This window comes from Aphis gossypii, unplaced genomic scaffold, assembly GCF_020184175.1.
Source record: "Aphis gossypii isolate Hap1 unplaced genomic scaffold, ASM2018417v2 Contig00742, whole genome shotgun sequence".
In the NCBI taxonomy this organism is placed as follows: Eukaryota; Metazoa; Arthropoda; class Insecta; order Hemiptera; family Aphididae; genus Aphis; species Aphis gossypii.
The window spans coordinates 21,635-93,723 of record NW_026083259.1 but is presented as its reverse complement, the minus strand read 5'-3'; the positions used below and the strand labels follow the sequence as shown (position 1 = coordinate 93,723).

The 72,089-nt window shown below is 31.8% G+C and overlaps 8 protein-coding genes and 3 pseudogenes across 9 annotated transcripts; 4 read left to right on the top strand and 7 right to left on the bottom strand.

Moving 5' to 3' along the window:
• Positions 1–13,392: 13,392 nt before the first annotated feature.
• Positions 13,393–14,133, top strand: LOC126555188 (uncharacterized). Its single transcript, XM_050210147.1, has one exon. It carries the CDS (start codon positions 13,393–13,395, stop codon positions 14,131–14,133), a length of 741 nt encoding a protein of 246 aa, XP_050066104.1.
• A 5,601-nt stretch (positions 14,134–19,734) lies between these two features.
• LOC126555191 (uncharacterized) lies at positions 19,735–22,408 on the top strand. 2 transcript variants are annotated; one of them, XM_050210150.1, is made up of 4 exons: positions 19,735–20,035; positions 20,154–20,353; positions 20,624–20,710; positions 20,789–22,408. In XM_050210150.1, exons 2-4 carry the CDS (start codon positions 20,155–20,157, stop codon positions 22,078–22,080), a joined length of 1,578 nt encoding a protein of 525 aa, XP_050066107.1. In that variant the 5' UTR covers positions 19,735–20,035; position 20,154; the 3' UTR covers positions 22,081–22,408. The 2 variants fall into 2 exon arrangements, with proteins under 2 accessions (XP_050066107.1, XP_050066106.1); XM_050210149.1 differs by having other exon boundaries at positions 19,739–20,035; positions 20,624–22,408.
• A 4,938-nt stretch (positions 22,409–27,346) lies between these two features.
• LOC126555190 (uncharacterized) lies at positions 27,347–37,552 on the bottom strand (annotated as a pseudogene).
• On the bottom strand, positions 28,733–29,217 carry LOC126555189 (uncharacterized; annotated as a pseudogene).
• A 333-nt stretch (positions 37,553–37,885) lies between the features above and the next one.
• Positions 37,886–40,519, bottom strand: LOC126555187 (uncharacterized). Its single transcript, XM_050210146.1, is given in 8 exon segments — positions 37,886–38,106; positions 38,185–38,385; positions 38,472–38,847; positions 39,175–39,397; positions 39,457–39,587; positions 39,676–40,105; positions 40,107–40,177; positions 40,412–40,519. Coding segments are annotated over 8 exon segments (1,761 nt in total).
• Positions 40,520–43,672: 3,153 nt separating this feature from the next.
• On the top strand, positions 43,673–45,171 carry LOC126555186 (zinc finger MYM-type protein 1-like). The gene is made up of 2 exons (XM_050210145.1): positions 43,673–44,806; positions 44,920–45,171. The coding sequence occupies exons 1-2, from the start codon at positions 43,673–43,675 to the stop codon at positions 45,169–45,171; spliced, it is 1,386 nt and encodes a 461-aa protein (XP_050066102.1).
• Positions 45,172–49,120: 3,949 nt separating this feature from the next.
• LOC126555185 (uncharacterized) lies at positions 49,121–49,696 on the bottom strand. Its single transcript, XM_050210144.1, has one exon. It carries the CDS (start codon positions 49,694–49,696, stop codon positions 49,121–49,123), a length of 576 nt encoding a protein of 191 aa, XP_050066101.1.
• An 877-nt stretch (positions 49,697–50,573) lies between these two features.
• Positions 50,574–53,139, bottom strand: LOC126555184 (uncharacterized). The gene is made up of 2 exons (XM_050210143.1): positions 52,417–53,139; positions 50,574–52,286 (listed from the first exon to the last, which is right to left on the bottom strand). The coding sequence occupies exons 1-2, from the start codon at positions 53,137–53,139 to the stop codon at positions 50,574–50,576; spliced, it is 2,436 nt and encodes an 811-aa protein (XP_050066100.1).
• A 1,289-nt stretch (positions 53,140–54,428) lies between these two features.
• LOC126555183 (uncharacterized) lies at positions 54,429–58,952 on the bottom strand (annotated as a pseudogene).
• Positions 58,953–60,132: 1,180 nt separating this feature from the next.
• Positions 60,133–60,977, bottom strand: LOC126555192 (uncharacterized). The gene has a single exon (XM_050210151.1). It carries the CDS (start codon positions 60,884–60,886, stop codon positions 60,143–60,145), a length of 744 nt encoding a protein of 247 aa, XP_050066108.1. The 5' UTR covers positions 60,887–60,977; the 3' UTR covers positions 60,133–60,142.
• Positions 60,978–63,846: 2,869 nt separating this feature from the next.
• On the top strand, positions 63,847–66,394 carry LOC126555182 (uncharacterized). Its single transcript, XM_050210141.1, has 2 exons — positions 63,847–64,257; positions 66,155–66,394. The coding sequence occupies exons 1-2, from the start codon at positions 63,847–63,849 to the stop codon at positions 66,335–66,337; spliced, it is 594 nt and encodes a 197-aa protein (XP_050066098.1). The 3' UTR covers positions 66,338–66,394.
• The last annotated feature ends 5,695 nt before the right edge of the window (positions 66,395–72,089 follow it).

The following is a 72,089-nucleotide window of genomic DNA, read 5'->3' as shown; positions in this document are numbered from 1 at the left end:
TTTTTTTAAGTGTCGATAAAAAATTTTTGGATGACCAAAAAGTTTTGAAAATTTAATACAAGGTTCCATATGAGTTGTTTTTATTGTAGCTAAAAAAAATTAAAAATCGTTAGTCACAATTTTTTTTTATAAGAGTTTATAGTTCAAATTTTTACGAAATCTGTCGAAAACTCGAAAATTTGCAAGTAATTTTGAAGTTGAAAAATCATAAATTTTTTTCTTTTATAACTAAGTTTTGAAAATTTGGTACAAGGTTCTCCATACATTTTTCTTCATATATCTGTAAAAAAAACTCTACCGGATTCAGACAAAAAATTTTTATGAGTGTTTGAAATTTAAATTTTTACAAAACCGCGCTAAATAACGGTTTAGCCTCAAACGATTTTTGATATTTGTTATAATTCAAAAAGTATAAGTCGTAGATACTTGAAAATTTTACCAGTTATTTAGATTGGCATTTTATTTACGTGATTTAATTTTCAAAATATTTTTTAATATAAGCTGGTTTTTTTAAACCACCTTTTTCACCAACCACTAGAAATTATATCCTAGGCTGACAAATCATCTTCGTTCGGAATCGTTTTTCGTATACAATGACAACTATCATTGGATTCAAATTTAACACTCCTATAATATATAATAATGATCCATACGGCACCTAATGTACAGCAGAGCGGTACTCACTTGCCCGCTTTTTTAAAACATTGAATTTTTATGTAAGTTTTAGTATAAATAATGATTTTCAAAAAATAAAAAATATCCATATAAAATCAAGTAAGGTTTTGTAGTACAACTTTTTGGTAGGTAGGTGGTCTTAACTACTCATGAACCACCAACTGAAAAATGTCAAACCGCCTCTGCTCGGAGGAAATCTCGATTGGCAGTACAATGCAATATAAATTATAAATAAAATTATATTTTTTCATTTATTCTCGAGTAGCATTTTCGACGTTCAGTGTCTGTTTCTCATTACCGTGGGTTATACACGGTTTATAAACGATATGTGAACTGTACTATTGAACTATTTGGGTTTTTGGGTTCAGACAAAGTGTTTCGGTGCAGATTTTTAACTAAAAATTATATGATGGTTCATGATCGGTGTTTCCCACATTGAACGGTGCTGTAAATGTGCAAATGCACCGATAGAAATCAAACATTTCGGTGAACGTGTTTTAACATAGTGGGTTAGTTAACAGAATATTATAATTAACAATGTTATAATTAACAGAATGTTTGTGAACATGGTGTAATCACGGTTATTCTAGACATAAAATACACGGTTTAGTGTCGGTATTACCGACATTGAACGGTGCTGTGAGCCTGTGAAGGTTCCATGTCATAATATCTTTTGTAAAAATATCTTATGACAAAAATGTCTTTGATCAAAATATCTTTTTAACTTTTTTTTTTTTTTTTTTAATAAGATAAGATAATAATTATTGGCTAATAAAACAAAATTGTTAAAATAAATACAAGAATAATTATTAATTGCATCACATATTGTACAGTATTAATAAATGAATACAAAAAAATACAAATTCACTACCGAGGAGTTTAAATCATTAGGGTAAGTCGGGTTAGGTCTAAATCGTTTGTAAATAATAAATATAATTTAATAACATTCACAATTTGTTTAAGTTAAAAAAGTATATATTTATAAAAATCACAAGTTATTATCTGCCCATCGTTTGATGTATTATTTAATACGATAATAATATAGAATACATAATGTAGAGAGAAAATATAAAAAAAATAAAAAATAAATAAAAATAAAACATTTTATAGGAATCATTGATCAAAGAAATGTTTATTATTTTGTTAGATTAATGACTAATATTGAAGATTATAAGATAAACCTTTTAAATATTGAATTGTTGGTATTTCCGAGCAATTTTCCACAATTGTTTTTATTTTTTTGTCATGATCCTTGTACTTTTTACGGCGTGGCGGACTTGCTTCTCCCGATTTACGTTTTTCCAATCGAACCTGATATCACGCGTAATTATTATTATTTTTAATTAAATTAATTAATTAAATATAAGATGAAATATAAATACCTCTTGCAACAATTGCTCTTGCTTTAAGAAGCGTATGAATTTCCATATCGAAACGTGATTTGCACCAAGTGCTGCATTGAATGCATGATGCCATCCTTCTACCGAATTATTCGTACGTGGAAGATCTTGTCTAACTGATTCATAGCAATTCCACATATTAACACTGAACGTGGCGTCTACCATTTTTACGATTGGGGCGTCCGATCCATGTATCCTCAAAATAGTTAATCATTGGCGATAACATATTTTCATTTTCCACATAATAATTTGATTCAACTAAATCATCAAAATATGGTATAGTTTTAATTATTGGAACAAAAGCAATTGCACATAGATGTCGAATTTGTAATGAAAATTCTGCATCTTCAGCGTTCATATTTTGTAATCCATTTTCTTGTATTTTACGCTATAGACATTGTTGAAAATGAAAAAAAACATCCTTTTATTTCCAAATTGGGAAATACGTCTTTAAATGCTAATATAAATGTTTGTTCGAAATCAATCATAATACTGCTTGCATTCAAATCCGGCTCAAATCTTTTTAAAACATTTCGTCATTAATACGTAAACAATTGTATAAGTTGTTTGGTTACAACAGACGTGTATGGTATATAATTGTGAAAACAATTTTGGAACTGTCCGAAATGTCCCTTCTGCCATCCAAATATTACAGTTTTTAAGTATTTTTAAATTATCAATCGTCGAAAAAATTAAAATTCTTTTTTCGTTTTATTTATTATATTCAGTACGGTAGACGGAAAAAAAAACCAAAAAAAAAAAAAAACAAAAATAAAAAACCAAAGGAAAAAAAGACCACAGAAATAAAAACCAAAAAAAAAAAAAACCATGAAAATAAAAACCAAATTTTTATATTTTGCTATATTAATTCATATTTCATTAAACATAAGTTTTAATTGTCTAATTAAAAATTTTGATCAATAATCCAACTGCCCAAGTGTTCTACCTGTTAAATATATATTAATAAAAATAATTATAATAATAATAATTTCAAATAGGATATAAGTACTGTTTAAAAAATTTAACATTTTATAATTTTTAAATACTTTTAAAAAATTTGTCACAATACAATAATATAAGTAATAATTTAAAATAAGTTTCACGTTTTAAAAATTGTCAATATAAACATAAATCAGTCAAATACATTATAATACATGGTCAATACAAACAGTCTACAGTCAAATAAGTAAAAATAATAAAATAATAAAAAAAATCGTAAGTTATCGATATCTTATTGTATAGGAGATAGCAGCTAAAAAGTTTTCAATATCGCGCATACCATTATCATAATCCTCGCATAATTTTTTTAATTGGATTTGTATTTTTTTGTACACCGTTTTTTGTCGTTTTTGTTGTGGTACTCCTAATTGAATTTGGGCCAGCTTTGTCTCATCAGCTGCCACTTCCAACCTTATTTTAGCTATAATAGTCCAAATTGTTGGATGTATTTGTCCTACCAATTTACTAAATCTATTGTTCCATCCTTCCGTCGAATTATTTGTGCGTTCTTCGTCATTTGAAGTTGAGTCGTGTACGTTCCATAAATTTGGTGGAAAAATAGGTGGGCAATTTCTTAAGACTATTCTGTTATTTTCATTTCTAACTTGCCTGTACTTTCCATTAACGTATGTTTTATCAAAATAATTTAATAACGTTTCAGCCTCCTCAGGAACAATATTTTTTAAATATGCCATACCATCTTTGACATCTCCAACTGGTAAAAATGCCAAGCCATCCATTTTTCCACAAAATTCAATTAATTTTTGATCTTCTCTGTATTGTGTCTGGAGCCCTAACTCTTGTATTTTCCTATAGGTTGATTGAGTTAAATGGTAGAAACAACCCTGAATGTGTACATGTTGTCCGAGAACATGTGTGATAGCTGTGATAACTGCACGTTCAAAATCAACATGTACTACCATAGGATCAGGAAATAAATGTTGTTCTTCACATTTTTTTAAAATAGTAGTGAGGATTTGCTCATAAGCAGTCAAAGTTTTATTCTGTAAGAGAATATATACCGCCGTTGTAAAACTTTTATTGATTTCTACACGTATAACATACAGTTGTGTAAATAGTTTTGGAGCCAAAGCAAAGTTCCCATCCATATACCATCTCGAAGAACTTGTTAAATTGACAAGCCCTTCATATGTTGCAAACATCACTATCCTTTCATTTGCTTCTTTCCCGTTATCATCAAGTAACAGTACTTTGTTATGTGGTTCTCCTGTAGAACACCACTCACCCTAAACATAAATTAATAAAATAAATAAGTAATAACATTTAATTAGTAAGTAAAAACAATTTAATTTAGAAGTTTCAAGTAAGTACCCACAAATAATAAGTTTAAAATATAACTAACTAATTTGCACATTTTCGTAATTTTTACGTATTTTGTCAAATTTTGAACTTTATATGCTTATAAAAAAAATTGTGCCTGTGTATTTTTAATATTTTTCAACTGCTATTGTAGCGATATACAGGAACCTTGTATTAATTTTTCACGCTTTTTAGCCCAACAAATAAAATTTATAAAACATTTAAAAAATTGAAATTGATTGAGGAATTGATAAAATAACATATGATATAAATCTCAAGTGTCTACGGTTATTCGTTTTTGAATTACAACAAAATTAGAAAATTGCGTGTATACTTCAAGCTTTTTACCCAACAAATAAATAATTGTATTAACATTTATAGAATAAAAACTAAACTTAACCGGCTTCTTCAATTTCGTTAATATGTGTCAAAGGATTGATGACTTACCAAAATCTCAAGTTCGTCTAGTGTAGCTGGATCGATAGGATTTTTCTTTTTTCTGTAGTTTCTAATTGTGCGTTTCAATGTTTCTTCGACAGGCATCCTTGCTCTGGTGTAGTCGTCTAATTGTGGCACTGCTTCAGCATACATCTGCGACGGATTAGCTCCAGAACACTTCGCAGTCTCTTTAATTTTAATAATGGCTTTTGCAACCTCAATTTTTGCTAGCTCAGAAGGGTGCTCATGCGTAATTTTCAGTACTGGGTCTGTTTTATGTACAGAGGTATGGAGAATAGCTGGACAGTTGAGAGAACTCTTTTTACTGCATCTCCATGTATAATATTTTTTCCCCTCATATTTGATAACGAACATATGGCCTTTGAATGTTATTTTGTCATTACCTTTATTTGACGTAATTATTTCCATAATTAAACAAAAGAAAAACTTGAAAAACACAAATTAAACACGACAATCCAGTAACATCAGTTCGATTGCCAATGTTATACTACACTGCGTGTAACAACTAAATAATATTTATAATAATTAGCCGCTAGGTAATACCTACAATAAAATGATGCACGTGTGCCTGTATTATCTGTATTTATCTTAGTTAGCAGTTTAAATAATTCAAACAACTTGTAAGTCCGATTTTGTATCAATAAGATATTATATACAATAATGTAATGTGATGTAGGTACTAGTACTATGCTACTATAGGTACCTTTTTTATCTTAATGGTAGTTCTATGCCTCTATAGTATATAGACTTATAGTACCATTATGATTACCTATATGCTTATACACATATTATAGCCATATTATATAGGTACAAAGATATAAGATATACCTATATAAGATGTATGAGACATGAGTGTATGAAAGTATAAGTGTATAACATAATTAAGCTCGTTTTTATATATAAAAATATAATAAATAATTAAATATTTAAAAAGACTGTAATTTCGGGGGGAGGCTGCAGCCAACTAGGCCTACCCCCAATATACGCCACTGACGATAGTATTCAACAGATAAAACACCTGGGCAGTTGGATTATTGATCAAAATTTTTAATTAGAAAATTAAAACTTATGTTTAATGAAATATGAATAAATATAGCAAAATATAAAAATTTGGTTTTTATTTTCATGGTTTTTTTTTCTTTTGGTTTTTATTTCCGTGGTCTTTTTTTCCTTTGGTTTTTTATTTTTTGGTTTTTTTTCCTAGGTTTTTTTTCCTTGGTTTTTTTTCCGTGATTCATTCAGTACAGCGCCAAATATATTTGTTTTTACACTTTACCATTACTATAAAAAATATGGAGATATCCATTTTATAATAATAAGTTATTACCTTTTTGACTTTTAATAAAAGTAAAAGTCATAATGAAGAAAAAAAATCAAAAGCCAAGTACATCAATTGACGAGTAAAACTCTTATACCAAAATTATCATTAACGTGCTAAAATTTCCAGCTAGTTAACTTATACCTAATAAACCGATAAGGCCTTTACCATTTTTATCTTAATAGCATAATAATATGTATACGTATTAAATACTTATATAGTCTATAGTGACTGGGATCACCGGCCAGTTTTTGTGTAGCAGACTACGAACAACTAATTTAAAATATTATATTTCTACCATAAAATATAAAATTTAAACCAGAGATACAATTTTATGTAATAAACTGATAAAAATAAAATAAAAAGATATTATGTTCGAAAATATTTTTGTTTAAAGACATTTTGACCGGTCACCGCCTGTGAATATACAACGCATAGATTATAATTGAACTGTTCAGAAATAATGTTCTTACACCATTCAGGGACCGTCACTGTTCATCGTAATTATAAAACGGTTTATACACGGTTAAAGAACCGAGCAACAAAACTTTCTAGTTTAATGTATATATATAGGCGTTTTGGTGCATTTTGTAAACGAAAATGCATGCACTTAAAGACTAATTAATATTATATTATGTAATAGTTTGAAGTCGGTGTCATAAATGTCTAAATAACACACCGAACGATGCTAAGAATATTACTAAAATAAGGTACCAAATACGGAATAACCGAATAAACAATTAAAAGAATATCTGTGGGTGTATCAGATAATCATCGGTGTTCGGTTCAGTAAAAGTTTTATATCACCGTGTTTTATTAACCACGCATGCACCGAATGCTAACACCGCGAAATAAAACCTCGTGTATTATTGTTATTTACAAAGTTGTATATGTATAACGTGTTTACTGATAAATATTGCCGCCAATTCATTATTGTTCTTGTGATTAGTAATGTGTTGTCTCCGTGACTGTCGCGACTCCGCTTGTCTCGTAATTATATTAAAACCAACAAATGGAAATAATATTTTACATCATTAGAATATTACATGACGTGACTCCTGCTTTTTTATTTTCAAGAAAATTTAAAAACATACGACTGTCATTATTAAGTAGACACCTATTAATATTCATTATTAGTCTATATAGGCATAACACTAATGACCCCCCTCTATTTTATCTTCCCTATATACCACTGCTGTAAGCCTGTAACTGGTGTTATAATGACATTATTTTCTTTACAAATATGTAGTGACACATCTGTTTGTATTGAGCTTTTTAGTTCACTTAAAATATAATTAATTATAATTACAATTACATTAATGTTTAATGCGTATGGTAAACCATTAAACCATCTAGAAAAATGGCTTATTAGACAAGTATAATGCTAAAGTCTGTACTATTATTTCAACTAGTTAAAATTGCGTTGAAAATATTTTAACATAAAATTACATTTTTAAATAAAAATATACCTATAATGTAATATTTTTTACGCTGTGGATATACACCCAACCATAGTAGACGCCCGACCATGATCGGACTAATAGTAGGCGCCCGACCATGGTCGGACTGATAGTAGACACACAACCATGGTCGGACTGATAGTAGACACACGACCATGGTCGGGCTGATAGTAGACACACGACCATGATCAGACTGATAGTAGACACACGACCATATTGTTATGAAATGCGCGGCGATTTATATTTAAATTTGTAAAATTTGTTATTTAAGCTAACCTTTGAGTAAAACCCAATATTTTTGTACATCCTCGCATTTATGCTATTAAGATAATTTTTATTGTGTTCTATTACAATAGTAGATAAAGTGACCTATATAAAAGAATACAAAAGATTATCATGTATACAATAGACCTGAAATATAAATACACAATATGCAAGAAGTAAACCCTAACCTGATGTTATTAATACATTTGTCATACAGTTTACTCTTAAACACGGAAAGTGACTAGTGTTTTTGGTGATTTATTCATATTTAATTTTAAATAATAATTAAACAAACAAAATGTTAGCGGTTGGTCAGTTATTCGAGTCTTACTCTGACTTTCTAAGTGAATTTGAGAATTACAAAAAAACATTTTTTCATGATTTTTCCACAAATGATTGTCGCACATTAAATGTAGCTCGTCAAAAATATCCGAAGAAACTAGAATTTACTCCAGATAATTTAAAATATTATTTTATTAAATTTATTTGCATTCATGGTGGTACTTTTAAGAAAAGTAAAAAATGTGAAGATCTACGATCCACATCGTAAGTATTATCAGTCTTCATGCTCATTACCATAAGGTTTGGACATTTATGCTATTTTATATTATTTAGCACAATGAAATAAAATTGTCCAGCATTTATCTATGTAAGAGTTACTAGCGATGGCATGAAGTTGGAAATTTCAAAAATGGACGAAACACATAACCATGAGACTTCTGCATTGTTGTTTTCCAATTTACCAAATCAACGGCGCTTAGCTCCTCAAATGAAAGTAGAAGTACTCGAACTTATGGATATGAAGGCAAACAAAAAGCTGATCCAGTCCAAAATCCACACTGAAACTGGTAAAATGGTAACATTAAGGGACTTATCCAACATACGTAGTACAGGTACATAAAACACAGTCTTACATTAAAAAGTTTATCTTGTTAAATCTCATTATTTTACAGAGATAAAAAAGCGAGGAGTTAAAACTTTTGAGGAAACTTTGGAAGACGTTAAAAAGCTTTATCACTGCAACGTTGAACTGTTGATCGACCATGAAGGGAATTTCTTGGGCATGTTTATTCAGGACTCAAGAATGAGGGAAGAGTTTCAAGCATTCCCCGAGGTGATTATCTATAAAATGAATACATTATATTATATAATATTAATAAAATGTACTTTATATATATCTGTGTAGATGGTTTGCGCGGATGCAACATACAAGTTAATTGATATCAAAATTCCATTATATGTTTTGTTAATCGAGGATGGCAATTGTCAAAACGAGATTGCAGCTCTTGGATCGTTGGTCAATGAACAGCGAGAGACATTAGAATGGTTTTTTTAACAAGTTTAAAGAATGTAACCCAGCCTGTTCAATGACAAGAGTCTTCATTACAGATAAAGATATGAAGGAGCGTACTGTAATTAAATCTTTATTCCCACAATGTAGACTGGTGATTTGTTTATTCCACACACTACGCACATTAATCGCGAGATCACCTGCGAAAAATTAGGAATAACTCCAGATGAAAGGGATGCAAGTAAAGGTATAATTGAAAAGTTATGTTATTGCAAAAGCGAAAGAGAATACCAAGATATGTATACCATTTTTTTAAGTGAAGCTCCTCATGCGGTAAAAAATTATTTTATTAAAAATTGGCATGATATCCGTGAAGAGTGGGTTACTGGATTGGCATTCAATAGTGGTAACTTTTTAAATGCAACTAATAAAAGGCTAGAAGCTTTAATTCAAAATTAAAATCTGTGATACCAACCTTTTCCAACCTTTCCGAATTCTTTAAACAACTATTTGTAGTTCTCAAGTGTGTTCGTTCGGAGAGGGATAGCAATACAATTGGTATAATCCAAAAACGTCCAACCCAACAGTTTAGAAACGAAGACGAATATAAATATTATACGCTTTTGACGCCATATGCATTTAATTATTTAAAACAAAGTCTAACAAGCACAGACAAAAGTAATGTCCTTAGTACTACTACATTAACTGTATACTCTTGTGGATTTTTTAATTCGATGAAACTGCCATGTGTCCATATTTTTAATAAACGGAGATCAACAAATAATTGTTTGTATGATGAGAAACTATGTGACAAAAGATGGACACGCAACTACTATTATAAGTCTCAAACAATTCTCAAAGAACCACTGATGCCATGTGAGGGTGAAACTCCTGTTTTTGTTGACATATAACCAAAAAATAAAAAAGACTATTATCAGCCAATGAAAAATTTCAAAAATCTTCAATAAAATTATCTAAATTAGCTGAAATTCTACCTATATCTTTATAACATACTTATGAAAGAAGAATGGATCAATTAGAAAATATTATAAGTTTATAGAGCAAAAATGAAGAAATTAGCATTGTAAAATTGTCCAACATGCCGTCAACAAGTATAGTTAGTGAGGAAATTGATCAGCCTAAAGAATGTTACGATCAAATCAATTTCAATCAGTCGTCAGGTACCTATGTAAGAAAATACTAATTACAACATTATTTAACTTGAAATTTATAATTTAGAAAAAATTACATTACATAGTGACATGCTCTCAACAAGCCTAGTTGGCGAAGCGATTGATCAACCCGATGAATATCAATTCAATGCCGGAACAGGTCAGTCAACAAGTGACAAAATTGATATTGTCCAAACTCTAACTGAATGTTAAAATTGCCATAAAAGACATAAAGTTACCAATAAAAGTCAAATGCTGTGGTAGACCTAAGGGTGCAACAAAAACCACAATAGGTCTACAGATCAAACGAAAACCAGTTATACCAGTACCATTTGTTTTACTAAATTTTTTGATCAAGGAAAACTTGATAATGGAATGGCTTACTAACAAGGCAGTTGTAAAAAAGGTGAGAAAAGAAAAATATATTATACAAGAAGGAAATGTCCAACATCCAGAAAATGTGTCAAACGGAATTGTCGAGAACGAGGTTGATGTAGGGAGTATCAAGCCATACTGTTCTAAAGAAGCACGGAGAGCAGTAATTTCTTTAATGAAAACAAAAAAAAGAACACCATCTGAATATGCCCAACGTGCAACTACGAAATAGAAGAACGACCATCTATTTTGTACGACTCTTGCTTTGCTTGGAAATTTGGAATCATATGGATTGTGTCAAGGATAAGGAACACATCAAGCATTGGTTTTGCGATAAATGCTACGCAAATTGCAAATAATATAACATAATAATTAACATAATAAATTACAATGTATATAATATTACATACATAGTATAATTACCTTAAAAATTGGCTTTCAGGTTATTCAAATTGAAGTAGGTAAGTCACGACTCACGAGGAATTCAACGTTGACAATTAAATGTTAGGTTATTCAGTGAACACTGAACAGAGACTAGACTCTGTAGTCTATACCACTAGAGAGTAAACACTTAACACTGATGATTGATCAGTAATGACTAATAATTAAATATTATAGCTATATTATGACTATATATATATATATATAAATTAAAACAATAACAATATGGTATTATGGTCGTGTGTCTACTATCAGTCCGACCAGGGTCGGGCGCCTACTATATTCCCGACTATGGTCGGGTGTATATCCACAGCGTATTTTTTATTCAGTTAAACTGACTTAAATTTAATTCTAAATATTTTTACTTATGCCCAATTATATACATGTATAGGTTACAATATACAGTAAGCAAATACATTAGGTACTTACCTATTATTTTTTATGACAAAACTTATTACATAATTGCTAGGTAATATAAAATATAAAAATATGGTTTTATATATTCTAGACATAATCATGCACACTGCACATTACCAGATATATATTGGATATAGTAATCATATAGGTAAATACCTATTATAAGTATTCACGTTTAAACTTAGTTCCGTTAAAATAATCACTATTCTAATCACAGCTACAACTCGTACTATTAAAAATACATATATTACCTAACAATTCAAGATGATATATGTATACACATGATCACTACAATATACATATACATTATAAACATATGTATGTACCTAACATGTATAATAACAAAATATATTATTTAAATTATTTAAAAATGTATATGATTATGAATAAGGATAGATACAAAGTTATTAGTTTTGGTCACTAGGTATTTCCAAACTTCCTATAGCTTATCAAAAGTATATAGGTACCTAAGTTAAATTACTAAAGCTTATTGTAGGTAGTTAGGTACTTTTATAATATTATGATTATACAATAATATACATATTATATTGGTATATAGTAGTAGATAATATATTGTATAGATAGGTTAAATTATTATTTATGCAATTCTTTCTCCAGTAATTAGGTACTTAGTAAAAGTAAATAAGTCAGTAATTTATCACTTCAACAATAATAATTAATAATTAAATTAATTGTTTATATTTATCAAACTATTATACCCATTCAAAATGGTAGATATTTGTTAAACTGTTTATAGTTAGTTAGGAATAGTTTAATTAATAAATATTACTATATAGAATAAAATAAAGTTAAATTGTTTATGAGTGATAAATGATAATATGATTATTTTAAATGTTAACTACTGGCATTATTATTGTAAACTGTTAAATTGTAATAGGTCTATAGATAGGTACTAAATTTGATTAATTGAGGTAATATTAGATCTAGTAATAAATTTATAAAATATAAAACTGGTTGGTACCTATATATTAAATATATTGGACAGTTGAACTTTTTTTTTTGTGCTTACAATTTCTATAAAATTAAGCATGTTGACATTACCTATGTTATGTTATTTAGCTGGTCAACTAAAATTTAGTTAATTAAATTTTAATTAGATATATATTTATGTACATAAATATGTTTTATTATTTTAGTAGACATTAAAATATTAATAAAAATTCAATTTTTGCCTGATTTTACTAAAACTTATATTTAAACTTCATCATAATCACTGAATTATTAAAAATGAATTCTTTAACATTTATATTAGTTATGTAGCTTAAACTCTCAGCATTTCAATAGGTCATCAAAAAGTACTCGATACTGTCGCAGAAAACAAAAAGCAGCTCGTTCCATTGCTAGGTATCTTATTTTCATCAAGTAGTGAAAATGACGAAGATAGTTCATTATTGACACGAAATTCAACAATTCCCCTAGTTACTGAAAAAATTGTCTCCAACAATTTAGAAGGAAATGGCAGTCATAAATTTAACAGTAACAATTCACATTTTTCCTCTGATTCTTCTGATAAATATTTAAGTAGTTCTAGCATAACAGAAGATGATATCTTGCCCCTTGAATCAGATGAAGGACTTGATACCATAATTGCAAGATGGGCTATCCGTCGTAGTATTACTCTACCTTAGATGATCTGTTATTAAGTTTATCTAAATATTCTCATTTCAAAACTTTACCAAAGGACTCGAGGACTTTATTAAAAACCCCAACCATAACTTTAATAAAACAGATCAAGGGTGGTATTTATCACCACTTTGGTATTCAACAAGAAATTGAACACATGATTGAACTTAATTGTAATCTGCCTTGTACATTAGAACTGACAGTCGGAATAGATGGTCTACCTATTTCTAAAAATCCACCAAGTCAACTGTGGCCAATACTTGGATACTTTTCAAATTTGGAATTAAACAAATTTAAAGTTTTTATGATTGGCGCTTATTATGGTAAACCTAAACCTGAAGATTCCAATGAGTTTTTGCAAGATTTTGTAAATGAGTTGTGTGATCTTATAAATATTGGCGTTGTTTCTAATAATACACACTTCAAAGTAATACTAAAGGCTTTGATATGTGATACTCCGGCAAAATCATATATACTGAATGTAAAACGACATACTGGCAAAAAATCTTGTGTAAGATGTATTATTTCAGGTCAATATGAAAATAACAGAGTATTTTTTCCACTCTTAAATTTGCCTCTTAGAACACATGATGATTTTATTGCTCACTCTGATACTGAATTTCATTCTGGCCATACTATATTAGTAAATATACCCAAGTTTAATCTTGTACATGATATACCGTTTGATTATATGCATTGTGTGTGTATTGGTATCATGAAAAAATTATTAGTTTTTTGGAATGGTGGAATCAAACGTCACAACTTGACTCTTCCTCATAACTTGATTTTATCATTGGATGATAAGTTAAATGATTTAGGTCATTATATACCAGAAGAGTTTCAAAGAGCACCGAATGCCAATAGTCGAAAACATCCTTTTCGAGATGCCAGCCGATGAAAAGCGACAGAGATGCGTCAACTTCTCTTGTATACTGGTACGGTTGTTCTACATGGTATTGTTAACAAGGAAGTGTATGATCACTTTATACAGTTGTGTATTGCTATACGAATCCTATCGACTAGTAACATTTCATAGGAGTATATTGACTATGCAAAATCTTTAATACATAGTTTTGTTTCATTGTTTGCTCATATTTATGGGAGGTCTTATATGTCTCACAATATGCATATTATTTCACATTTAGCAGACGATGTTAAGAAGTTTGGGACTCTCGATAACTTTTCAGCTTTCCCATTTGAAAGCTATATGCAACCGTTAAAAAAAAAATCAAGAGTGGTATGAAACCGTTGGAACAATTAGTACGCCGCTATGCCGAAGAAAATAAAATATGTCAATTAAATAAAAATGAAAATACAATTTGTCTTGGACCAGTAAAAATGCAGCATAAACTAAATAATCGACCAATGACCCAAAATATATGTGAACCTCAATTTACAGGATGGAAAACAGAAAAATTTGTTATAAAATTAAACAAAGCAAATAATTGTGTGAAAATGAAAAGTGGTGATTTAGTACTAATAGACAATATTGCAACTTCCCAATTAGATCGAAGCATACTAATTATTGGACGAAAGTTTGAGAAAGTTGTAGAATATTTTAATGTATCCTGTTCTTCAGAATTATTGAACATACATTTAGTTTCACAACTGAGTTATCTTCAGCCATGGAAATTAACTGACATTAGTGAAAAAATGATGCGTTTCCTTATTCTAGATGATGAAACAAAATCTGTCGTTATGCCTTTGTTACATTTACAATAGTGTATTAATTTAGTTTTGTTTTGTATATACAACATAATATAATAGCTAACTAAAGTAGTAATAATTATTAAAAATTAAAACTAAATATAATTTATTACAATGTAAATAATAATTTTTAATTTCTAATCACCAACAATATAATAAACCAATACAAATGCAGTAGATAATTATAATTCAATAATTTTTTAAGGCTTTAGGTTTTTTTTTTATCCATACATAATAGATCAACCATCTATTACAATACATTTTAGTTCATTATTTTTATTTTTTTTTTATGATTCGTTGTATAATATATTTATATTTAATATAAATATAGGCCATGATATGTTGTAATTTTCAACCCTACAAATCAAGTTCAATATGTGCCAGAAACATGGATTAATTATAAAAACAATATATGCTGGTTTCCATACTGCCAAACAGATGAAAATCATATTTTTTACTGCATCACGAACATGATAAACAAAAGTATAATTCCTAATGTGGAGGATGGTACCAATTGTAGCAGGGCCGTTTAGTAAGTATATTATTATGAATAAAACAAGTTTGTTTGTTTATTATTTTACTCTTGATAATTAGAAAAGGCATTACAATCAAAATCAGTGTCCAAGGCTTGGACTGATCTGATGAAAATGACGAAGTGAAAAGTAATTCATCTCCGAAGTATCCATAGCCTAAAAAAGGAGAATGATGCCAAAATGTGCACGTGTGATAGAAAAAGAGTTTAGTCCTAGTCTCCCAAAACCACCAACAACTCAGATTAATTCAATTGGTAATTTATTATTTAATTCTATTTATTTTCAAGACATATAATATATATATTTTTAATGTTAATGAATGTATAAATTGTTTAAATGTAATAACTAGTACAAATAAAGAGACAAAAATATATTTTTTGTCACGCCTGCACCGAAAGTTTGGTTTTTGACCACGGTTGAAGCGTTCGAAAGCGTCCTTTTTTCGTCCAGCGGGCGGTAAAGTGGAAATCCCCAAAGTGCCGAGCGGAAAAGAGGAAATCCCCAAAAGTGCCGGGCGGAAAAGAGGAAATCCCCAAAAGTGCCGGCCGCCGGGCGCGTAGGTATCCCCTGCACAACCAGAAACTAACATGTACACCTACCACGGTTCTTACAAAACATAAACTTTTGGTTACATCTTAAATGTATAGTAACCTCCTTGCATGACGCATAAACATTTAAACATATTTAATTTGCACTGTTCCTATATAAGTGCGTCGAACGATGCGTTAGTAATAGTCTATAATTGTTGCATAGATCCCTGCATAACCTTTTTCATAAACGCAGGGGCGTAACAAAAAATAGTATGTGTGGCTCGCGCGGGAAGGCCATTTCAGTCTTGGGCGAAATGCGGCACTTGCCTACGGCTCGTGCCGCACACAACGCCCGCGACTGAAATGGCTCACTTCCCGCCCTTGCCACACAATATACTAATTCGAAAACTGATGAAGCACCAGATTTAGATGACGGATCAACTAATATAACAACTGAACTTGAACACTATTATAATCATAAAGAGGATAAGATAAAAAGTATATTAAATTTATGAGTCACTAATTCATTTTTTTTTTATTTCATCTTAATTTCAAAACAAATCATTGGTATAATGTATTTATTTTTAATATAGAAAGTAATATGGGTGTTGGCTCGCCTTCAGCTTTAATAACAAAGGATTAATGGGCCTTAGCGGCCGGGAGGGTAGGCAACTTATTGCACTACCGTCCCATGAGTATAATAAAAGAAACTGGTTGTATTGGTTACATAAAATTTGTATAATAATTGACCACTTGGTCCAATAAATGAATAAAATAATAACAATATATCAGACAGTAGGATAATATCAGTGATCAGTCAAACTTAGAATATTATATAATAATGTTATACTCAATAATACTAATAACAATAATAAATAATGACCCGTCGGCCAATGACTAATTATAATAAAATATATCACATACCCTTGGGGTTATGGCGTCTTGAGGTGCCGGGATCCGTATAATAATAATAAGTTTAAAATACAATAAAAAGTACAAGATTGATCCCGCACACACTCAAGAACGCCGCTAACCTCAACACGAAGAAACAAGAACTCACAATACACACTGCTACAGCGGACACACAACGCAACAAACCACGAGGGACACAATCTTCTGCTGGTAATCAATGACCGCCCTAAACTAGGGGAAAAACAATTAAATGATGGGCAATAAATGCGCGAACGATAGTTACCAAACAGAAGAAATCACAAAACACAAGAAAAACGTGGTTTGACAGCTGCAGCAGGAACAAGAAACACAGTATGGCACGGGCGCACGGCTTGCTGGATCGTGGGCAGCGGACCAAAGTAAAGTGCACGAATTTACACATAACGGACAGGAGAACGAAGAAACTCAAAAGAACGGTCTTTCAGTGTCACCACACTAAAACAATAAACAATGGAAAAACTAGAAACTTTGTGACACTGAAAGCATGACTAGATGAAAAACTTAAAGTTTTGAACATAACCGAATATAAGAAAACATTGATAATGATTCCACAGCTGGCCGGTCGCACACTAACGCCTGATAAGCGTCAGCCGACGAAGGCTGCAACTGTGGAACGCACCGTTACGTGCACATGAAAACGATAACAGAAGAAAACATAGATAACACAAACATAATAACAAAAAAAGGCCATATTGGCACAAACAATGGGTGTTCCTTCTACTTCTGAGGTAAAAGATACTCATTATGGTACAAATTACATGCAAGAAACTTCTTCAAACACACCCAAAGAATATCCTCATAAAACTAAAAGTATATTTATACCTAAATACCTAATTTTTATTTTAACTGATTGTTGCCGTTGGGCTTTTACGAAGTATGAGACAATATTATAATAGACTGTATAACTACCTTCTGGTATCGAATATAAGACAACGCCTTGTGGGATTAAGGTATGCAACACAAGGCACACTGCCTAGAATCAATGGGGTAGGCAATAAAACATGACGACGACGAAGACTATGACAGGAGGAGACTAAAATAGCTTAACGGCCATGGGAATGAGGAAGTTGATTTTAAACACGGGAAAGGGGAAGACGAGTTTAGTTATAAGGGGGGATATCTCGGTGGTCGGAATCGGTATGGTGCAATGACCACCGAGCTCACATAAATCGGACTATACTTAAAATTAAGATGATGGTGATGATGGTGGCGATGACGATGATGACTCGAAGACCTGGGCGGCCTCTCACACACCACGGCGGATGCTGGCGGTCTTACGCAGCGGACTCGGATCAGGAATTGTCTCCACTTGTCGCAGGCCACAGACGCTGTTGATCAACAGGCACCAATCCCGGTATCGGGCGATGGAGGAGCTACGCCCACCGTCCCTCTCGGTGACAGATTTTGTCACCAGTACACCGCGATAGTTATACACACCCAAATAAGATAATATATAAAAACTCACGTCTAGTTGTCGTTGATGGTGTGTTTATTGTGGAATATTGCAATAATAGTAATAATAATAGTAACAGCAAGTGCAATGATAAACTTAAATAATACAATAACTCCGGAAGGATAAAATTTAGTACAACACTTCGGTCACAGTGACCCGATCGGCACAACCGTACGAATGTCACAATGACAAAATAAATAATATTGTTAGACTTGTTGCCACATTGACACCAAAACAAACAATACTTATAAGCTGCTTTAATAGCAAGAATAACGAAAAAACAAAACGATCAGTGATGTACGTCTATGTACCGGAACCGAACAACGAGTAAAATAAAAGTAATGATAAGAAAAAAAAATTCTTGGTCGCGTAATCACAATGACAATAATTAAACAGGTGATAATAAAACAAAGACAATGTAGCGACAACGATAATAATAACAAAATTAAAATAAAATAATTTACATACAGGTAATTATAAATCACATACACAACGGACGAGGAAGGGGATAAAGATAAAGATGGGTCGCCGCAGTCGTGTTTTCAGCATGTTATATAATAATAATAAATAGAATTTGCCTCAGCAACACTGATATCATTATAAAAGTATATATATTATTTAAAAGCTATTTTTTGTTTATTCAGTTTCTGATTCAAAGTTTGATGTTCTTAATCTTGATACTTCAATAACAAACAATATTTGTAACAACATTAAGGTAAGATATATAGTAGGATGGGTCATTTTTTTATTATTTTTATTTTTTTGTAGGCACAGCGATAAAAGGGTGCCAAATAGAGGTTAAATGTCGTGTGGAAAGTTTCATTTAATTTAAAGGTGTTTAACTGCCTCCGGATTGTCGTCAAAGTTTCAAATTTTTAATACATGTATTTGATCGGAAAAAAATAATCGATTTACTGTCTATTACGTAATAATACGTATATTATCTTTAAATATAATATTATTATCGTTGTAATAGCACAAAACAAAATTAAATCATAAATAAAACCGATACACTTGGATTTTATCTTAGCGATACGTAAATTTCGTAAATATGATATCAACGAAAGATTATTGCTAGCCGTCGCTATTGTTGTAATATATATTAGGTAAACGACTGAGGTGGGGAAAACACTGCCATTTGGCTAATGACGATGCTATGTTGTATGTGTTTAGACTTTTGTATCAATCAGTATTGCCTTGGTTATTACTGAAGAACTTGTGTTGTGACCGACGAACGTTCACGTGTTTTAAAGTATGGAACGTAGGGGAACATGGGGCAAAGCGGGGTACCGGGGCAAAGTGGGGACATCGTATTATCTAGGTATTAATGTATAACATTGTTAATATTATTAGATGTATGGCTACCCTGGTCGTCTCAGATTGTGTGATAAGAGTTTTGAATCAAACTATCGATTATTTTGCGATTAATCGATGAAAAACTGTACATGTGCCTGTTATCATTTACTTGATAATACAATTTTATAATTTGTTATTGAGCTATTAAATTATTTTGTGATCCGTTTTTAATAAATTTTTTTTTATTAAAAAGTTTGTGTTCTGGATTTAATGTTTTTATTTCTTTATTTCAATTTAATTATTTTAATAAAATCAAATTAAAGGATCTAGGTAAGTTAATCAATCGGGGCAAAGTGGTTTATACCTGTCTGGGGCAATGTGGGGACGTCCTCACTTTGCCCCATACTTCAAGTTGTATTAAATTTAAATTTAAATGATGTGGTTACAGAATGGTTAGGCATTATAAAAGAAAAACCAACCAACATTCATGGTCCGAAGAATCTATGAAGTCTGCAATATTAGCATATAATAATAAAGAAATGGGATTCAGAAAAGCTGCATTATCTTTTGGTGTTCCTCAAACTACTCTGGAAAGAAGAGCAAAACAATTTGCTGCAACTGACAATTTAGCTGAAGCTAGCACAAAAGGTGACCCATTTTTATTTATAATAACATAATAAACACAACTTAATTTAAAACTCTGGTTCCAAAATTTTAAGGTACCTAATAATATAATAATTTATATTAATTTTAATATCAATTAAATTTTCAATTACAAAATGTATAAAATTTTTCTTTTGAAACTTTATTAAATATTTTTAATAAAGTTATATTTGAAATTTAAATATAGAATAATTATACCTACTAAGTATTAGGTATATGAAGTTAAATTAATAAGTTGACTAAATAATTTTATAGCTCTTGGAAGATTCAAAACGGTGTTTACTCAGGAGCAGGAGGTCCAATTAGTAGAGTACATAAAGACTATGGAAGCGCGTTTATTTGGTTTGACTTCATTAGAGTTGAGAAGTTTAGCATACCAATTAGCAGTAAAAAATAATATAAGCCATACATTTTGTAAAGATGATTTAGCAGGAGTGGACTGGTTGTATGGCTTTATGAAGCGACATCCAGACTTATCATTACGTCAACCTGAAGCTACGTCAGCTGCTAGAGCATCAGGCTTCAATCAGGTTGCTGTTGGTAAGTTTTTTGCTTTATTAACTGAAGTCGTGGATAAAAATAAATTAACAGCTTCGCAAATATTCAACGTTGATGAGACTGGGATAACTTGTGTACCAAAATCTCATAGTAAAGTTATTGCATGTCGTGGCCGTCGACAAGTAGGAGCGATAACTTCTGCTGAAAGGGGCCAGACGATAACAGCTGAAATATGCATGGGTGCTGATGGGTCATACATGCCTCCAATGCTTATTTTTCCTCGCGTAAGAAACAAACCAGAACTTATAGATGGTGGACCACCTGGAGCATGGGCTGAAGTTCATCCAAGTGGATGGATACAAACCGATTTGTTTCTTAAATGGTTTGATAAATTTGTAATTTTTTCCAGAGCATCTAAGACCCATAAGGTTTTACTTTTATTAGATGGCCATGCTACACACACTAAATCATTAGAACTTATAGATAAAGCTAGAGATGCTGGTGTTATATTGCTTTGCTTTCCACCTCACTGCACGCATAGACTTCAACCATTAGATGTAGCTTTTATGAAACCACTTAGCTTATATTATAGTGATGAAGTTAAGAAATGGCTTAGAGAGCATGCTAAAGACCACAGAGTTGTAACACAGTTTCAGATTGCGTCGCTTTTTGGTAGAGCATATATAAAAGCGTCAACTATGACAACAGCCATCAGTGGCTTCAGAGCAACAGGCATTTGGCCAGTAGATGCCAACATATTTAAAGAACATGACTTCCTTGCTAGTGCTGCTACTGACATTGATTTAAATGTTTCAGTAGCAGATCAACAAAATATTTCAAACAGTGTGCTCCCAGTTCAACCAGAAGTGTTAACACCAATCACACAAACAAATAGTCTGCCCATCATCAATGATTCAACTCTTTCTCTAACACAGCATAGTTCACCAGGATGTTCTCATTGGTCAGCAGGTGCTGAAAAATCATATTTTACTTTATCTCCTGAAGAAATTCAACCTATTCCTAAAAGTAATAAAACCGCTGCACGAATATCTAGGAGAAGAGGGAAAACAGCAATTCTCACAGAATCTCCTTACAAAAATGAACTTTTAGCTGCTAACATATTAAGTGCAACACCCAGACAAGTAAAACGTTCTTTATCTTTCGGCCAAAAAAAAAGGCTAGAACAACCAAGAAAAATCTTAACAAAAAACTAAAACCAACGAAGCGGATGAAAAGTGTTTGTATTGTGATGAGCCTTACTCGACTTCAGTTGATGGGTGGATTCAGTGTGTGCAATGTAAAAAATGGGCTCATTGTCCTTGTGCTGGAATTGAAGAAGATTATGAGACAATGTTTAAGTGTGAATTTTGTTCCTAAAAATATTTTAAGTTGTATTGTATTTAAAAAGTTACAATTTATATGTTTATTTCCTTTAAGTCAAGTTAATATACAAGTAAAGTATTTAAGTTTACATCTAAGTTTTTTTTTATAAATAATTTGTTTTGTTTGGAAAATTAATTAAAATATATACAATTTAAATGATTTTTTTTGTGTTCCCACTTTGCCCCACCTATGGGGCAAAGTGGGGTAAACTGTAAATTTTTTACATCCTTTTAAATTTCAAAAAAAAAATATTTTTTTATTTTCATAATAAATGCTTAATCAATAACCATAACCTAAAGATTGAGTAAACAAAATTTGAAAGAAAAAAATTGATTTTTAAGTAACTTACAGCCTTACAGACACTAGCGTCCCCACTTTGCCCCATGCTCCCCTACTCGTAACGCTTGGAAATGTCCCTTGTTTGGTGATTCTTGTAACGTTGAAGATAATATATTGCCAACATACCAAGACATTATGAAGTTTTACGAGTGGACCCGGCACAAAATAAAATACGAAAATGAAACTAAAAAAGAACCAACATACAAAGAAATAGAAACTATTATCATTTCAAGAATTGAAAATATATGGATAAAAGCTTCTATTCCTATCGTCGAACGCAAACGAATAAAAGCAATGTTAAAAACTTATCATTAAAAATGCAAAAACCTACTTAAATCCCACCCTAAAATACCGGATAAAAAATTAGTAGAGTTTCGTCGAAGTAGTAAAGCTTTATTTGATATTGCAACATGTAAGTGTAAAGATATTAAAAATTGCATTTGTCCAAGAATAAAAAAAATACCTGTGAGGGAACAGAACATTTTAATCGACCAACGTACATAGAGAAAAATGGTGATTGGTTCAATAGATATCGACACGACAAACCAAATGAGAAATACTATGAAAAGAAAGCTGGTGAGACAAAAATTGCAGTGTAACTCTCAAACAGAAATAATAGAAAAACTAAATATTTCAATTTCGTCTACATCTAGTGAAGGTGATAATAAACTCCAAAAACAATCACAACCCCCCAAGACTGTTTCTAAACCTAAATCTACCATTAAAATCGATTATGCTTTATTATCAAAAACATGCGATAGATATAGAGTTTCAGACAGAGCTGGGGCGGCTATTGCCTCGGCAGTATTGCATAATGCAAACTGTGATAGTTCGGAAGTTATTGACAAAAATAAGCTTCGCCGAAAAGCGTAAAAAAACAAGACAATGTATTTTAGCACAGGAACCAGCTTTACAAATACCTGCTTTATATTTTGACGGCCGAAAGGACAAAACCTTATGTAATATTGAGAAAGATGGACAAAAGTATCGACAAATTATTCTAGAAGAACACATTTCTTTAATAAGAAACAGAATCCACATTTTTGTATTTTATCACTCCAACTTCTGGCACTTCTAAGTGTATTGAACAAGCTATTACCGATCACTGCTTGGAGAGAGAATTATCAATGGAATGTTTGTTGGCAGTTGGGTGCGATGGAACAAATGTAAACGTAGGAACAAATTGAGGTATTATTCGTTTGTTAGAAAAAAGATTAAATAAGCCATTACAGTGGATAATTTGTTTGCTTCATACGAATGAATTACCGTTGCGACATTTATTTGTACATATTGATGGTTCAACAACGGGACCCCAGACGTTTTCAGGAGAAATTGGCAAGCAGTTAGAAAGTTGTGAAAAAAATTCTGTTGTTCAGTTTCAACCTATTTCCGCAGAACTACCTGAGCTATTAATCGAAAATATGAGCTCAGATCAAAAATATTTATACAGAATAGTCTCCGCGGTAATAACAGGTATATAAAAACAAATCGCCTGGAAAGATGTCTCATGTCCGATGGCTCACACGAGCTAACAGAATTCTTCGTCTTTATGTATCAATAGAGGTGCCTTCTGAAAATCTAACAATTCTAGCAACATATGTTGTCAAAGTTTACGTACCAACTTGGTTTTCAATTAAGATTCATCCTACATGTAAAGATGGAGCACGTCATTCGTGGAAGCTGATCTCTGCCTCTAGATACTTATCAATTGAACTCAAAGCTATTATAGATCCCGTAATACAAAGAAATAGTTATTTTGCTCATCCTGAGAATTTGTTCCTTGCAATGTTAACTGACCCACAAAAACATATTCGAGAATTAGCTGCCCGTCGTATTTTAAAAGCCCGCTACAAAAAAACAAGTAAAGTCAGACTGTTCAAATTTCCAAACATAAATTTTAATGCATCATCTTACATCGATTTTATTGATTGGCAACAAAATATATTTGAACCACCAATTTTAAAAAAATATCCGATGGAAATATTCAATTGTTCGTCAAACAAAAAGGAGAAGGTGACATATGTTTGCTACGTTTGCCATGTCATACACAAGCAGTCGAAAGAGCTGTCAAGACTGTAACAGAGCACTTTCTGTTATAAATCTGATAAAGAGGGTTTTATTAAAGCACAGATAGAGTCACGAAGAGTAATTCCAAAATTTGACAGTAAGAAAGATTTTGTAACCATTTAATCTTATTACTATTATCATATTATTATTTTTCTTTGTATATTTTTTTCATCAATAATGAATTATAATTAATAAAATTGCATTTTACCACATTAAACAATGTTATAATTTTTTTAAAACAACCAATATTTTAACGAAATAAAATAATATTATATTTTTAACGAAAAATATTACTTTTGTTATACTGTGAATTTTCAAAGCCGATCCTGAGGCAAAAGATGATATCATATTAATACCAAACTTACTAAGTAAATTATAGATGTCAATTGGCACCTTTTTATTGCTATGCCCGATGAAAATTAATTATTTTTTTTTTCGCCATATAAAAGTGACCCACCCTAATATATAGCTAGGTATAATACGGTTTATTCTTTATTTTTTAACCATTGCAATTTTTTTTTTTAGTTCCTAGTACTATAAAATCACCTAATAACAAACATTTACACAATAATATCCAAGATATTGATCAACTGACTAGTTTCATTATTGATGCAAGTAATGAAGACTTTTTGACTGACCATAATTCTATTTTAAATAGTATGGATAACTGTTCAAATACTGATGATGTTTTGGATAGTTCCAAAGTTGAGAATTCAAATGGTACCTACCTACCTATTTTAAATTATTATTTAATCTATAATTGGTCAATAATATTTAATTATTTTTTTTTTTAGAAAGCTGTTGTTGTAGAAGTATTTTAGATTTAAAGTCTGTGATTATTCAAAAAAATAAATCACATAAGTCAATTCAACAACAAATGATGATACAGCTTACTATGTTGAATAAATCCAATAGTCAAATATGTAAGTTAATTGAAAATTTAGACTACAAGATGCAAGTAATAATGAAAGCTGACTCTAGAGTTCGAGCTTTGGCAATGTCAATTCCTAAGTTGCCGTCAGCATTGATAAATATTGTTCCTGTGAAAACTAATGATGAATTAGAAATTGTTGAAAAATACCTATCTGAACCGAATGAAGATAATATAGATTATAAAGAGGAATTGGTAAATTTATATTTTATTTTATCAGAAACTTCATTTGTTTAAAATTATACATATTTAATTGAATGAAACATTTCAGGAATCTTTTCTTTTTGTGAAAATTGGTTGCAACATGTCATTTAGTGCGTCAATAAGAGAAGCTATAAATTCTTGTTCCAATTATGAACTTCTAAGTGAGTTAAAATAAAGGTAAAACTAAAAAGAAGTTCACAGATCTAAAGCTTTTTGAAGTAATTTATGGTAAGCTAAGACATAAATATGACGGATAATATTTTGATAGTTTAATAAATTGTTACAGAAACATTAAACTCCTAATATCGAAACCAGCAAATTCAAATATAAAAAAAAGTGGGCAAGTGAGTTCCGCTCTGCTGTACATTAGGTGCCGTATGGATCATTATTATATATTATAGGAGTGTTAAATTTGAATCCAATGATAGTTATCATTGTATACGAAAAACGATTCTGAACGAAGATGATTTGTCAGCCTAGGATATAATTTCTAGTGGTTGGTGAAAAAGGTGGTTTAAAAAAACCAGCTTGTATTAAAAAATATTTTGAAAATTAAATCACGTAAAGAAAACGCGAATCTTAATAACTGGTAAAATTTTCAAGTATCTACGACTTATACTTTTTGAATAATAACAAAATATATTTAAAATCGTTTGAGGATAAATCGTTATCGTTACGCTATTTCGTTAAAATTTAAAATTCAAACGCACTTAAAATTTTTCCTATAATGATGCTTCGAGTTTTCTCTATAGATACTTGAAGGTAAACTTATGGAAAACTTAGTGTTGTATTTTTAATTCTTAGTTATAAACATAAAAAATTTTATGATTTTTCAACTTCAAATATTTCGCAAATATTCATAATTTTGACGAATTTTCGTCAAAATTTGAACCTCAAATGCTAATAAAAAAAAATTGTGCCTATGTATTCTTATAATTTTTTAATCACTATAAGAATAACATATGAGGAACTTTGTATTAAATTTTCAAGTATTTTGATTGGGCCAAAAAAATTTTATCGACCCTTCAAAAAAAAATTTCAGAAAAATTGAAAATTTCAGTTGTCTATAAATAGCTCAAAAAAACTCAAAATATTTTGAAAATTAAATCAAGTAAATAAAATGCCAATCTAAATAACTGGTAAAATTTTCAAGTATCTACGACTTATACTTTTTGAATAATAACAAATATCAAAAATCGTTTGAGGCTAAACTGTTATTTAACGCGGTTTTTGTAAAAATTTAAAATTCAAACACTCATAAAATTTTTTTGCCTGAATCCGGTAGAGTTTTTTTTACAGATATTTGAAGAAAAATGTATGGAAAACCTTGTACCAAATTTTCAAAACTTAGTTATAAAAGAAAAAAATTTATGATTTTTCAACTTTAAAATTACTTGCAAATTTTCGCGTTTTCGACAGATTTCGTAAAAATTTGAACTAAAAACGCTTATAAAAAAAAATAGTGACTAACGATTTTTAATTTTTTTTAGCTACATTAAAAACAACTCATAAGGAACCTTGTATTAAATTTTCAAAACTTTTTGGTCATCCAAAAATTTTTTATCGACACTTAAAAAAAATTTCTCAAAAAATCGAAAATTCAGTGGTCTATAAATAACTCAAAAAAAGTCAAAATTTTTTGAAAATTAACTATATACGGATACCACTGACATTAACATTTGGTGAAAATTTCAAGTATTTTCAGTGATTAGTTTTTGAATTACAACCATAAAAAAAATCGATTTGGTCAAAAACTGGTTTTGCGTAAAAATTGCCGTTTTTCCGTTATTTTTTTTTTTGTTTTTCTCGATTTTTTTGAAAACTGTTGGAAAATGTTAACTTTTTACCTCTATAATGCACCAAGGATATTCACTTTTACATTCACCCCCATTGTTTGAAATTGGAGCATTATTTCGACTAGTTATGCTGTACACAGACACAAAAACAAAAAAAAAAAAAAACACACACCATTGTAAAATCAATACATTCATCACTTCGTTCAGAATCTAATAAATTTAAAAATCATCATTATTACACTTATTATATTATATTGTATTAAACTATAATATATTGTTATTATTATAATTTTTTTATTTAAATATTCTACCTTTTTTTTTTATACTTATATTATATGTAAATATGTTTAAATTATGTATTGTTACATTTAAAACAATTATAAGTTATAAGTTATAACTGTTAAAATGTCATTAATGCATTATTATTTCTTATTTCTAAAACTTCTATTCCTTTTACTATATTTATAATTTGCATATCTACATGAAGAAATACATTTCTATCAATAATACATGATTAACTATAATGATAATTACTTATAAAACCAAATTAAAGAATTGGATGGTGTCTAAGGTTGAAGAACTGTAAAATACCAGGTATATGCACGGTACCCCCTTAAGTTGTTAAGTTATATGAGTAAGTCATTTGGGTAAAATTTGCATGATCTCACTCAACCCCTTCTGGGGCCGCATTAGGGTTGAAATTTGGAAAAAGAGGGTAATTTTTGGTTTTTTTTTATTTTATTCAGAAGGTATTGTATGTATCGAAAACATGTAAAGAACTAAATTATAGATTTTAGCATTGTCTATAAAAAATCATATTACGTAAATTCTCGTAAGTCCATTTATTTTTAAGAAAACTTATTAATTTATAAAATATTATATATATTTAACGAAATTGCATATTTTTGTTCTTTCAAATACATATATACAACGTACGATTGGATATATGACAAAATATCTTGAATAACAATTATACAGAATTAAATAATATAAAAAAAATATTATAGCTAAAAAGTCTTAATATTCTGTAATATACGTTTTGGATTTATTTACTTGATTTTCTTTAATTTTTACAACATAAAAAAATAATTCAAAATAGGTATTATTTTTTTTCATCGAATAGTAGGTATAGTTAATTAATGCCACCTAAAATGGTTTATTCAGCGTTTGTCTGTCACTTTGCGGATATGTTTTCTGGTAGTCTTGAACAGTCTAGAAAATATAATAAAATTTTTAAGTTTAATTTATTTTTGAAATAGTAAAATAAATTACCTGTAATACATGTTGTTTTTGTTCTTCATTTTTAGTAAATTTCTTGTTATGTTCTTCTATAAGCTTGACTCCCCTCTCAGCTGTGTCATTCACGACTTTTAGTGAGTTTATAATGTGTTTTCCTATTATGTAGTCCTCGTGATTATTCCAATTGGCCGGATCAATAGTTAAAAACTGTGTGGAAATTTGAAATCTCTTAAACATTCCAATCTATTTACAGTTTATTAAGTCAATTAAAAGATCTTTTTCTATAAAACGTGAAACATCTTCAAATTTAAGTCCTATTTTTTTTTCAACTCGATTTCTTCCTCTTCATCGTTTATGCTTAAATCGTAAGTACTCAATATTCTCTCAGCCATCTTGAGTTTCGTACTGTTATCTACACGATCGTCAAATATCGAAAATGTAACACACTCTGGATTTAAATACCACAAATGATTTATTATTTTTTTTAATGCTACGTCTGCAATTATTTTATTATGCAATTTATATTCTTTTAATTTTTTTAAAAATAAAATGTCATTAAGTGGAGTTCAATTGCATTGGGTGACGAAAACCAAGCCTGAACGTAACATTTAACTATAAAACAACAAATATCTTTTAATGCCTTTTCTTCTTTGATATTTAATTTAAATTGATCTTTAAATATATAAAGCTTTAAAGAATAAATGGCCTTAGCCATCCATCTGGCTAAATAGTATGGACCAGGCTGCCTAAAAGCAATTCCTCGAGGTGGAACACCGCCTAAAAATATAATAACGAGTTCTAAAAATTCTTGGTAATCATCTCGAGGAAGACTATCGGTAATTTTTTTTTTCGCGTATAATATAATTTCATCAGCGTCATTTTTTATAATATTTTGAATATAGATATCAGAAACTGACGTGGAAAATTTGCTTTTATCAATATTTTCCCACGCATGTTGAAATCTTTTAAAAAGTAATATATCTGGTCCTGTCATGGGAACTTTACTTAACTTTATTTCTAAAAATACACCTTGTAAAACAAGTTCAAAAATGTGATGTCGACACGCCAAAAATAAAATTTCTCTTTCTAAACTTTGTTCTAATAGTACGCATGCTCCATTCAACCTCCCTATGTTAGAAGCAGTAGTATCAAATACGAATGCTTGGGCTTTATCTAGTAATGACCATTTTTGTAAAGTATCAAACACAGCTGAAGATATTTCCTATCCTGTCCCAGAAGGCATTTGTGGGACTTCAAGAAGTTGTTCAACATTCATGGCCGTTGCAATAATTGGTAAACGATCCACATTATTCTTTCCGGTAAGGGCTGGAAGTATTTTTGAATCCCAATGGATCACAACATAATTTAAATTTTTTTCGTGAAATTTGGAAGTAATATTTTCTAATATTTTTTGTCGATAGTCTTCACGGGACTTTTTGATTGATGTTCGGTTTATAACATAAACACTGGGATCTAATGACAGGGCTTCTACACATGCAGTTAACAAATGAACAGCATCTCTATCACTTATTTTGCATCTATCAAGAGTGGCTGATAATCTGGGTGTTAAATGTTCTATCCTACCTCTTTTGTTTTTTGATGGACCTGGGGTTGGGACTGGAGATAACTGTTCAATTACTTCATCTTCATTTTCCGTTTCTTCCAAACTTGACGTAGACGAAGAAATTGAATACTGTTCTAAATTATGCATAAATTATTAATATATATTATCACATTTTTAAATATTATATTTAAATTATTTTACTGTTATAAATTACCTGTTACTGATGTTTCTGAAAAAGACATAAACTTTTTATTTTTCATTTTGTTTTTAATTAGTTTCTTTTTTTCAGCTCCTGTTAACTTCATATCCACACCCATCATACAACCTGGACGATCTGATTTTCGTTGGAGTTGTAAAAAATCTTTATCTTCTTGTATTTTCATTAGATCAATAGCATTAGCATGAGCAATATCGAATAAATTGTTTAATTTATCTTCAAAGTCTTGCTCTCTTTTTCTGCACAAATCGCTCTTCCGAGTTTTACTTTTTTCCAATGTTCTATGTTCGTCATATAACTTTTTCAATTTTTTTATAATATTTCATGGGTCTTGAGTAGGTATACGAGCTTTTTTCCAAAATATTAAACACTCGTCAACAACTAGTGCTGCACTTTCTTGCAAATTTAATTTTACAATTCGTAAGTTATAAAATAAAACACTCAAACAATTTTTTCTAGATGGCAATTTACTACCAGTAATTTGGTAATCCATTGGTCCAACAAGAAAAACGCGGTTTCGTGGCATATTTAATTACAATTAATCAATTTTGAATAGGTACAACTTAGTCTACAAATTAAACGATAAACGACAAACAATTAGCTTAGACCACTTATCGTATACTAAAATGGTGTGTGTTGTACATTAAACTATAAAGGCAATATCGTAAGTGTTTTGACAAAAATGAATGCCAAAGAAAAAAATAAGATAAGATAAGGCTTAGCACGGGTAACAGAACAATTGAATTCTAATAATAATTATTTCCATAGTCACAGACAAATGTTTACAGTATTTCTTCGACTGATCAACTATTACATATTAAATCAAAATTGTACTGTAATCATACATCCATTAGTATTTATATTATATGCTTTTGAATAAACGAGAAAATGTATATTATAATACATTGAATATTGTTACTATGTATTTTTTTATAAAAAACAACGGACTTACGAGAATTTACGTAATATGCTTTTTTATAGACAATGCTAAAATCTATAATTTAATTCTTTACATGTTTTCGATAAATACAATACTTCTGAATTAAATAAAAAAAACAAAAAACTACCCTCTTTTTCCAAATTTCAACCCTAATGCGGCACCAGAAGGGGTTGAGTGAGATCTTCCAAATTTTACCCAAATGACTTACTCATATAACTAAGCAAATTAAGGGGGTAGTGTGTTAAATTTTCAAAAAAAAATATTTAACCTATATAAATCAGGACCACCCTAATGCACGGTTATAATACTAAATAATTTTCAGTGTATACACTGTTATAACACAGAAGGGGCACTATACCACGGTAATATCACGGTATGTCAGGGGCGTCTCCAGACCTTGGATATGGGAGGGGGGGCGGGGGGGAGTAACTAAAAAGTTAATATGAATATACACGGGATTCAGAAACATTGTTGAGCCTTATTTTTTTCATCTTTTGGAATTTAAAACTACTCCTATACAAATAATTAGTGTCACTGAAACGTTACATAATTAAAAACAAATCACCATAGCATACAAATTTATTTTTTTAGTTTATATTACAAAATCCCTACATCTTTTTTCTTAGCAAAGCGGTCTATTATAGTTTTTACATTTAATGCAATCTACCTATGAATATGCAAAAGAGCCAAACCAGTTAGTCTAATTTGGCCCATTTCACTTCTTATCCAAGTTTTCAATGTATAAAGCAATAAAAATAAAGAAAGAAGCATAGTGCATACTTTAAATTAAATCAAAATCGTATTATTTAATATTTTAAAACATTGTTATTACATTTACTATTAAGTGTAGTTTTACTATATTGATGTCCAATGTTGTACTAAGCAACTACCAAGTATTGGCACTTATAGTAAAATAAAATAAAATTGCAATGTCAAATAAAATTAATAAAGCTACATTTGAATATAATTCAAACATGTTAAAAATACAAAAAGTTATGTTCAAAAAATAAATATTTAACATGTTTGTATTTATTTTAAATATTGTTATTTAATAATTATTTATTTAAATAAATGTAAATTTGTATACAACCTTCTATGAGTGGAAAAACTACGCTCTGCAGTAGCAACGCTGACAGGAAGTGTACCTATGACTAATAATAGTTTTCTTATACAAGGGAAAAATTGGTCAGAACATTCATCAAAAGCAGAAAACACAATATCATTATTTTTAAATTAGGTATCTTCATTCTTTTGTGTGGTCCATTTAGTCTTCCATAGTTCTAATTCACCTCTGAACATGAATGTATTAAAATTTAGAAATGTATATTGGTCACAGACTGTTTTCATTAATTCATCAGTTGTTTTTGAAGACATCTTAATTGTGTTAGATGGAATAAGTTGCATAAGAAAAAAAATTGTTTTGTTTTTGTCATTCAAGAAACGATGTCTGATGTCTCTAACACATTGTCAATAATATGTATGTATAATATTCTTCAATGGAATGGGCTGGTGTATTACACTTTTGATTTTGTTTTTGTACAATTCTTGGTTGCTTCATTTCTACATCCAACTCAATCATTAAATTTTTGATTTCTTCAAATAATTTATTAAAATTCACATCAAAATTAGTTCGTTTGTCGTTTAGGGTACTTATAATGTAATTTATACAATTAGTAGCAGAAGCAACATTTTGTTGCTGGAGGCCGAGAAGAGCCGTATTTTATGAAGAAAAATAATTGTGAATTTTATTGGGCCAAGAAGAGCCGTATTTTGTGGAAAAAAAAATAATTGTGAATTTTATTAGGCCTATAAGAGCCGTATTTAGTGATTTAAATAATTGAGAATTTTATAGGTGAGGAAGTCCTATCGTGTTAAAAAAATTACTTGACATATATTGTGAATTTTAAAGAGGATAAAAAGTTTAAGAGAATTAATTGGGGGAATATAATAAAATAATATTGATAAATATTATTTAAAGAGATTAATGTTTAATTAATAATTGAGAAAAGTAATAAGTTGCGCGTAAAACAAATAATAATAAAAATAATTTTAGTTATATTGAAAACGATAGTAATAGTTCGGAAGAGGAAATAGATAAAACAAAAGAAATCAGAACTCGAGTAGAGTTAAATAAAAATATTGAAATAGAAAAATTAGTAGAAATACGAAAGAGGATAGCGACTCTACACAGGGAATTAATAAGGAAAATACAAAAGAGAAAAGTTTGTTAGATACTACTGTTAGAGAAGACTCGAATACAGGAGTAGAACCAAGGGTACTAGGGTTACGTAGCACACTAAATTTAGTCCATACAGAATTTGGACCAGTGCGAGAAAAAAGCAAAGAACAAAAATGTCTAGTGTAAAGGCTACAATTGAGCAGGTCACTGCTATGATACCAATTTGCGCCGATGCAAAAGATGTATGTCGGTTCATACGGGCATGCGATTATGCATGTGAGGTCGTAGATGTAATGATATGTTCAAATTTACGTATCATAAATTTTGTAAATTCGTTATTTTCATTTAATAAAATATATAACGGTCGAGTTGTCGTACGCATGTAATAAAATCTAAAATAACCCCAATAAATCATGTCACTGGTGATTGGAACGATTCCTATTATCTAGTCGCGTACAGGACACTGTACGGGATTATAACGGTACAGCGCAACACATGCAACTTCTTTCATGTGCCGCCGGAGACGGGGGATGGTCCGGTCAGGGTCGCTTTCACCAGGGAAAAAGACAATTTTCTTTGGGGACACCGACACCTTTAATCGGGCCGCCGATGACTCTGGCGGGCCTGACCAAAATCGTCTCCTCTCATCAGTGCATGAGCACCCTCCATAGCGAGAAGTGCATGAGCACATCCAAAACATATAAGTGCATGAGCACCGCCCATACAGACAAGTGCAGGAGCACAGCAGACTTACTCGCAACCACTCAAAGGACATTGCCTACGACAACTTTACTGTTTCTTTTTTCTATAACGAAATTTGTTAAGGTGTTTAGTTATTTTTTTTTTTGAGTGCTAAAAAATTTAATAAATTCTATCCTTGTTACGTCGACTGCAACCATAGACAGCTGCGGACAAGGTAAGGTGCATGCGCATCCATATTTAAACAATAATAGTATTATAGAGTTTACTTGATCGTTCTCAAAGCTCGACCTCGAGAACCCTCCGACCATCAGGAGGAAGGTGATTCCGCAAATTTAGAGTGATAAAACATAGGCTAAAATAATCGATAAATTTCTAATAACTAACAAATATATTTGAGGCAATCATTCAAGGCTTGTGTCCCTTGTGATTGCCGATACAATTTATTTAAACTACTTCGCTTAAATCAAAACAATTATTTTCATAAAAATAAAAATATTAATCAACATATTAATATTTTTTACTTTTACTTATAATTCTATTTTTAATTTATTTATTTTTAATTTCTTTATTTTTGCGTTATTACATAGATAAAGAAACTATACCCTTATTAGTGAAATTTATAAATACTAGAATTACTGGCAAAGCATTAGAAGTATGTCGCCAGTGGCGGCATCTGGGGGGAGGGCATGAGGGTGCAGTTGCACCCACGACAATTTTTCTAGGGTGGCAAAAGTATCATTTTGCACCCACAAACAACAGTCAAAAATATTATATTATATTTTAGTTATTGAATTGCAATTGCTAACAATAGTAATATAATGTAATTTTAATTATAACTTATAACCATGAACATTAGAGTAAGGACACCGATCTATACAAATAAAAGTGGGCCCTGATATGTAGCATCCGCCAGAGCGCGCTGCAGAACACTAGTCATACTGTTGTAACATTAGAAGCATAGGAAATTACATGATATTTTGTTATTTTATTCTAAAATTTTCAACTTGTGAATAAATATTATAAAATATAATTTAAAGAGCAGATTTATTTTAATATAAACTATACAAATTTACATAAACAGATCTTTGATATATTAATTATTTGAAATAATAATAGTGTATCTAGGACTGTCTAGGTAATAAAATTATTTGTTCCTAATATATGATTTTATTATATAATGTATTATTTTATTAAGGTTTTTCTTATTTTTATATAACTTGGTTATAAATTTACAATGATTTATAATGTTATTGTTATAATAGTTGATCATTTATAATTACTAAAGAAGAAAATTTAGTTCAAACAATCAAACAATAGTGTGAAAAAAATAATACTAACATCATAACTACATTTATTTTTCAAAACCAAAAGTTGGTTTTATTGGTTTATTAGGAAATTTTAGGTTCATATTTTAATTCTTTTAAACACATTTTCACACAAGTTTAAATATAAAAACCTGTACCTTCTAAATGATTATAATAACCTATTCTATGTGATAATTCTATTTTGTAATTAATGCAAAATTCCATTCAATATTTATGTAATTTAATTTTATTATATGAATAATATAATATAATGTAATATAATATGTAAATAATAAATATAAAATAGTAGATTTAATTAAAGATGCCTGTGCTTAAATTAGCTTGGCAGACTTTCTATGAAGTTTAGATTTTTCTTTTTTAGCATTATCTATAGTATTGGATCTAGAACAAATGAAATGTACCCTAGTTATTAGAAAAAAGTTAACTAAGGATGATATTAAACCATGTGCATGGAGATCACATCCAACAAGTTGTAGCAACTCTATTTGTTCCAGTTTAGAACAAATATTAAATAGTACTTCACTGCATAGTCCTTCTTCATTTAAAACATATAGTGTTGCAGCTTCCATGGTACTAATTAAATTAAATAGTTTTTCTGATGGTTTTATTAAATATCCATGGGATAATTTACCAATCAAAATATCTCTTGAATCAGATATTTCTGATTTTAGAGATGAGAGGCAATTTAGACACTTGGTAAATCGAGTTGCTTTCCTAGCTACATACCCTCCAATATATGCTAATATTGGATCATTTGTCACAGTTATACCAGCATAATCATGGTCATAATAATAAGAAAAAATATCCATGATATCAGGGCAATCTGATCCTTGGTCTATTATATTGTCTATGGCTTGGTGAAATAGTTTGCGTTTATCTTCTTGTGTGTTCAAGTCCTTAATACTAAATAATGATGACAACAATTCACCCCCTGTTATATTTGATCCTTTGGGTGGTTTTACCAATGAATATGTGCAAATTAGTTTAAATATTTGAATAAATAATACTGAATCTGGGTGATCATTAGATCCACATGAACTCCTCATCATTGAAAAGAATCTCTAATAAATAGTATTAAATATTATCAATATAAATACAATGAAGCCTGAAGGTTTTATTTTAAACATTTTAAATTAAATAAATACCTCTAAATTATCTTGGTTTAATCTAGCTGTCATTAAACATTGATAATCACAACTAAGCTCAAGATAGTCAAAAATTTCTAGAGTGGCTTTTAGTGAAACTTTTAGACCGAAATATGTGCTATCAGTCAAAAAATTATAGTTATTTTTTTTCGCATTGTCATGCCATTCATCCAAATAATCTATAAAATCTTTAATTACCTGTCAGAATTGATCAATGATTTTATTAATACAGGTGTAAAAATAAAGCAACATTTTACTTTAAAACTGTGGCCAATACTTACTTTATATTCAGGAGAAGCTTTTCTAAGACTGTTACTAGGAATTCAGGAATCCATAGCTTGAATTAAACTATTTATTCGGCGAATAAGTATAACTGATGGTTCAGAATCAATTAAATCAATATTGTTTTCTCGATAAATTTCCATTGCTATAGCAGTTTTTTCACCAAAAAACTGTACAATAAAATAATTAACTTATATCTTAAATGAAAAAAATTATTAATACATACACGGTATGCTCTGCCAACATTCATTTTTTGGTAGGGTTTAGGATGTACATCATCATTACTTAACCCAGGACATATTTTTAAATTAAAACCAAAAGGATTTTCAGAAGCAATTATGGCATCCCAATGTTTTAGCTTCACTATTCCATCTGGTGTCTGTTAATCAGTACAACGAGTAAAGTTAAATGAAACTATATGATTATGTTTTGGTGTTGACATAATGTATCTATAAAGTTTGCCACCATAATTTTGCAATGTGCAATAATTTGTTTAATTTATATTTTAATTGTTTGATTTTTGATAAATAAGAACCTATTTAGTATTTATGTTTACCTATGTATAATTTAAATAATAATTAATAATATAGAAGTATATAATATAAATTATTTATCTATTTATGAAATTATACTTAGACATATTTAGGTGTATGATAATATATTAGTGTAGTATAGGTAAATAAGATAGATGTGATGGGGTTAGTAGTTATCTAATATTACAAAAATATTTAATTTTATTACCTACCCAAAATTCACTTTGTTTCACTATGCAATTTCTAAAATTTTTGATGAGGTGGGGAAAATCTGATAAAAACCACAATCTTCTTGATGAATCATAAATGTGTTCACAACTAACATTTTCAGAAGAAATTCCAAATTTTGTCCACATACTTCGATTCCATGTAGCACCATCAGTTGCAATGGCATCTACATGGAAACCAGACTTTTCCAAAAGAATAACACATTCAATAATAATCTTGTGCAACACTGTACTTGAAGCACAACCTTTGCTCAAAAACACTGCCAATGCCTGAACCCATTTTCCTCGGAATGGTTGGTACATTAAGACCAAGGCATGATCACCTTTACTATTTTTCTGATGTTCGGGAGTATAGTTGCCCAAGTTTACCAAACCATTAACCTTTAGAGTTTTTTTATTAAATGAAACTGATTCACTTAATTTCATTTCATCTAATAATAAAATTCCTAAAATAAAAATCATAAAATATAATGCCAGATAATTTATACTTAAATTTTATTGCAAAGATAAAAGGTATGCCAAAAAAAATTACCTCGTTTATCTTTGGGAGCCATACAATCTGCTTTTTTTGCTAAAAGATCAAAAATGGCTTGTTGAAAACCATACTGACTAGACATTTTTGCTATATATTTCCCTAAAGTATCTATACAAGGTAAAGCTAATATTTTTCTTGTACGAAGATGTTCATAAACTTTTCTACTTTTTATTTTAACCAAGAGACATTCATAAATCCAGTTAATAGAATAACGATTTCCTTTAGGATCTTTTAATTTAGCAGCAGCAAAACAAACACGTACTGCTTCTTGTTGACTCTCAGGCAACCTAACTATTTCATTTTCAATTACTGTTTCAGATGCAGTAGCACATTTCTGTTTTAACAAGCCTACCTTTTCTTTCAACTTTAACACCTAGAAAAATATACCCAGTTATTGGATTTGAAATTGAATAGTTGTATTTAGCAATATTAATTTAATTAAGGGTTTTACAACTGCAAGGACCATTTTTATAAATGAAAGATTATATTAAAATGCCCACAATAATATTTTAAAAATAAATTAATATACATAAAAAAAAAAACATATAGCAATATAGAACATGTAGATAATAATATAATAATTGTATCAATACAATATTAATAAAATAATTAGAATACTAATATCTAATACTCAAAAACCTAGCACTCATTCATAAATTTTACTCAAATACTTTACAACACTGCAAAACTACATACATACTTTATTATTAAGTCTCCTATTCTTTCGAGTAATGTTTTTGACTCTACTAGTGCTCTTCAGTTTCTTAAATTTTTGTTTTCTTTCTCTATGCCTTATAGAAGATATTCGCTGAAGATCTAGTATATTTTTTCTTTCTTTGGAGCATATATTGCAACGGAAATCTGATAACGAAGTGTCTGGTTTCGTTACATTAACATAACCATTACATGCATCTGACCGTGGGCTACAAATATATAAGTAAAAAACTATACAAACCCAAATTAACAAATTATTATATTATACTTTTTTTCAAAACCAGTGCCATTACAAGCTTGTAAATTATTTATTATATCTATAATTTGTTCGATATCTCCAAAGTCTGTAGCAGTTTGCATTAATACTTCAACATTCACTATGACTTTGCTTACAAATACCTAAAATATAGTAAATGCATTCTTTATACTACATATGGATAAATTTAAATTATTTTTTATTATTCTGTGATACATTCTACTTAGGTACCTGTATTTTGAGATTACTCTTGTATATGATAATTTTTTTAAACACTGTATCATTGTCATTATTAAACCATCCAATAATCAAATCATCTTTTAACTTTGAAATAAATGTTGCATCAGGTAATATGGTATTTTTCAATTGGTTCTCAATTTTAGTAAATGCATCATATTCAATAATTGCATTTAATGAATCATCAAGGTTATGGGTTTCAGCTATAATATTTTTATTACATTCAATATTTAAACGTTGAACTGGAGGTTTTCTATTTTTTGTTTTAGAAGATAGATAATGTGGTAGATCTGGAAATAATGATGGAACTGCATTTTCTTTTAATAAAATTCTATCTCTTTCAATTTTTTGGATTGATCCATCAGCCATCTCAGTTTCAAAATACTTAATTAAACTGCTTTCAGCAAAATGCTTTTCACATACAGTCTATTCCTGCCCTTAAATTTCGATCTGATCGTGGAATTGCTTTAACCCATTGTGTTAAGACTTTAGGATCCTAAGTATAATATTTATTATAAAGGTAAATTATTGTATAGGTAGGTAGGTACTAAGCCTAGGTGGTAATTAATTAGTGTTGCATTATAATATAATATATTATATAGATTAGGTGTGCCTAACACCTGATGGTGTATCAGCTACCAACAACATTATTCATATTATGTATTACAATGTAATCTAGATAAAAATGTAATAATATAATATATTTAATTTTTAAATTATCAAAATTTACCTTGGGCGCTTTAAACAATGTTTTGTTGCGAATTCCTAAGAGCTTGTTAGTAGACCTATTAGAAGGGTATCCCTCTTTACATGATGGCACAAAACAATTTCGTGACATGATTCAACAAAAAAAAAACAAATCAAAAAAAATTAAACAACTTCAAACATGTATTTTGTTGCATAATATTTATTAATAATTATTTACTTGTAGTTTGTAGTTTGTACCATGAACATTAAGTTAATTTAAGCACAGCCGCAGCGGCGGATTGGCTAACAATTTTGGCCCGGGAAATTACCATATGACCCATCCAATAATAATAGTTTTCCATAAAAAAAATTTTTCTAGTCATTGTCTTATTTATTTCATAAGACATATTATATTTTATTTAATATAATATATAAGCGTTTGCACCAAAAACAAAAACAAAAAAAAAATGTAATTTGCGCCACATCTAAAAATTTATTATGGTAATTTGCACCAAATAAAATTAAATAAAAAGGCATTATGTAATCTGTGTCATCGTGTACCTACTAAAATTGTAATTAGTGCCACTAATATTATAATTATAAATAAATGTATATAAGTACTAATTATATAGGTAACATATAATTTTTGAAATAAAATACTTAGCTAGTAGCTACTTATAATACCTAGCGGCTAGCTTACTCGCTTTTTTATATACTCATAGCTTAATGACGAAACTAAGCTTTTTCTGTCAATTTTATTTTGTTGATAAGTTGAATATTGTTGAAAGTGTAGCGCATAATACCAAAATTAATTTGTTATGTGGGCATGTGGCGTAAAATACATGTAGTTATGATGTTAGTATTATTTTTTTCACGTTATTGTTTGATTGTTTGAACTAAATTTTCTTCTTTTGTAATTATAAATGATCAACTATTATAACATTATAAATCATTGTAAATTTGTAACCAAGTTATATAATATATAAAAATAAGAAAAATCTTAAATATAATATTAAATAATACATTAGGTACTTATATAATAAAATCATATATTAGGGACAAATAAATTTTAGTACCTAGACAGTCCTAGATACACTATTATTATTTCAAATAATTAATATATTAAAGACCTTTTTATTAAATTAGTATTGTTTATATTAAAACAAATCTGCTCTTTGAATTAATAAAAATAAAATAATATTTGTTCACAAGTCGAATAGTTTAGGATAAAATAACAAAATATCACGTAATTTCCTATGCTTCTAATGTTATAACAGCATGACTAGTGTTCTGTAGCGCGCTCTGGCGGAAGCTACAAATTCGGGACCAAGTTTTTTCGGTACGGTCGGCTATGATCGGTGTCCTTACTCTAATGTTCATGCTTATAACCATGGATCACATCAATATTTTAAATATGATTTGATTACTCAATTAGTTAACTAATTAGTTAATTCGTCACTAGATAGCGATATGGTTCAAATTTAAAAAGAGTACCATGAACACGACTATCACAAGCATTACTAAATCTCTTTTCTGTGATTATTTTATCACAGATTATATAAAATTGTTTTCGGCTGGATTGAGCTTATCATTTTGTTTGTATGATTACTCTTATTGCTCATTCGCTCGAATGCTCGATGACAACTAACAATTTTTAATCTAGACGTTACTGTGTTTTACTGTTTTGAGTTTTTTGTCTCAGTTTTAATTAAATTACTATTATAAATTATAATTTTGACTGGTTACCTATAATAATTATGGATGAACTTAATAAAAACAAAAGGAAAGCCGACTTTAAACCTAACCATACTAAGGTCACTATAACGGATTTTTTTTAAAAACAATCAGCAGATGTTATAAGTAAGTTCAGTTTCATTAAATTATTTTGTGTGTTGTCATAATATACTACGAAGTTTTAATATTTAATATTTCTATTTTTAACTATAGTTGATGACACTGATGATAATATAAATATTAATGACAGCGTGGGAATTTCTCTGGCTACAACAGAATCCTGCCTAAATTTGACTGCAGAAGGTATTTTAATTAATGGTTAGTTTCAAAATAGTTATATGTTCAATGTTGCCTGTGGATAATGTGTTGTAAATAAATATAATGTTCAGTCAATATTCATGTTTTATGTTATTTGTGTAGTTAATCTATTGATAATTATTATTATGTTTTTTATAATAATAATATAAATGTGGCATGTGATATTTTAATGTTAAAATAATTGAAATTATAAGTTATAATATGTAGTCTATGTAGTCACTAACCAAGTCAGATTGAACTAACCAAGTTCTTAGCTGCTATTGACATTAAAAATAATTTAATAATATTTGTGTTTGTTTTATATTTTATTAATATCATATTTAATAAAATAATTATATGTTGTATGTATTCTATCGTAGTATAATTAAATAGCTTGTCATATAATGTATTATTTATATTAATGTTCCATTGAGAAAATTAAATCATTCAGATTACCTAAATGTTTTTTTGTTAAGAATAAATAGATATTTTAATCATCGTTGTTGTGTTATTTGTAGCATTATTTATATATTGGGTATTGTTTAATATCTGTACCTACACCAATTGGGCATAACTGCTGATTGTGATCATTTTATTTTATTTTACATAAATGTTAGTGATTTCTATTGAATATTACATTACATTTTTTAGAACGTGACCCAGCAAAAGGTAAAGAACAAGCATATATAAATTTAACAATGCAATTGGGTCCATATTAGCCAGTAAATATTGTATTTCCCCGTAGTTCTGGTAGAACATTTAGGCAAGAATGGTATAAGTCATATGAATGGTTAGAATATAGTCAAGAGTTAGATGCAGCTTTTTGTTTTTATTGCCGAGCTTTTCCTACAGTTGGTATGGAAACAACATTTATTTCATGTGGATTTAAGAAATGGGGAAAAGCAACTAAACGATTTTTTATTCATCAAAAAAGCAATTCACATAAAGAAGCGCTTTGTAAAGTTGTTGGATGTAACAATCATTATCAAGTTCTGGAAATATAATTGGGTTAATTAACAAAAATCATAGTAAAGTAGTATCTGATAATCGCAATTACATAAACAATATTTTGGAAACTTTTCTTTATTGTGCTAAGCAAGGGATAGCTATTAGGGGTCATGATGAGGATTCCAAATCATAAAATAAAGGTAACTTTATTGAGCTATTAACTCTTAGAGCAAAAGACAATAATCTAATTCAACGATATTATTTAGAGAAAGAAAAATCATTTAACTATGTACATCATTCATACTTAAATATGTTTTTGACCTATATGAGTGATTATGTTTTAAAATCAATTATATCAGAAATTCTGTCTGCTGGAATATTTAGCATTCTTATTGATGAAACACAAGATTTAAGTCGACATGAGCAAGTCTCTGTGTTCATAAGGTTTGTACATAATTTAGAGCCAAAAGAAGTGTTTTTGGGATTTTACCGTACAAACTCAACAGATGGAGAATCTCTTGTTGACTTAATTAAAGAAGTGTTGAAACTTAACAGACTAAAAATTGAAAACATAAGAGGACAGTGCTACGATGGCGCTGCATCAATGCGTGGGGCCTATAAAGGCGTTCAAGCCAGAATTAGGAAAGAAAATAGCTTAGCAGTTTATGTACATTGCTATGCTCATATCTTGAATTTATATCTTGTAGACTTAGCAAAACAAATAGCTTGTGTTCGAAATATGTTTGGTACATTAAGAACATTATATAGTTTTATAGGAGCATCTTCTAAAAGGTTTTCTGTTTTTGAACAAATGTTGAGTTCTGATGCAGGACCTAAAACACTCAAAACATTATGTGATACACGCTGGAGTTGCCGTTATGAAGCCTTAAGATCAGTGTTCCATAATTTAACTGCTGTAATAGATACATTGGCTGAAATAGCAGAAAGTGATCGAGAATTTGGATCTGATGCTGCTGCTCTATTGAAAAGCATACAGACATTTGAATTTATATTTTCTCTAATTTTACTGGAAGATGTATTTTTAAAGACAAATGTCCTATCCAAATATTTGCAATCAACAACATTCAATTATGGTTTAGTAAGTCAAATGGTTAAAGAAACTATAAAAAGTTTTGAAGAATTAAGGACAGATGAAAATTTTCAGAAAGTATGGGATAAGGCTACTATTATCTCAGAAAATAATGGTTTTAGTAAACCTAATTTACCACGAATAAAATCAGTTCCATTAAAATTAGGTGGTGGTAAAAAACAAACATTACAGACTGTTCAAGACCATTTCCGTATAAATGTATTTTATGGAATTATAGATACAGTAATAATGTGTATGAACAGTAAATTTAAGGAAAACGATTTAAGTTTATTGAATTCTATGAATAATGTCTTATTTAATGAGAGTCCTAGTACTCAGTCAATAGAGGAAGTTTGTCATACTTACAAAGTAGAATTAAATGATTTATCAAATGAGATCAAAATATTAAATAGACTATTTATAAATCATGAATGTGATTCAATTACAAAAAGATAAATTATATTAAATCTAATGATATACAGACTGGATTCCCAAGTTATACAAATATATTAATAATTTTTTTAACCATTCCAACAAATACTGCATCTAATGAACGCAGTTTCTCAGCTCTGCGGCGATTAAAAACATACTTAAGAGTCACAAAGAACCAAGAACGATTAAGCAGTTTAGCAGTCTTATATATACAAAAAGAATATCCGATAGATTATGACAATATAATTGACAAATTTGATGCTGAGGCTTCAATAAGAGGCCGCCGTTTAACATTGAAGTAGATAGTTTACCTTTCACCTAATTAAATGTTACAAACAGTAATTGTTTTTTATTATTATTTATGTTAATAAAAATAGGTACCTTATATATTTATAAGTGATAACTAATATTTACAATTAGATACTATACTAAATGAAATATATAATAAAGTTTTACATAAAATTTTTTTTTTATACTTTTGTAATAGTAGTAGTTAAATATTAGGTGGTATGGGAAAACACTCTCCCCACATGTTTGTGAAACACCATAAATGTTTGCACCCACATGAGTTTCTACCAAGTGCCACTTATGTATGTCGCTATAGGGAAACTAGAGATTGGGCAACTATTAAAAAGATATTACGGGGGGCTTTTGAACAGCAATTGTCATTACAAACATTGCAGATAGGATTAAATTCTGTTCGTATGAAAAATGACGAAGAAGTATTAACTTATATGGGTCGTGTAGAACAATTATATTATAATTTATGTAATGCAACTTTAGCAAACAAAACACCAGAAGAGGCGAGAATTTTAAGGCAAACTCTTAAAAATCAGGCTTTAACAATTTATATAAATGGGTTAAAAATGGATTTACAAACAATATTACGAGTTAGGAATCTAGAAACGTTAGAACTGGCAATGCAAATGACTAGGCAGTTAGAAATAGAATTTAGTTTTAATAAAGAATTACAAAAAAATGAAAATAAAATAAATCAGAACGGAAATAAAAATAATAACGGAAATCGTTGGTCAAATAATTATTAGGAAAATAATCCAAATGGACAAAAATTCGGTTATAAGCAAAATCATAATCGCAGTCAGAATCAGTGGCGGTCAAACGGGGGGGGGGATGAGGGGGATAGATCCCCCCTTGGCTTTTTTTCCTTAATATTTATAACAATTACATGTACGTATATTGTACTATAATATTAATGTATTACATTTTGTTTTAATTTTTCTGAAAATAACGCTTATGAGCGTATATTATTATTATCTTGATTCTAGACTCGTTCTAGGAAGAAGGCTGCTATTATTATTAATATTTAGTAATTAGTTTCTTATACAAAATACACGGGAATTACCCAGCTCGGTCTCGGTGATCGTGAATATTCAATAACAACACACTCCTCCCTTGACCGGGCCATCGGGCCCACCACCAGCCTAGGATATAATTTCCAGTTGTTGGTGAAAAAGGTGGTTTATACAAAATGATTTGCAAATATTCATAATTTTGACGAATTTTCGTCAAAATTTGAACTTCAAATGCTAATAAAAAAAAATGGTGTATTCTTATAATTTTTTAATCACTATAAGAATAACTTATGAGGAACTTTGTATTAAATTTTCAAGTATTTTGATAGGGCCAAAAAATTTTTATCGACACTTCAAAAATATTTTTTCAGAAAAATTGAAAATTTCAGTTGTCTATAAATAGCTAAAAAAAAGTCAAAATATTTTGAAATTTAAATCACGTTAAAATCTTAATAACTGGTAAAATTTTCAAGTATCTACGACTTATACTTTTTGAATAATAACAAATATTTAAAATCGTTTGAGGATAAAACGTTATCGTTACGAAATTTCCTAAAAATTTAAAATTGAAACGCACTCAAAATTTTTCCTATAACGATGTTATAAGTTTTCTCTATAGCTACTTGAAGGAAAACTTATGGAAAACTTAGTGTTATAATTTTAATCCTTAGTTATGAACACAAAAAATTTTATGATTTTTCAACTTCAAAATTACTTACAAATTTTCGCGTTTTCGACAGATTTCGTAAAAACTTGAACTATAAACGCTTATAAAAAAAAAAAATTAAGACTAACGATTTTTAATTTTTTTTAGCTACAATAAAAACAACTCATAAGGAACCTTGTATTCAATTTTCAAAACTTTTTGGTCATCCAAAAATTTTTTATCGACACTTTAAAAAAAATTTCTCAAAAAAGTCGAAAATTTCAGTGGTCTATAAATAACTCAAAAAAAGTCAAAATTTTTTGAAAATTTAACTATATACAAATACCACTGACATTAACATTTGGTGAAAATTTCAAGTATTTTCAGTGATTAGTTTTTGAATTACAACCATAAAAAAAATCGATTTGGTCGAAAACTGGTTTTGCGTAAAAATTGCCGTTTTTCCGTCATTTTTTTTTTTGTTTTTCTCGATTTTTTTGAAAACTGTTGGAAAATGTTAACTTTTTACCTTTATAATACACCAAGGATATTCACTTTTACATCGGAAACCACCCCCATAGTTTGAAATTGGAGCATTATTTCGACTAGTTATGCTGTACACAGACACAAAAAAAAAAAAAAAAAAAAAAAAAAAAACACATCATTGTAAAATCAATACATTCATCACTTCGTTCAGAATCTAAAATAGATTTAATAATATAATACAAATATTGTTAATATTATTAATATTACTTGTTATAAATAAAGTAACAATTTACCTGAATTTAAAAAAATTGATATTAGGCATAACCATAAATTATATTTTAATGATTAATAGTAGTGCATATTAAAAAATCAGCCTCATCCCCCCCCCCCCCAAAGACAAAATCATTTGACCGCCACTGGTCAGAATAGACAAGGTCCTAATAATTATAATAATGTTAATCGTAATAATAATTTTAATAATTTTGGTTGCAATAGCCAATAATAATAATAATAATAGTAATAACTATCCGCGTAATAATAACGGTCAATATAATAATTATAATCGGAGACAGCAAAACAATTCCGAATGTTATATTTGCGGCAGAACTAATCATGTAGCTCGCGATTGTCGTGGTAATAACTAATAATACACAGATTGCGCGTCGAAATAATAATAATAATAATAATAATACGCAACCGCAAAATAATAGACGATGGTTCGCAAAAACGGCTTCCGCATGTACAAACCATTCACGTGGTGAATGTCGCCAAAACATAGGTAAACGCACTTGTGTGACGCTCGCGACGGAAAAACTATCGTTCGGTACGGGCGCGTCTATGAGAGGCGGATTTGGTGTATCATTCGCGGACGAGTCATTCTCCAGCGAGAGTAAATCACGGTACTCGTCACCAGAGGACATAATGCGTGTCGAAAAATAGACTAGAGGTCACCAGTTTTGGGTAATAAAGGAATAATTTTACCCTAAGTAAATACAAGAAGAACACAAAAATCAAAATTGATAGTAAATCGCGAAGCGATATATTTATTAAAAATAACGTGAACAAGTTAACAATAGAATAACGCACGGAGTCGTGATCGGCGCGACTGAGAGCGCTGGAGAGAGACGGCAGGAGGTACCGTGGAGGTAACCCATCGTGGTTATGAGAACAGTAGTGGCGCCGCGCGTAGATAACAAAAAAGGAACTAAATAAATAAATAATGATAACGCGGCCGCCACAATAAGTATAATATTTTAGCTACCGTCGTTACGGTAGGACTAAATGAACGTAAAATTGACTCCGACAGAGGAAGGTATAATGTTAGAGAAAAAATATAAAGCAACGCTTTCGAGAAAAGAAAAAACAACGTACTGGGCGTAATTTATTGAACAATACAAAATAGTTGGTGAATATAAATAAATTAAATACAGCGGACGATAGTCGGCGTGACAAAAAATTCAAAACGTAAAAACGCGTGACAAGAAAGCTAAGGGTGAGCGGACTTGGAGCTGAAACGCGTCGTATCGAGTCGCGACAAAAGAGTGAGTACTCGAGGCGAGCGAGCGAAAACTTGGAGCCCGTAACGGCGAAAACGTTAGCGCGCGAGGCGGGAGACACAAGTTAAGATGGCGCGTCGTTGCGCGATCAAAGACGATACAAAAAAATAATACAATATAACAAATAAACGTTTACAACATAAACAATAAAAATACACAGACGTTAGAAACGGAAAACAAAATAGTGACGACAATAATCATACGGCGGACGCGCTAGCGTAAGTGGTGATAACACGTCGTAATCACCACATTACTCCCCCTCGGAAAGAGAAAAACGGACACGTTTTTTCGGGGGGTCGTCGACCGAAAGCGCGGCGTACGAATGTTCGGCGGTCGGGTCTTCACGGGCGATGAATGCTGGCTTGAGTCGGTCGATTGAAACCCACGTCGTTGATCGATGTCGCTGAACCTGGAATGTTTTTTCGCGGCGTTCTACAACGGCAAAAGGTCCCTCGTATCGTGGCTGGAGAGGCGGCTTGACGGCGTCGACTCGCACGAAGACGTGACTGACGTGGTTCAGGTCACTCGGTACGAAAGCGGCACGTCGCGTGTTGTGGTTCGTACCGGGCGTGAAACGAAGTTGGGCCATGTAATCTCGGAGCGTAGCTACCAATTCGGGCGGCTGCGGCTCTGCGGGTGCGGCGTGGAACATCTCGCCGGGAAGTCGAAGCGTCGCACCGTACACCAATTCAGCTGGCGTTAGGTCGAAACCGGATTTCACGGTGTTGCGCAGCGCGAGTAGTACGATCGGCAGTTTCGTTGACCACTGCGACGATTCGTGCGCGGTAAGCGCGGACTTGAGCGTTCGATGAAAACGTTCGACCATGCCGTTCGACTGAGGGTGATAAGGCGACGTTCTCGAGTGCTGGATACCGAATGTCGAAAAGAGTGAGCGTAACAACTCGGATTCGAATTGTCTCCCTTGGTCGGTCGTGATGGTGTCGGGAACGCCGAATCGAGCGATCCAGTTCGTGGTTAGCATCTGTGCGACAGCGTGAGCTGATACGTTCTCGAGTGGCCAAGCTTCCGGCCAACGAGTGAATCGGTCGACAACGTGAGCAGGTATCTGTAGTTGTTGGACGGAGGCAATGGTCCGACGAGATCGACGTGAACGTGACCAAAACGTCGTTCGGGCGGCGCGAAAGGCGTGATCGGAGAAACGACGTGTTTGTTTACCTTTGCGCGTTGACATGGTTCGCAGCATCGAGTCCATCGCGTGATGTCTTTGTGCATGTCCGGCCAGCAATATCGGGCCTTGATCAGGCGCAGCGTGGCGCGGTTACCGCCGTGCGCTAGTCCATGTAGCGCGTTAAACACTCGGCGTCGTAATACGGTCGGTACGAACAAACGCGCGTTGCCGGTCGAGTAATCAGCGTAGATAACACCATCGACTGATACGCGTGGCTGCAGGCGGAGCGAGCTGGTCGCGGTACCGCTGATAAGCTGTTGCAGCTGCGGGTCGGCGGCTTGGTCGATGGCCCACTGTTGCATCGTCGGCAGTGTAGCCAATTCGGATATCTCGATACGTGATAACGCATCCGGCACGATGTTATCAGAGCCTTGAATGTGTACGATGTCGTGGATGTGCTGCGATAGAAAGGAGATTTGACGAACTTGTCGATCGATCGTTTTTTCCGACTTGAGTGAGAACATGTACGTAAGCGGCTTGTGGTCAGTACGCAACGTTGTCTTGCGTCCTTCGATCATGTGTACAAAATGGCGTGTTCCCAAAAAGGCGGCGAGCAGCTCTCGGTCGTACGTGCTGTACTTTTGCTCGGCGGGCGAGAGTTTTTTGAAAAGAATCCGAGGGGCTGCCACTGGTCGTTGACGTGTTGTTCGAGCACGGCGCCCACTGCCAAGTTAGACGCGTCGGTGTTGAGGCGTAGGGGGGCGTTCTGATCGAGATGTGCGAGTCTTGCGGTGTCGGCGAGTGCTTGACGGCAGGCGGCGAAAACAGCTGACGTGTCGTCTGTCCATTGTAACGGTCCATCGCGCTTTTTGACTTGCGACGCGAGGTCATAAAGAGGTGCTTGCATCTCGGCGGCGTTCGGAATAAATCGGCGATAAAAATTAATTGAACCCAAGAATCGCTGAAGTTCTTTTTTGGTGTTCGGCTGGGTCCATTCGTGAATCGCGGTGACGCGTTCGGCGTTCGGTCGGCACGCGTCCTTGTCGATAACGTGTCCGAGAAACTGCAAGGAATCGGTCGCGAAAACGCACTTCGCCGGGCTAATTGCGATACCGTACTTCTGAAAAAGTTCGAGAACGGTACGAACGTGTTTGATATGTTCGGCCTCGTCGCGTGAGGCGATTAACACGTCGTCGATATACGCGAAAACGAAATCCAGTCCGCGTAGTATATTGTTGATAACGCGTTGAAAAGTCTGCGCAGCGTTGCGAAGTCCGAAACACATGACGGGGAATTCGAACAAACCGAACGGTGTAGTGACCGCGGTCTTGTGAACATCGTCGGGGGCGATAGGAACCTGGTGATACGCGCGTACCAGATCGAGCTTTGAAAAAACGGTCTTACCGGCGAGGTTGGCTGTGAAATCGTGTAGATGTGGCAATGGATATCGATCGGCGACCGTTACTGCGTTGAGTCGACGGTAGTCGCCACAAGGTCGGAACGTACCATCCTTCTTGGGTACCAAAAGAAGCGGGCTGGCCCATGAACTCGATGACGGTCTGCAGATGCCTTTCTGCAGCATGAAGTCGAATTCTTGACGTGCAACTCGTAGTCGGTCGGGCGGAAGTCGGCGCGGTCGGGCGAAAAGAGCTGGCCCGGTGGTATGCAGTTCGTGTACCACACCGTGTAAAAATTCTTTCGGCACGGGCGATTCGCGTGTAACCTCGGGGTAGTCGAGAAGTAAAGAGGTCCACTTCGATGGCCTGGCGATGGCGCATATCGCGGTCTGAGACGATTCGGTCGTGGGCGTGATTTTCACTGAACTGTTCACCGTGAGGTCGACGAGGCGATTTCGACGTATATCGACGAGGAGTCCGTAGTAGTGTAGGAAATCGGCTCCGATTATCGGTCGTGAAACGTCGGCCACTTCGAAGGTCCAGGAAAATAGTCGTTTGAAACCGAGGTCGAGATGTAGTTGCTTCGGCCCGTAGGTTTTGATTTGTGAGCCGTTTGCGGCGATGAGTCTTATTTCGTTGCTCGAATTTTTATGAGTGTTTCGGGTGTAGTCGGGGGGTCGCGGCAATACCGAAATTTCCGCGCCGGAGTCGATTAAAAATCGACGTCCGGTGCGGGTGTCAGAGACGAAGAGTCGGTATTGCTGTGGTGCGGCGAGGTGTTGCTGCAGCACCGCCGCCTCACGGATTTTTCCGCGTCGCGGGTGCGAAAGTGCACGGATCGCGACATTTTCGCGCGTCTGCGCCGTATCGGTCGTGGTAGTAGCACCAGCCTTTAGCGGTCGGGGTCGATCGCGGTTGCGGTCGCGACTGCGAGCGAGAGCGGTCGCGCTGTTGTCGTGGAGCGCGGTCGTTATTGGCGTAGGCCAGCGCGGTGGCGTGCGACGTCGCGAGGGCTGCGACCTGGGCCGTCAACGCGTGGATGGCGTTCTCCATCGAGCTGTAACGCGTGTCTTCTGACGCGTTAGCTGGGCTGGGTCGGGGAGGCGTTGCGTTCGATTCGCGACGGTCGGCGTCGACGGCTGAAAGTTCTGCCGTTTGGTAAGCTTCCCACACGCGGTCGGCGCGTTCCGCCAGGTAGTCTCCGGAGCCCGAGAGCACGGCAACGACGGTGCGGATGGGTGGCGGGAGCTTGCTCATCCAGAATGCGACTAGCGACGTCTCAGACATTCCGTCGGGATAGACTTCCCGCATGTCCCGCAGGAGTCGCGATGGGGTGCGATCTCCCATGCCGCCCGGTTGAACGATGCGCTGCAACTGCGTGGCTTGTGGCAAACTGTAGGCCGTTACGAGCCGCTGACGGACCGTGTCGTACGACGCGTCGGCACCTAGCAGGTCTGAGACGGTTCGCACGCCGTCCTCGTCCAAGGCCTCGAGCACGTGGTTCACGCGCGTAAGGTCCGAACGGATTCGCTTATTGGCGAACATAGCATCTGCGTGCGTGAACCATTGCATCGGCGAGTGTTGCCAGAAACCCGGAAGCCTGACGTGGGTGACGGAGGAGATCTCGGAGCTCGCGTCTGTCGTCATGATGGTCGACGGCATCGTGTCGATGAGCGACGTGGTGTTGGACGTCGAGGCGACGGCGGTGGTAGGCACGGACGTGACGTTAGTGCTGGTCGACATGTCAGCGATCGAGCAGATAAAACCGGATACACGGCGAAAAAGTGGACCGTGAAAACGGAAAACGAAACGGTGGTAGGGCACGTGGCTCGGTCAGAGAAAAAATGGAACAAAACCACGTTGACGAACTCGCGAGCGGGCGGATTTTTACGGCGTTACCGTAGACGGGGTCGGAAAAACGCGAACTAAAAGTTTGAGGTCACCAATTTAGCTACCGTCGTTACGGTAGGACTAAATGAACGTAAAATTGACTCCGACAGAGGAAGGTATAATGTTAGAGAAAAAAATATAAAGCAACGCTTTCGAGAAAAGAAAAAACAACGTACTGGGCGTAATTTATTGAACAATACAAAATAGTTGGTGAATATAAATAAATTAAATACAGCGGACGATAGTCGGCGTGACAAAAAATTCAAAACGTAAAAACGCGTGACAAGAAAGCTAAGGGTGAGCGGACTTGGAGCTGAAACGCGTCGTATCGAGTCGCGACAAAAGAGTGAGTACTCGAGGCGAGCGAGCGAAAACTTGGAGCCCGTAACGGCGAAAACGTTAGCGCGCGAGGCGGGAGACACAAGTTAAGATGGCGCGTCGTTGCGCGATCAAAGACGATACAAAAAAATAATACAATATAACAAATAAACGTTTACAACATAAACAATAAAAATACACAGACGTTAGAAACGGAAAACAAAATAGTGACGACAATAATCATACGGCGGACGCGCTAGCATAAGTGGTGATAACACGTCGTAATCACCACAATATAATAGATATGCAACTCCCGTGTTATAAAAGTGTACCACGTTTCAACGCTCCCGGTGGTTGTACGACATAACTAAATAATCGCTGCCATCGATAGTTAAAGTTATCGATAATTTTCAACTTCTACTATCAATATATTTTCTTTTTATTAAATTTTTTTTAATAATTATTAACTAGAAATAAATTAAAACAAATTATTATTTTTAAGAGATCATATTTTATTATATATTTTAAACAATACAAACAATTTATTAAAAATATAAGAATTGTTATGGTCAAATATAAATTAACAAAAAAATTTCATAAAAAAATTATATAATACAATATTAATGAAAATGGTTAATACTTTATAAAACATAATATCTCAATATGAAAAACATAATGATCGTAAGAATCAAATTGTATATAGATTAATTAAAAATAAAAAAAATCACATTAATTATATACAAATCACATAATTTAGTTACATTTCTTAAAAACAAACAAAATAAACATTAATTATAAACAATTTTAGGAACTAATGTTTCGGTATACATAAAGACAAAAAGTAAAACAAAATGGCACACTTAGATTAAGTTAAACTTGCCTTGAGTTTTTCTTGTTTTAGAGTGCTTTGAATACCATGTGTGGGTCAATTTTTTACAGGATCAGTCTCATTTTCTCGCAATTGCCTTTTTCCTGCAAGTATTCTATTGACTTCGGTGCAATAATGTTGTATCATCATTTTTAATGTTAATTTGATTATGTTCTGCCGGAAATTATCTTTGTGTTCTGAACAATTTAATTCAAAAGGGAAAAAGATTTGTTGATTTAAAGCATTAGTTTGAGTTGAAAGTATATTAGGATGAAGACAGACATTTGACATTTTTTCTCCGACAAAATTTATGATTTGTTGAACTATTGAACATAATGTAGATGATGGGTATTTTAAATTTGGTTGATTTGATTGATATTCTCGAGCAGTTATTAATAAATGATGTTCGGCTACTTTTTCTGAACTAAGCTGAGCGAGGCATGGTTGACAATTTTAAAAAAAAGTTTTGTTCAGTTTTTTTACTATGAATCCGGCAATGTAATTTTGAGCTTTCCCGCGGACGAAGAAAGTAGACATTGATAAATGATGTAAAGTTTGAGGTAAATCAGCACTAATCACCACTTGGTTTTCAAATTCAGACGTTGGAGCAATGGCACTTTCAAAGAAGTTTGTGAATGAGGACAAGCTTCCTTCTGTGAAGTATTCTTCGCAATTGTATCCCGGTGAATGAGAAGACACCAAATTGTTCAAAACTAAAGTTTTGTATGCAGAAGCAAATGCATGACAATTTGGATTTTTGAACCAATACTTCTGATCGCACCAAAGAAGCATTCCAACGGGTCCTGATTGAGATGTCGAGGGAGTAAGGAACGTATACCATTCATACCTAATACATTGGACAGGGTTTGAAAAGCTGAAACAAACAATTTATAATGTTTTTTATTATAAGAATTATAATTAAATTTATTGATAAAATGCCATACATCTTATAGTTGTCATCCAGTTCTTGATTGTTGGAACTGACTATTTCTACCATTACCCAATACAAAGCTCATTGTACTCAGAATTTTCAAGCTATCTGCCCAAACAGAATGATGGATAGAATTTTTTTTGACAGCAGTACGGTACATTTTTCCATCAGTTACATTATCAAAACTTCCATTAAGTGAATCAAAAAGCTTATTAAAAAAAGAGCATTTAAACGCTGTGTCAGAAGCATCTGGCCCAATGATATTACGAGCTAAAAATATTTTTGTTATTAAGTCATTAATTCACATTTCATTGTATTGTAAAAACTTACATGCAAGAAAATTCATAGTAGAAGAAACTCGTTGCGAAAAAACTTGTGTAGCGTATTTCACTTTCATTTTTCCAATTTTGTCTCTAACTATATGCTGATCAGTTAGCCGTGGTAAAATCTTGCAATCTGGAATGGCACTATCCATGTGGTATAGATCTTCGAGATGTGACTACTTTGCATATTTTGTGATGTTATCAACTGTATATACTAAGTCTTTCGTTAGAAGATTATTTCTGATACATTTCAGTAAGTGAGGGACATCATATATATGAACCAACTTCAGTCTTTGTTTATCATGTAATTCAACCTCATAAAATTCATCATGATATTCTGAGTTGTTTTTTACATGATAAAGTCGAGTTTCATTGTTCAGAATTTTTATTGCACCAAAATTTGCAGTTCCCTGGTCACTAATAGTGGCTACAACACGAAGATCTGTCAAATGAACAGCCTCAATAACCTATTAAAAATTATTGTTTATTGTATTATTAATTATTATCTATACTACTATATAAAATAGAACCCCTTTTTGTATGTACGCGCATAACTCAACAATGCCTGGACCGATTTCGCTCATTCTTTTTTTGTTTGGGTCGTAATTTCCAGGAGAAGGTTCTTATGTAAGAAAAAGTTAAGAAAATTGCACGGAAAATTAATAAAAATACAATGAAAAATAAAAAATACCGATGACTACTATTACTATTATTATTATTATTATTATTACTATTTTATGGTAACAATTTTTTGTTATTATTATTTATTTTCCCCATTTTTGTAACATTTTTCACTGATGGTTCGCTCCTATTGGTCGCAAGAGAAGGTGCTTATGTAGTACAATTTTAGGAAAATCCACCAGAAAACTTCGGAATCTGGATGTAAAAAAACAACAACAACTGTCACTGCAGTCCAGCAAGAAAATAAACTATATTAAGGTCACTATTGATTATGATTGAATATCATAATTTTAGACCTGTTGTTATATTTTGTTAAAACCATAACAACAAAAATAAGAATTAGCAAAATAAGTCAATGTCTACAGTAAATTTCAAATTCACAGCAATAAACTAACATAACAAGTTATACCAAGTTTTATTGTTTTACCAACAGGCAACAATATAAAAACCACGAGATGGCACATTATTGTATTTTACCCACCGTAGTAAAATAAAAAAATGATATAACTTTGAAACTTAAGTGTTAGAAATTATAAGCTTACGTACACATCTCGCGGGGTCCGCAATCCACCACGTGTGGATTGCCTACATAATAATATACTGCTCTCATAATCATAAGAGAGTCTCACGGCAATGGTAAGCAGAATGACTATAATATTATGACTTGAGTAACTCACTGACTGATAAACGTAGAGTCTGAACAATGATAGATCGATGCTTACAATTTACTCGATACATTCGTAAAATCGTATCACAAATTTAGTGTGTAATAAGAAAGCATTTTACAAAATTCGCATATTAAAGTGGTGCTTTCACAAGATTTTTGAGAATCAAAACAGTCAATGAAAATGTCTAAGTTTTGAACACCGTTAAACCGAATATTAAATAACAAATTAATCAAAATTCGAATCATATTATATAGAATTTGCATTTTTAACGGGCAACGAAGTATTATTGTATTATTAATTATTATTATTTATAAAATAATATATGATAAAATAAATTACTTGTTTCAATTGGCAAATAATTTCTTGTTGATTTGTGGCTCCCTCGCAAAATGTGTACATAATAGGCTGTTTGAATTTTTTTTTTTATTCCTCGTACCATAAAGACTAACGTGTGATCAGCAATTTGTTGAGTTTTACTATGCCCCGTATTCACAAACCCATTGATTTCATCGGTAACTGTATCATAAGTCAAACCACTCGATAAGCACTCTTCGTCGAATAAAACTGAACAATACCAACATGCGATAACATTTTGGTGAACGTTTATACAAAGAATAACATTTTTTCATCCAAATTGAACCGATGTCCTCGGCTTGACTTTTTGGTCTCTCTAACTTCAAGTTTCATGAACAATGATGCAGCAGCAGTAATTTTTGGTGACAACCGTGAAACTAAGTATTTATCGTTGAACTTTTCAGCATCTCTCAGTCTTGTTTTAAACGAATTGTTTCGATTTGTGTTACGCTTACTTTGTTTAAGGAGCAAATTTGAAATTTTGTAAAACTTTCTACAAGTTGGTGTCAAACGTTTAAAATTTCTAACTCCTATTTGTTTCAAAACATCTAGAATAAAAACCAAAATTAAGATAAATACTCAATTGTTCAATCTACATGCAAATAAAAATAATTTAAAAATCTTAAAACGAATAAATAAAAATCATAAGCACCAGTTCCAGTTTTTAGGTTTCTTGTAGTTTGTTTACCATGCAACTTTTTATCATTTCCAGAATTTCTTACTTCTATTTTGTCTGCTGTTAATGCCAAAATAATCATTCAATAAATAACTAATTAACTAAATAATCATGCTAGTACCATGCTATATGCATATTTAAAAGCAACAAATGTAATACAAAATGTAAATTTACTAAATTTACAAAAATTTTTATTATAAATAAACTTCTAACCTATCTGATCTGGTTCAACTGAAGATGTATCCAAAACATTAATACCAGACATCATAGAATCGTTCAACACTGTAGGTGAACTAGGAGAGGATCACTAAAGAATCAGCAAGATTATTTTGAGTACACATAGCAGGAGTACCTACTGCTAAAAGAACAAAAAATTTAATAATATACCTTAAATTTTAGATAAATGAAGATATAAAATTGTCCTTACCATTATCAACAACTGGTGTATGCTCAGTAACATCGTTTTGAGGCAAGTTAAGAGAAGGATATGTGTTGGCATTAAGTCTTTTGGTCCGGGGACTTGAACAATCAGCAGTAAAGTGTACAGCACAAATCACTTTTTTGGCATACACATCAAGACTATTTTGTTTTTCCAGTCCAACAATTTGCATCCAATTAAGCAGTCTTGTCATGTTGGTTTTCGGATTAGGAAAACGATGACAGACAACACCTATTTGCGCATTTGAATATTAACAAAATATTTAGTTACTTCTACAATAGATATTAGTTATTAGGGACTCTAAAGACCGGATTAGTTTTAGGTGTTAGCTGCACAAAAATTACAATAGTACATACCCTTTGAATTACATCCCGCCACGACACACTTCGACGCGTTCTTGGATGACATAATATAAATTATAAACTTAATTGAAGCAAACTATAGTACAAGTTAAATAAAAAAAATTGTAAACTGCACGGCACACAGAACACAGCAAAAATGAAAAGTCAAAGATTGTTGACTGTAGTTTAGTGTTCTAGGTTAAAAGCAGAAGTGAAAGTGGTCGCCTACATGGATGACGGATACCTATGGATTAGGGTCTATTCTCACTGCTCCGGGCAGTCCGTGCCCGTAACGGGAGTTCTATTTACACATATACGGAGAGAGTCCGGGCTGTGACCGGGACGGGTTTTTATTTTTATCAAAAGTGTGTACCTAATCTGAATATATTACAATCAGCTTTGGTGTAATTATGATATTTTTCTGTGGTGGGGGTAATTTGTTGGGTAACAATTGTGAGGTAGGAGCTTTCCTTTTCCATCACTGCTCAGTTTCAAGTCACCCAGACTGATGGCACTTAAAGAGTATACACGTGATTTGTTCTATGTTAAGTCAAGTTATTAGATTTAAATATGACGACAAAGAAAAATAATTTAATTGCGATCGCACTGCTTCTTGAAGAAGAAGAATTAAAATCTGCTGTAACGAAAACAGCATCAAGAAAACGAAAACGTTTTTGGGTCCACGAAGCATGGAAAAAGCGTGGTACTGAAGGAGAGTTCAATACTTTGTATAAAGAACTAGTAGATGATGAACATAAATTTTACGAATATTTTAGAATGTCTATGTATTCATTTAATGTTTTACTAAATAAAGTTAATGATGACATTAAAAAAAAAACGACATTTTGGCGAAAACCTATACCTCCAAAAGAACGACTTGCTGTAACTTTAAGGTAAATAATTTATTATACCACTCAATTATTTGTTTAGTTGTTTAGAATACCTATATTTTAATTACGCAAAGTTATTTAATATGTTGTAAGATATATAATGCTGAAAAAAATAATGGTACTAGTTAAAAAGAGTAAAATATATTTTGTAAAATCAAATAATGTGTGTAATGATTTTTTAAAAAAATTATAAAAAAGAACTGTCAATTTAATTTAATACATTCTCAGTTTAAAAATTAAAAAAAAAACTTACATTATTAAAATTGGTAGTGGTTTTACCATAAATATAATATAATATTATTTAATTATCATAATTATTATTTTATATAATATTTACTGAAACATGTTAGTTAGATATTTTTTAAATTTATTTTTGTGGGTTGATATTTGAATAAAATAGAGTTTGATTTTCTTGATTTATATCTATTGGTAGTTTCGGAGTACCTTCTGTGTTTAAAATTGCAGTTGAATAATTTGCGTGAATTGGATATGAGGATGATAGTGGTGTTGATAATAGATTTTGATACAAACTGTTATTTATTTGAGATGACGAGCCACTGGGATTCCCAGACATTTGAAATAAAGATGTAGCCGGTGTATGATTATTGTAACTATTTGTCTCAGGCTTCTGGTTTTCCATTATTTGTTGCATATCGATGTCCTGAACAATAGAAAATATTTTGGATTTTGCCAAATTCAGATAGAATGGTGTAAATGTCTTCATTGTTACACCAATACCATTCAAAAATGAATCAACCGGATCAGCGCTTGGTGACTTTTCTTTTAGTTCTTTCTCATTCTCTTTTATAAAATATTTCATTAGTATCGAAGAAGCAGATTCAACTGGTTTTTCTTCGCAACGTTTCTTTATTTTACCTGATGTACTACGGTTAACTGCTGAAGTTTGCAAAACAATTGCTGTATCATCTTCTGTTATGTCAGGTTTGTCAACAACATTTACTTCGAACGATTCATTTTGTCCATTTTCCACATTTCCTAAACCTTCATCATCTGTAGTACTTTCTTCATAATTTATATTAGATATAGTATCTCTTTCTTGGAAGTAAGTTCTTAAGAAACTGAGTTGGTCCTCATATTTGTATTTTTTCATTTTTTTCGCTGCTTGTCCACTGACTGTCTCCTTTTTTTTCAATGACTTACGGTACTGGTCTCTAAGATTTGTCCACCTACTTTTACACAAGGCAGCTAAAATAGGAAATATTAATTTTATCAATATAATTTTAAAATATAGGTACTTCAATTTTAAAATGTCGACAACTATAGTAAACTATTTTGAAATATGCAAAAAGCAATAATTGTTTTCATGAATAATATTGTCTTTCAATGTTTACAAGTAACGGTCGGTGCCCTTTTAAATAGAATTTTATACATGATATTTTACATAAAAATAATTTGACTATATTTTTGAGCTATTTATAGATAATTGAAATTATCTTGGTTTTTTTTTTTTTGTATTTTGTCATAATATTTAAAAAAATTTAAAGTTCACATTTTAATAAAATTCATTAAAATCTCGAACATTTATAAAATATATTTTAGTACAAAATGTATAAAATGTAAAATTTTTATAGATAGGAATGAACATTTTAAGCAAGGTTTCTCATAAACAGTTCATTTTGTAATTTGTACCCAAAAATTTAAAAAAATGTATAAACACAGTATCTAGATTTTTCCTATTTCTTAATTATGTTATAATGGATATTCATGCGAGTACCTATATACATTTTTAACTAAAATATAGATTTTAAACTTAATGGTAGATACGATAAAATTTTATTTTAAAAACGTATAGTTATGTTATGTTTATTAATTAATTTTGTATCTAGGTACTTGGCTACTGGTGATTCGTTAAAAACCATTTCATTCAGTTACCGCGTTAGACGACGGTTAGACGACGTGCAACAGTTCGTTATTATTTCAATTTATGTAATTTTATTTATTATGTTTTATCCAGTAAATTCCTATTTTTATTATTTTATTAGTTTTTTGTATTATTTCTGCTGTGTGGCAGTGTCATCAATTATTGTACTAAACTTATTATTTTATTGTATCTCGATGACACTGTCCGCAGCAAAATTTTTAAAAGGCTAGATGCACCAGCTCGGATATGTCTTTTTCTTCATATACTTCGGTCCGAAGACGTTTCATTATTCTGGTATATTTATCAAAGCACATGTGCCGAGTTCTTTGTTTGAAATTCTTTGCATCGAGTTTTATTTTTCTGGTAAAGTATCGTTTCTGTTATAAACTGTTGTGTAAGTTATTGACCATATTTTTCCCAACAGGATGGTCATGTATTGGTCTATGTTTCGTTTTGTGGTGCTATTCTGTATTATTCGTTAGCAGTTACTTATAGTCCGCGACATGAAAAGTGGCCGATGACCATCGCGAACCTAGCGGCCGTTTCACCCTAGTGGTTCACAATTCCCACCACAGTACATTTTACAGCTGCCTTCCAGGCATTCCAGAAGATCCGCTAAGGGTGCACAAAAAAAAACCAGTATACTATAATGTATGGAATATATGTAGGAATGAAATACACAAAAGGTACGCGCTGGCGCGCGCCGGGTAGTAGGTGTTTTAGGTTGAGAACCAATGACTAACAGGTTGGGAAGCCACAACGGGTCGCGGTACACATCGGCCACTTTTCATGTCGTGGACTATAAGCGGTCGCACGTGTGCGGTTATTCTTAATATTAAGTTTTTATAATCCAAATGGACAGAAATTCGGTTATAAGCAAAATTATAATCGTGGTCAGAATAGACAAGGTCCTAATAATTATAATAATGTTAATCGTAATAATAATTTTAATAATTTTGTCGCAATAATAATAATAGTAATAACTATCCGCGTAATAATAACGGTCAATATAATAATAATAATCGGAGACAGCAAAACAATCCCGGATGTTATATTTGCGGCAGAACTAATCATGTCGCTCGCGATTGTCGTGGTAATGTTACACAGGTTGCGCGTCGAAATAATAATAATAATCCACAACCGCAAAATAATAACGCACGAAAAAATACTAATAATAATTTTAATAACAATTTGGCACCAATAACTTGTAGTTATTGCAATAAGATAGGACACGATAGTGTTAGCTGTTATAGTAAGCAACGGGATGAGCGTAATAATGCAAACCGGACGGGAAACGGTCAAGTATCGAACGGAAACGGCGTCCGTTCGATTAATCAAATAACGGCCGTAACGGAGGACTTATCACTCAACGATGTTTCACCATCGTATCAGTAATTAATGAAAATCATGTTACATGTCAATCACCTAATTTTAAAACAAATACAGCAGACCTTCTTTTAGATACCGGTAGTGAAATCAATTTAATAAAAATAAATAAATTAACAGGCTGTAGTAAACCGACGGAGTCGTTTTACTATTTTTGTCTATTTTTAATTAATTTACATGACCTTCGCATGTAAATACTTCATTACCGAACTCTTAGCCATACGTAATTAATTTTACTGGCGATTTCTAAGAATCAAGGCGTATGGGAAAGACAATCACAAAACAACCTTTCGATTTAAGAAGTTGATTTAACAAACAAGCCGTACGCATAAATTATAAATGCGCACGACTTGGCGTAGTAGCACAATAACAAGTCTAACCCAGGGTTAATTAACTTTTAGGCGTAAAGGCCCCCATACACGTCAAACAAATTTGCGCAAACTCTGTGTTTGTGCAAACATTTTGAGCGTGTATGGCGTGGTTTGAGTAGTTGCGCAACCGTTTGAAAAAAATTGGTCGAGTTCGAAATTTGTTGCGCAAACGCTTCACGATTGACTATCTGTTGTACGTGTATGGCAGTGTTTGACAAGCATAGGCTGTCAAAAACCTCCAGACGATTGGAAAAACGTATGATATAGGTAATTATTAATTATTATACTTACTTTACTAGTAATAATAATTAATATATTATAATTATAATACATTTACTGATTTACTTATGCCTGTATAACTTGTTTTTATATTATTATTATATTTTATTGTTATTATAGAATTCACTAAATATAAAATTTAGTTTTATAACTATGGCGACTAAAATTGATGACAATAAGACATTTTGGCTTGAATTTATCGCCCTTTATCAAACGTTTCCTGAATTGTGGAAAGTTAAAAGCGAAGTCTATAAAAATAGAATCAAGAAAGATGCGGCGTACGAAAAACTGGTAGAGAAATTGAAAGAAATTGATCCGAAAGTGAATAGGGATTTAGTGCGTGCCAAAATAAATTCTCTTCGTACATCATACCGTAGAGAATTGAAGAAAGTTAAGTCCAGTCAAAAATCAGGTGCAGGGGCTGATGATATTTATGAACCGAGTTTGTGGTATTACTATGAAATCGATTTTTTAAGAGACCAAGAGACTCAATTGCAAGGAACTTCCACATTAGACAGTATTGATGAAATTGTCGATGTAGTCGAGGAAAACAACGATGAAGCGGTAAGCATAATATCATATTGTACTCCACTGTCGATGGCCTCGGTCTGTGACTATTTTTAGTACTTATATTTTCCTTAAAGTGACAATGGTCTATTTTTAGTGATTATAATAACAAATGATTAGAATAGATTAAATAAATAGTACGTGACTGTACTAATAATATTATTAAAATAGAATTATAATAGATATTTTGTTGCTAAGTTTCAAATTAGTATCGTAAAATTCTGTTGAATATAAATAAATGCTGGTATAAACTATTATATAGGGTACTAGTTATAGCATAATATATTAATTCATGTATAATAATCAATAATCTATAAATAACAATAATATATTATAATATTTACTTATAATTTATATAATAAACATATATTATACTGTCGTAAATGGTCGTTGGTCGCTCTGTGTTGTATATTTTGACGTATTAATACATCAAGTAAAATGATTATAATTTGAATTTTATATAGGATAAAAAAAACAAAGCATTTTTTTTTTTTGTATTTTGGTTTAACCGTTTATTGTTTATAGGGAATTAAAAAACATTTAAAAATCGTGTAACAAATTGATAAATAGAGAAATAATAATAATAAAAAAAAAAAATGAATTATTACACAAAACCTATTAATATTTATATTAACGGGTGGAGCCCTATACAACAATTAAAACATAGAACAATGATATATATAAATAGCTACTTTATGCTCTCGTTCTGCCATGGTACAGCTCCTTGTTCACTATTGAAAAAGTGTGAGAAATTTAGGAGTATTTCTATTGCCGATACAGTGGTATTTCGCCCTGAAAGTTGTTGTAGAGGAAGTAACAATCGATCTGATTTCCAGTCTGCGTTTACCATCTCTCCTGTAATTGTATTTTCAACATCAAAACCTCCTTGGTAGTATGACTCGACTTTTTTCATTCGTAAATAATTGTGTAAATGAGTGCATGCTAGAACAATCAGAGAGGCTTTTTCTGGGCACAAATTAATTTCTTTTAACAATATACGGAACCGGGATGATAATATTCCGAATGCATTTTCCACAATACGTCTAGCACGAGATAACCTATAATTGAATATAGCTTGTTCTGTGGTCAGTTTTTTTCTACTAAATGGTTTCATTAAGTTGTCCATAAGAGGAAATGCATCATCTCCTACCAAAACATATGGCTGTTTTATTGCACTGTTAGGTAAATTATCAGGCTGAGGAATATATAGTTCGTTTTTTACAAGTCGCTTACAGAACTGGGTATTAGAAAACACTCCTGCGTCGGAGACTCTTCCATTGGCTCCAACATCTACCATTATAAATTCGTAATTAGCATTCACAATTGCCATTAAGACAATGCTAAATGATTGTTTGTAATTGAAATAATAAGAGCCTGTTCTGGTGGTTTTCGGATGGTAATGTGTTTACCATCAATCGCGCCAATGCAATGTGGAAAGTTCCACCTTTTCTCAAATTCTTTTGCAATATCCTTCCAATCATTTTCATTTGTTGGTATCTTCAATTACAAAATATTATAATTATTATATTATATTATTATAAGTAGGGCTGGGAATTATATGTATTTATGAAACCAAAATATGTACATAAATATGTGCTAAAAAAATCAAAAAATGTATTTCACTAATATGATTTATATATTAATATTTAATTATATAATATAAGATGTATATAATTATATACCATATGAGTTTTTAATGAAACAAATTATATTTTAAATAGTAAAGTTTTTTTTAAAAAAAAAAAGGTATTAAAAATTATAAAATATAAATAAAAGCTAAAAATAAAATAAAATAATATGTATTTACATATAAATCCGAGCAGCCCTATTTATAAGTTAAATAAAGTTCAAATTTGAATTTAAGCCCTTTGATATTATATTATATTGTTTTAAGGTTGTGGAAGATAGCTTTTTATTTCAAACAATACCACAGAGTACACCGAATAAAAAATTTACACTCAAAAGAAAGGCACCCACAGACGAAGAAAGTAAAAGGTCTAAATTATTGGATATGGCTTGTCAACGTCTCCAAAAACCACCTCCGATTCACAAGTCCTGGCAAAGGCGTGGGGCATAGAATTTGACAAAATGAAAGCAGACCAGCAATTATACGCAAAAAAATTCATTGACGACATTATTTATGAAGGACGACTGGGCAATCTCCACAGAAACTCTATTACCATTAATCATTCACCTGTACCAATCACTACACATTTAACAGGTCACATTCAGCATCCATACTATTATAGCCCATCTTCATTGTCTTCACATTATTCTGGACCACCCTCTCCATACGTACAATCATATACACCTAGTCCACAACAACAACCACATACATTGCAAAATTCAACAGTTCCAGTCACACCTCAACCATCCACACTAGATGGATATACAATTAATGATCTTCTCAACGATAACCAGTATCAATGAATATTTAATGTTGTATAATATATTTATAATTATTATTATAAATTAATAATTAACAAGTAATAATATAATTATACTATACATGTAATAATTTCATAACAGTTAAAACAATAAATATCAATAATAATTACATAATATTTACCTTTATATAACCTTTTAAAACGTGAATCAAAGCTTCGCAGGTCTCAACAATTATTTTTCCAAGAGTTTGAGCTGCGATGGCAGTCTGGAATTTCAGCTCTTCAAAGGAGTCGCCGCTTACAAGGTATCTCAAAGTAGACAATAGTCTTTGTTCTGCCGTAATTGGGTCCCTCATATATGTACATTGTTTTTCAATTAAAGGTCTTATCTTTTCCAATAGCTCACCAAACGTATCTGCATCCATTCGTAGATAATTTTTATAATCAACGGCTGAACTTATTTTAAGTTCTGCTACTAAGCGATCATGGCTAAATTGATCCCTCTTCTTCAGCCATTCTTTCATCCACACCCTCTGTTTTCTTTTCCGCTTTACTTTTTTCTTTTTCGTCAAACAAGCAATCACTACCGCAGCACAAGTATCATCGGTGTCAGACATATTAATATATTTTTGTAGAATATTGTATACTGAATATATTTTGACGACATCAAAAATTGAACTGAAGTTGGCACAAGCCATTGGAACGTGTGTGTTCGAAATTTGTACAAACATCGTATTTGCACAAAAACAGAGGTTGCGCAAATTTGTTTGACGTGTATGGCGGCCTTAAGACCACTTTTTCGCAGCTACAATAACAACAATCACTGACTCGCCTTTTTGTCCATCTCCTAGTCTCTATCATGTACAACCAGGGGGTACAGAGAACCATATAAATACGGCTCTCTGTCCGTTTTAGAATTAGATTTAGTTTATTTAGTTTATATCTACATAGACACAGTCTATGACCAAATTTTAGATTAATTATTTTCTCGGGCAGTTACTTAACGTGCTGTCCTGATATTTATATGTAATTTTATTAACAAGTTTAACTTTAACTTTAATAAACATTTATATTAACTTTGTGTCTTGTCTCACTTTTTAAAAACCTAATCCTTTCCGACCAAACTGGTCCAACTGCAGATCTCAAGCACTCATTTATAAACGATAGTGAGAGATCACTACAAGGCGAAATATTAGTAAACGAAAAAGAAAAAAGAAATTTATGATATAGATGTTGCGAATAATATATTAACAATAAATGATGACACTCCGCGCGAATTAAATAAAGATAAAATATGTTACACATTAAAACACATTAACGGAAACAATAATATCTATACCAATAGCTGATCCGATAATGGAAAATAAAAATATTTTAATATAGAAACAAGAATTGGTATAAATCTAGTTTAGCGGCCACGCGAATTTTTCGATTTTTTTTGCCGAAACCCTAGTAAATCAACGTTTTAAAAACGATGGTGCAAAAAAAAATTGGCGGAAATTAATAGTTTTTGAGTTATACCATTTTGAAATTTGAGTTTTTCTACAATGTACTTATATGGGTAATTTTATGCAAAGTTTCGAGCTAAAATAGTGTGGCGCAGTGGTCTGCACCCAAAGTACCATTATCGTGATCTCGGGTTCGAACCCGACATTCAGAGAAAAAATTTTTGCACTTTTTTCCTCGTTTTTTCGTCGAATTAATTTTGCCCCTTTTAACCCTGCTAGGTGACTCAGTGCAACAAAATGCATTATTTTAACCCTGTGACCTACTCGAGGTGGTGTTGAATAGCAAATCGAGGGATATTTTCGATTTGTGCGGAGCGGAGCGACGGCGCCGAGGAGCGTAGCGACGAGTGCCGAAACACGCGCAGTCAAATTTTATGCATTTTACATTTTTACATTTTTTAAAATGCATTTTAACCCAACTCCTACTTGAGGTTGTGTTGCATAGCAAGTCGAGTGATGTGTTCGTTTTTAAAAGTCTGAGTGAGCGCAGCGATTAGGTAATCCGATTTCCGTTATCGAATGTACAAATTTCAGTATATGAATGTACAAATTTCAGTATATGATTTAAGATAAAGATACTTATTTTTGGTTCATAGCTGTTTCTAACGCAGTATTGGTTACACGTACATAGTTTCTTACTTTGAATTTAATAATGTGGTCTGTGATTAAATTGTTTCAATTATTCGAGTGCAATGAAAATGGTCCGTTGTCCATGACGGTCATTGAACAGCTTCAAACTTGGGGTCTCATTGCAAAGCCAGATACATTGAAATGTAACAATAACCATTTTTTAATATTGTCAGAAAGTAGTGACTATGTCGATGGCTTTGTATGGCGATGCAGAAAGTCGTCATTGGTTTCTAAAAAAAAAGTAAGATGTGATTTTCGACAATCCATCAGAAAAAATACTTTTTTTGAAAAATCTCACATGTCGATTTGGAAACTAGTGTTATTTTCTTATTTGTGGACGGAGAATGTTTCTCAATCTTTCATCAAAAAGGAAATTGATGTTGCGCAACAAACGGTTGTTGACTGGGCATCATTCCATCGTGAAGTAGTTTTTGATGGTATGATTTTACGTCATGAAAAAATCGGTAAATATTGTTGTTTCCATAATTTGTACATGATTCATTTGTTCATTATTTTTTTATTTACATTTATTATTATGAAGGCGGTGAAGGTAAAACTGTTGAAATCGATGAGTCGAAGTTTGGTCGGCGGAAATATACCGAGGGCATCGAGTGGAGGGGCAGTGGGTTTTTGGTGGTGTGGAGCGGGAAACAGGTAAATGTTTCTAATACCTGTTGAACGCAGAGATAAAGATACGTTGTTAGTCGTGATTAAAGAATGGATTTTACCCGGGACATTAATAATAAGCGATTGTTGGAAAGTATGTAATCTATTTAATATTTACAACTCTTATACCTACATTATTAAGATTAATTTTGATTTGATAAATTTAGAGTTATGATTGTTTGAAAGACGAGGGTTACACATCTAACAGTCAATCACTCAATTCAATTTAAGGACCCTGAGACCGGGGCACATACTAATAATGTGGAAGGGATGTGGCGTCATGCTAAAGCATCCATGAGCCAATATTGTCGTAAGAAACGATTCTACGCAGGGTACTTGGCAAAACATATGTTTTTAAAATCGCGTCGAGTACAAAATGTTGACCCCCTAACAGAGTTCTTCCGATTGTGTTCCATATTATACAACCCTGCCAACCCTGACACAGTCGACAATCTCGTGGAGACTGCAGAACGGAATCTGAAAGCAGTACTGATGTAGTGTCTAGTGAAGAATCGGAATAGTTTTTAAATTGATTTTCTTTATAATAATAAAAATAAAAAATGAAAAAAAGTGTAAAAAATGTGTTTTCTTCTGTCGGGTTCGAACCCGAGATCACGATAATGGTGCTTTGGGTGCAGACCACTGCGCCACACTATTTTAGCTAGAAACTTTGCATAAAATTACCCATATAAGTATATTGTAGAAAAACTCAAATTTCAAATTGGTATAACTCAAAAACTATTGATTTCCGCCAATTTTTTTTTTTTGCACCATCTTTTTTAAAACGTTGATTTACTAGGGTTTCGGCAAAAAAAATCGAAAAATTCGCGTGGCCGCTAAACTAGATTTGTTCCCAAGAATTAATACAGGACGTATACTGCTCTAATATAATAAACACGGTAAAAAATGGAAACACGGTGATAAGTATACTGAATATTTCTGAATTACCACAAAACATTTATAAGGACCAATTGAATAAAATATTATACGACAATGACATAGAATATAAATTATACGAAATAACTGTAGTAAATGACAATAACGATCGCGTAAATAAAATAAAAAGTTTCATACGTAGTGACCATTTAAATAACGAGGAACGTAAAACAATATTAGAAATATGCGAACATTTTTCTGATGTATTTCATTTGGAAAACGATTATTTAACATTTACTAACGCCGCGGAACACGTAATAAGATTACCCGCTAATCAGCCACCGATATATAAAAGACCGTATAGATTGCCACAGGCACAACAAAAGGAAATTGAGCAACAATTAGTTAAAATGGAACAAAACGATATCATAGAACGATCTATGTCACCTTTTAATGCACCTTTGTTTTTAGTGAAAAAGAAATCAGATTTATCTGGTAAAGATAAATTTCGAATAGTAATTGATTTTAGGGCACTTAACGAAGTAACTTTAAATGAATTTCATCCGTTACCTAACATTACGGAAATATTAGATCAATTGGGGCAATGTCAGCTTTTTACCATTTTAGATTTAGCAAATGGTTTTTATCAAATACCTTTAGCGAAGGAATCTCGCGAAATGACAGCGTTTTCGACCGGTCAAGGTCATTACCATTTTAAACGTATGACTATGGGAATGAAAACAAGTTCCGCTACATTTCAGCGATTAATGAATAACGTATTGTCGGGGATAATAGGCATTAAATGTTTAGTATATTTAGACGATATTATTATTCATGCGAAAAATTTAAGCGATCATAACAACAAACTGATAGACGTATTCGAACGTCTACGTACCCATAATTTAAAAATACAACCAGATAAATGTGAATTTCTAAAACGCGAATGTTTATATTTGGGACACTTAATTTCGGAACACGGAATAAAATCAGATCCGAAAAAGATATCATCAGTGTTAGAATTTCCGGTGCCTAAAACTGTAAAGCAAATAAAATCATTTCTAGGTTTATCGGGACATTATAGGAAATTTATACAGGGCTATAGTATGTTAGCAAAACCAATGACCCACCTATTAAAAAAGAATGTTAAATTTAATTGGGACGAAAATTGGCAAGTAGATTTCGATAAATTAAAAAACGCACTCTGTGCAGAACTGATTTTACAATATCCAGATTTTACGAAACAATTTATACTTACAACCGACGCAAGTGGTAAGGCTCTAGGAGTTATACTATCCCAAGGAACGATAGATAGCGACTTACTAATAGCGTACGCATCTAGAACTTAGAATAAAAGTGAAATGAATTACTCAACTACTGAACTAGAATGTTAAGCGATCGTATACGGGGTTAAACAATTTAGACCTTATCTCTACGGTAGAAAATTCGTAATACTCACTGACCAGTGACCATAGACCACTATCTTGGTTATTTAACTTAAAAGATCCGTTATCAAAGTTAGCTAGATGGCGCATACAGCTTGAGGAATACGATAACGAAATAAAATATAAACCGGGAGTACAAATTCGAACGTAGATGCTTTAAGTAGAATGTATAGTATAAAAGAAATTAAGGACGAAAGTTATACGAACTTTTTAGAAAAATCGGAAACCACAATAATAACTAATAGTAATGTAAAAGAGGTAAACGGTGAATTACTAGAATCACCCGCAGAGTATCATATTGTATCAGAAATAGAAAAATA

What these genes read in the sequence shown, in the direction of transcription:
- LOC126555188 (XM_050210147.1), top strand. Translation starts at nt 13,393, where the DNA reads ATGATTGAACTTAATTGTAATCTGCCTTGTACATTAGAACTGACAGTC.
- LOC126555191 (XM_050210149.1), top strand. Translation starts at nt 20,155, where the DNA reads ATGGTTAGGCATTATAAAAGAAAAACCAACCAACATTCATGGTCCGAA. An exon ending in AGCTGAAGCTAGCACAAAAG is followed by an intron (nt 20,354 to 20,623) that starts GTGACCCATTTT and finishes ATAATTTTATAG; the next exon opens with CTCTTGGAAGATTCAAAACG.
- LOC126555186 (XM_050210145.1), top strand. Translation starts at nt 43,673, where the DNA reads ATGAGTGATTATGTTTTAAAATCAATTATATCAGAAATTCTGTCTGCT. An exon ending in AAGTTTGTCATACTTACAAA is followed by an intron (nt 44,807 to 44,919) that starts GTAGAATTAAAT and finishes AATGATATACAG; the next exon opens with ACTGGATTCCCAAGTTATAC.
- LOC126555185 (XM_050210144.1), bottom strand. Translation starts at nt 49,696, where the DNA reads ATGGTCGAACGTTTTCATCGAACGCTCAAGTCCGCGCTTACCGCGCAC.
- LOC126555184 (XM_050210143.1), bottom strand. Translation starts at nt 53,139, where the DNA reads ATGTCGACCAGCACTAACGTCACGTCCGTGCCTACCACCGCCGTCGCC. An exon ending in TCCACGCGTTGACGGCCCAG is followed by an intron (nt 52,287 to 52,416) that starts GTCGCAGCCCTC and finishes CGACCGCTAAAG; the next exon opens with GCTGGTGCTACTACCACGAC.
- LOC126555192 (XM_050210151.1), bottom strand. Translation starts at nt 60,886, where the DNA reads ATGAAAAAATACAAATATGAGGACCAACTCAGTTTCTTAAGAACTTAC.
- LOC126555182 (XM_050210141.1), top strand. Translation starts at nt 63,847, where the DNA reads ATGGCGACTAAAATTGATGACAATAAGACATTTTGGCTTGAATTTATC. An exon ending in AGGAAAACAACGATGAAGCG is followed by an intron (nt 64,258 to 66,154) that starts GTAAGCATAATA and finishes TATTGTTTTAAG; the next exon opens with GTTGTGGAAGATAGCTTTTT.